Consider the following 72,089-nt stretch of genomic DNA (forward strand, 5'->3'; position numbering starts at 1 on the left):
ATCATCTTGATGTACAAAAATAACGCAACATATGACTATTGACATTAAGTTTGTGTCCCTAAATGTGAATGGTTTGAACAATGCTATTAAGAGAAGTAAGGTTATTGCAAAAATAAAAAAGGAGAAAGCACAGGCCATATTCCTCTCAGAAACATCCTGACGGTTTGCGTCACTGCCTGGTATGGCAACTGCTCGGCCTCCGACCGCAAGGCACTACTGAGGGTAGTGCGTACGGCCCAGTACATAACCGGGGCCAAGCTTCCTGCCATCAAGGACCTCTATAACAGGAGGTGTCAGAGGAAGGCCCTAAAAATTGTCAAAGACTCCAGCCATCCTAGTCATAGACTGTTCTCTCTGCTACAGCACGGCAAGCGGTACCGGAGCGCTAAATCTAGGTCCAAGAGTCTTCTAAACAGCTTCTACCTGCAAGCCATAAGACTCCTGAACATCTAATCAAATGGCTGCCCAGACTATTTGCCTTACCCCCCCATTATACGCTGCTGCTATTCTCTGCTATTATCTATGCATAATCACTTTAATAACTCTACCTACATGTACATATTACCTCAATACCGGTTCCCCCGCACATTGACTCTGTACCAGTACCCCCTGTATATAGCCCAGCTATTGTTATTTACTGCTGCTTGTTATTTTATCTCTTACTTTTTGGGGGGGTATTTTCTTAAAACTGCATTGTTGGTTAATGGCTTGTAAGTAAGCATTTCACTGTAATACCTGTTGTATTCGGCACAAGTGACAAAAAACAATTTGATTTGAGAGAGACAGAGTATCTGCCTATCTTTTGACGCACACCACCACTGACATATTGTCAGTCCCGTGCCTTTTCGTAACCAGGAATACTGTCTGTACCAGCAGTCCCAGAGCTTTGACATAGGAACCACTCGGATTGCCTGTTTCTGGAGACGGAGGATATTTCCTCCCTCAAAACGGGCACTGAGGCCTCAGGAACAGTCGACGTGATGATACGGGAGAAGCGTGGGTGACAAACAACAAATGATAGCCTGTACCCTGACGTCACTGTTCGCATGATCCAGGGTGACACTAAGCATTGCGCGCCATTGGTCGGAGCAGACAGCGAGACTCCCTGGGAGTGGGCTGGAAGAGATAGGTTCTTCTTCCATTTCAACCACTCTTGACAACCGTGTGTCTGCACATGGAGAAGGAACACTTTTCATCAAACTCACATACTGAAGACACACTTTTAACACCCGTGAGCACTGTGGAACTTGGTTGAGTGTGCTAAGGTTTGCTTAAAGACCGGTCTACTCTGGGTACACGGGTTCCGGTGATCAGTGACGTACCCTAATTGGCCATGCCACTTGGGGGTACTGTTGTCATAACAAGCTTTATCTGGTTAGGCGGTAAGATGCGTCCTGGCACACAGTGCTGGACCGCACCAATAAAAAAATAGACCCAGGGAAAAAAATGGAGTTATGGAGATTACCTTACCAACCGGTCATACGTACTAGCGCAAAGAGCATTGTAACCTAGCTGGAAATGTGACAGACAGCTCTGAAAAATGGACCCCTTCTGTTGTAACAGATAGGGGCGATTCGTAATTTAATCTAATTCCCAGGAATGAATAGCGTTGTGCTGGAGACAGACAGCTCATTTCGGGGCTCATATGAACCATGTGTGGGATAATAGCGTGGTCGTGTCCTACCCTGCTCATTCCCTCGACTCCGCTAGCAACAACTAATCACCGAAATCGCCCATGACCATGGCCGCAAGATGTTTTGGGGTGGGGATGCAGCAGAGATTTTTCTCCGCTCTGCTGACGAGTATTTGTCTCCATTAATAAAGGAGCATGCATTTTTTTTATTAGGGGGTGCTGCAGCACCCTCAGCACCCCTACTTCCTGTGGCAATGCCCATAACCTGTATCACTAGACACCTCATAGGGGACTAGTGAGCTGCAGACAGTAATCAGCAATGAATCCCAGTAATAAGACACCTATGCGGGAGGGGCGCCCCCTTGAAGACAGTGACCAAACTGGTAACTCTCACTCTGGAAGATTGATATACCCCTTGAACACGGTGGAACGTGGGGTAACAGAGGGAGCAGCATTAAACATGGACAAGCTTCCAACGTACGCTGTGCTTCCGTGAGACTGTATAGCCTGCATGAAGGGGTCTCTGGCAATGGCTGATGTAGTACCCCGTTTGCCAAATGTGGGAGCACTGCTGTTTGTCACAGTAATGTTTTTGCGGCGGGGTGTACTGGTCACTCAGACCCGTGCCAAGGACCGACGCTCCGGGGGTTACCCCAATCAAGTGCTCGGGGGGCTGCTTCTTCATTGGAGGTGCAGGCAAACGCCCTCCAACTCCATGAACTGGAAATAGGAATAGGGTTACATAACACAGAGGAAAAACTAGTAAGTATCACTCACCGGAAGTTAAGTATGCTAGCCGACATTAGCCAGGAGGCTTTTTAGCATAAGCTTGGCTAGCTAGCCTCTTTGACCACAGCATGGCCCATTTTAGAATAACCAAGTGACCTAACACTATGCATATCGAACAAGAGAGCTACCCCAGCAACTACACCGTGGGGAGGCAGGAATAGCTAGTAATAGCTAGCGCGCCTCTGCGAGTTACCCAACCTGGCTAGCATGCTATGCAGCACTCATTTAGCTAGCCCAGTTTTGAAAGTCCACGTAGGACCGGATCACCGTGCTGGGACCACCCAATCCGTCTCCGCTTCCTGCACCTCGTTTCCAGCCGAGATACCGGCATCCGGGAAAGGAAAGTCGCCATTGGTAATTCCAATCTTATGTGGCAATGCCCACACGGACTGGTTCGAGCGAGGGCCGCCTGAGCATGTTCCATGCCAAGACTACACATAGATCTGAGTATCTTTCAGAGAAATACTATAACTGCATGACTGGGGGCATGGTCTCCACCCTCTGTCGTTTTCTTAGCCATCTTACTTATTGCACCAGCAAATTGAAGAATATCTAATTGTTTGTGATTAGAAAATGTATGAGACCAAGTACAACCTTCAGTACAGAATGTCCAGGGGGTGAGCATGCTCTACCACTGTGGGACGGTTTAGTTGGTGCAATGTAAGACAGTCTCATTATCCAATTGTTTGTTGTAGTAGCGTGAATGGTTCATGTTCACACAGAGATGAAGAGAGGAATAATTTAAGGAATTAATCCGAGCCTCACGCTTATCACCTGCGGAAGGCGCAGATTTCATTGGCGCTGTCAGGCCAAACATCATAGTATGTTGTACCGAAAGTTGTACCGAAATTGACTGACTGAAAGGGAACTCTGACTCAGTAGTTATGGATATGTTGAACAGTTCTTCTCTCGACTAAAATGTGAAATGGATGTTGCTGTTGAGGGGTTATATGTTGTCATGGTCTATAGCAGTATGTTTACCTCAGGGCCCCTACAATGTCAGAACTTTCACATTGAGTATCTTATTGAAGGTGCAATCTGGGATTCGAAAAACAACAAAGCAGGCAACCCGTCCTTGTTTTGCTAAACAGCAGAGGGATGGGGCTGGACAAATGTAAGCACTCTTAATTTCAAACAGAATATTGGATAGGGCTGTGATGGTCATGACATTTTGTCAGCCGGTTATTGTCATGCAAAAGTATGCCGGTCTCACGGTAATTTACTGTTAATTAACATAAACATGTTTAGCATCTCCAGGCCTCCATGCATACAAGCTGCATACAAGCCGCTGATGCAGGTCTTTGGAACATCTACATACACAAGAAATCCATAATTTATTTTAGTCAGGTCTAAAGAAACATTATGATATGAAGAAAATGTTTTCAGAAGAACAGAATATGAGTTGGCCAATTGCAAGTTATCTGGCTATGCTCCGTGCCATCAACTGTAGGTTTGTTCATTTAGCTGATAAGATATGCTTATAAGTCCCGTGCCATTATGTTATATTATATGATTTTATAGTAAGAACAATATAATTGACCTTAGCTGACTAAAATAGGATATTTTTCCCATTCCGGAGCAAGTGCGCATATGAAGTGGCTATGTTCAGCATAAAAGTCATCATTTGAAACAGGTCTTATATGCTAGATTTAGATTTATTTGGCAACTTTAGTTGTGAATGATACAAACAGAATGTTTTAGAAATTAAAACATATAGGGGCTGCATGATGCGACTCTAGGCTGTTGATGATTTTGAGAAAGTCACAAAATATCATGTTTACACCCGCTTCCCCTCTGTCACCAGTGTATTCTTTATTACGCACACCTGCCACCATCGTTACGCGCACCTGCGCTTCATGAGACTCACCTGTACTCCATCACCTTCCTGATTACCTCCCCTATATCTGTCACTCCCTTTGGTTCTTTCCCCAGGCATTATTGTTTCTGTTCCTGTGTTTCTTGTCTGTACGCTACTTGAGTTTCTTATGTTTCATTCATTCATGTATTTATTAAATTCACTCCCTGTACTTGCATCCCGATTCTTAACATACACGTTACACAAAAAAAGCTTGCGCTCTGTTCCTAGTCTCAGGCTGCACAGCTTTCATCAAGTGATCATATTTTCACCCATCAGACTATTCTCAATTGAATCTTGTCTTTACTATGTGAAATTAGTTTTGATTTCGACTGGCTCATTATCAAATGGGCAGGAACAGTAGCAGGGGGAAAATACATGTAATCTGTATGCACTTGAATAGTGAATGGAGGCTGCCTGCTTTCCCACCGGTCCCGTTTTTTTAATGATGCCTGGTAGGCTACTTCGGTTTTATAGCGGAGCTGTGCTTAATATGAGCAGCGGCTGAGAAATAAATATAAGAACACTTATTTCACCCCACTCAACAAACACTGTTTGAGGAGCTTGCTTTCGCTGCGCGACAGCTGATGCCCTATTTCGCCCAAACTGTATGCCATGGGCTCTCCAACCCTGTTCCTGCAGCTACCCAGTGGTAAAATTGGGAAACCATGTGAAATCTGTTTGGTAACATCAATAGTAACATGTTCTCGCAATTAAACATTTAACTAAACTGTTGACAGCTACTCTGCATGCTCGAGAAAGCAATAAAGAAGGAGCGAGACGAGGAGATGAAACACATGGTTGTGAGATATTCTGTGTCGCTAAAGGTAATGTGCCACCCAATTATTATGAAAATATTAAAACAATCAAATACAAATTCACTGTAATTGTAGGCTAACTGTAAGCCTCCATGCACAACCAATGAACCAACAGCATCGCCTAGGGCTATACATTCTCTCCCAGACTCATGGATAGAAATGTGGGAGCATGAGGTAACCAGTCCATCCAGTATGCATAATAATACAGTCAACAATCAAAGGCGATTACTCAAATTTGATACATTTTGGAGTATAGGCTAGAGACCAATTATGTACCAAAGACATCTTAATTCGGTTTTGTTTTAAGTTTTTCTGCCTGTATAATATGTGGTAGGCTATGTATTGTATAAGGCACAATCATCATTTTTATATATTGTTTTTCGGGGGGTTTGGGCTCATAAGTCTATGCGTATGCAAAAGCTCTATGTGTATAGGTGTTTTGAATTAATCATCACCTTAGAAAGCTGTCCATTTCTTTGTAGAAAAATGAATCCATGATTTTGTCACTTCTAGGTTAGACTACTGCAATGCTCTCCTTTCTGGCTACCCGGATAAAGCACTAAATAAACTTAAATTGGTGCTAAACACAGCTGCTAGAAACTTGACTAGAACCCAAAAAAGTATAATTTGATCATATTACTCCAGTGCTAGCCTCTCTACACTGGCTTCCTGTTAAGGCTAGGGCTGATTTAAAGGTTTTACTGCTAACCTACAAAGCATTACATGGGCTTGCTCCTACCTATCTTTCCGATTTGGTCCTGCCATACATACGTACCTACACGTACGCTACGGACACAAGACGCAGGCCTCCTTACTGTCCCTAGAATTTCTAAGCAAACAGCTGGAGGCAGAGCTTTCTCCTATAGAGTTAAATTTTTATGGAATATTCTGCCTATCCATGTGAGAGATGCAGACACGGTCTCAACCTTTAAGTCTTTATTGAAGACTCATCTCTTCAGTAGGTCCTATGATTGAGTGTAGTCTGGCCCAGGAGTGTGAAGGTGAACGGAAAGGCACTGGAGCAACGAACTTGCTGTCTCTGCCTGTCCGGTTCCCCTCTCTCCACTGGGATTCTCTGCCTCAAACCCTATTACAGGGGCTGAGTCACTGGCTTACTGGTGCTCTTCCATGCCGTCCCTAGGAGGGGTGTGTCACTTGAGTGGGTTGAGTCACTGACATGATCTTCCTGTCCGGGTTGGCGCCCCCCCTTGGGTTCGTGTCGTGGGGGAGATCTTTGTGGGCTATACTTGGCCTTGTCTCAGGATAGTAAATTGGTGGTTGAAAATATCCCTCTAGTGGTGTGGGGGCTGTGCTTTGGCAAAGTGGGTGGGGTTATATCCTGCCTGTTTGGCCCTGTCCGGGGGTATCATCGGACGGGGCCACAGTGTCTCCCAACCCCTCCTGTCTCAGCCTCCAGTATTTATGCTGTAATAGTTTGTGTCGGGGGGGCTAGGGTCAGTCTGTTATATCTGGAGTATTTCCCCTGTCTTATCTGGTGTCCTGTGTGAATTTAAGTATGCTCTCTCTAATTCGCTCTCTCTAATTCTCTCTCTCTCTTTCTCTTTCTTTCTCTCGGAGGACCTGAGCCTTAGGACCATGCCTCAGGACTACCTGGCCTGATGACTCCTTGCTGTCCCCAGTCCACCTGGTCGTGCTGCTGCTCCAGTTTCAACTGCGGCTATGGAGGTGCACAGCAGGTGTGGTAGAGATACTCTGAATGATCGGCTATGAAAAACCAACTGACATTTACTCCTGAGGTGCTGACCTGTTGCACCCTCTACAACCACTGTGATTATTATTATCCATTATCATCTATGAACATTTGAACATCTTGGCCATGTTCTGTTATAATCTCCACCCAGCACAGCCAGAAGAGGACTGGCCACCCCTCATAGCCTGGTTCTTCCTATGTTCCGGCCTTTCTAGGGAGTTTTTCCTAGCCACCGTGCTTCTACACCTGCATTGCTTGCTGTTTGGGGTTTTAGGCTGGGTTTCTGTACAGCACTTTGTGACATCAGCTGATATAAGAAGGGCTTTATAAAATACATTTGATTGTGTTAGGCTTTGAAACAACATCCACAATGACCATGTTTTACACTCAGTTTCAACCTGGTGTTGAACTTTTGTCAAATTGATCATCATAGTGAGGTGAGTTTTAAAAGCAGGATACTGTTTTCATGATAAGTCTTTGATGTGATTGTTGATTGCATTTGCATTGGTGTCAGAGGGTGTCAGAGTTGTTAGAGGGACAATAGAGCCCCGAGTACCAGGCCATTAGGACCTGATGGTCATTAGCAAGTTGGGGTGGCAGGTAGCCTAGTGGTTAGAGCGTTGGGCCAGTTGCCAGAAAGTTGCTGGATCGAACCCCTGAGCTGACAAGGTAAAAATATGTTGATCTGCCCCTGAACAAGACTGTTCCCCAGTAGGCTGTCATTCTAAATAAGATTTTTTTCGTAACTGACTTGCCTTACTAAATAAAGGTGAAATAATAAAAATAAAAAATAAATAATAATACTACCATAGCATGTCCAGAGTGCATAAAATGAGATTACCATGACTCAAAGGTCGCGTGGAATTTTACTGTAGTCATGACTCATGACAGCTGGTGTGGTAACAGCCCTAGCTGTGGATCCCTTACAAAAAAGATTGCAGTATAACTGCAGTACACTTTTGTATAACTGAAAATACTGCATCCAAAATACCTTTTTTTACTGCAGTCATTTTGCAATGTATGCAGTTACAGTGCAGTACAACTGCAGTTCAACTACAGTACACTGCAGTTATTCTGAAATCACTGCATCCAAAATGCCACTGTCGACTGCAGTTACCGCACTTTCAAAACTGCAATCTTTTTTGTAAAGAATGCAAGGACTGACCATCCATGAGCTCAAAAGGATAGTTTTAACTATGTTTTGAAGCTATACAGTGTTTGTTTACAATCACATTGTTTACAAACAATGGTGTGCAATAAGCTCATAGTTTGGGTCTGCTGGGGCACAACAATTACACTAAGGCATAGTCATTCATTTCAAGTGTTAACTGGTGATAACAGGCACCCAACATTGGCGGTTTTTACTGCCTTGGAGCCTTCAAATAGGTAAGCAGCTGCTCTTGTTGATTGCCTGGAAACCATCCCGCCCCACTCATGTTAGAAGTTCAGAACGAGAAAGTGTAGGCTAGATACAAATAATTACCCAAATTGAATATCATTAAACAAAATAATGAGGATTAATAGAGGTGTAGATTACATCTCACATTCCAGTGTTCGAATTTGTTAACAAGGCTGCATGGGATTTCTCTTAATGCGACTCCGTGCAGCCAATGGCAATGTCTGCTTTAGGTATAATGCTGGGAGCCACTTCAATCCGATTGCCCCTTTTCGGCTATGCACCTTTTTAAAGCAATGTTCCTGCGTTCGCGGAGACCGCATTCACAGTATTTAAATGATCTTTAAATGTCAAGTGCGCTATTAAGCAGATCTAGCGTAGATCGAAATGAATCCCAGCCTAAACTCAAGTCGAGTTATATTCTTCAAGAATCAATGGCTAAAATATATAATTCATTCCAAAAATGTATGCACCAATCACAGACTGACCCTTTAATCATGGCTTGGGTCCAGCTATTTGATATGCAATAAGGACAGCATTCCAGATACCATGAGGTGTGCTATTATATATGAATTCAATATCTTTCTCTTCCGCCCCCCTGTGGATGTTTAGGGTAACTACACCTAACACGTGTTCAGCTTTGTTGGACAGTTAACAAGACAGCACCATCCACCTCAACCGCTGTAGTATGCAAGTAGTTTCCCCAGATTCATTACTTCCAGTGGTTAGCTGATTCAGAATAAAGATAGAAAAGCTATAATTCATTCATGAGGTGGATGGATCTTATGTAAACATACCTGTTCATTCCACTGGTTATTCCAGCAGGGACACGTGATATTGTCACCATCCATGCAACATTACTGTCATTCAGTTTGACAGAATGTAGTCCGTTTCTCGGTGTGTCAAACTGAGTGTCAAAGTCATGATACATATCTGACCTGGACATATTTGGATTCTCACTGACAGAATGTGTCAAAATGTGTCTCATTCTCTCACTACATTTCTTGTTTTTTCCATTTTCACAGGCTTTTATTCAACGAGTGAGGGAGCTCACCCTTAACGACAAGGGGTGAAAAGGGGCCACATAAAAAAAAATCTGAAGCCCTGCAGGGCTTTGTGATATATTTACCAGTGTGGCGCTCTGAAGAATTAAACAAATTAAGGACAAGGGACTTGTGACTTGGGGAGAAAAGGTGCCCTCCACCACGTCAACCCTACCCTGACCACCTACCACATACAAACACACTGGATCACTTCATGTAAATGTTACATTTGTTGTAATAAAATGCATTGCGCAAAACACCAGAATAATTATCACTGTGAATCATTGCAATGTTTGTTTGTTTGTCAATTAATCCTGTAAGGTATTGGTTGCCAACTGGCTATTTGACACGGAAATAGTGTTTTTTATGTTAATTAAAGTCTCAGAAATAAAGATTTACATGTATTCTTAAAGGGGTACAAACGCTTGTCACTTTAGTATGTTATATGGCCAGTATACCACGCCCAAGAGCTGTTCTCATGCATGATCTAATGCGGAGTGCCTGAATACAGCCCTTAGCCGTGGTATATTGGAAATATACCACAAACCCGAGGTGCCGTATTGCTATTACAAACTGCCTGAATATAAACAGTGTAGTTATTCCCTCCGCAAGGCAATCAAAAAAGCGAAATGCCGGTACAGGGACAAGGTGGAGACGCAACTCAACGGCTCCAACACGAGACGCTTTCAGACAAACTAAACACCTTCTTTGCCCGCTTTGAGGATAATACAGTGCCACCGTCATGGCTCGCTAACAAAGTCTGCGCCCCCCCCCTCCTCCTCAGTGGCTGACATGAGTAAAACAAACATGTTAACCCTTGCAAGGCTGCTGGCCCAGACGGCATCCCTAGCCATGTCCTCAGAGCATGCCCAGACCAGCAGGCTGGTGTGTTTATGGACATATTTAATCGCTCCCTATCCCGGTCTGTTGTCCCCAGATGCTTTAAGATGGATACCATTGTTCCTGTACCCAAGAAGGCAAAGATAACTGATCTAAATGACTACTGCCCTGTAGCACTCACTTCTGTCATCATGAAGTGCTTTGAGAGGCTAGTCAAGGATCATACCACCACCTTATCGGCCACCCTAGACCCACTTCAGTTTGCATACCACCCCAACAGGTCCACATATGACGCAATTGCCATTGCCATTGCACTGCACACTGCCCCATCCCATCTGGACAGAAGTAATACCTACAGTTGAAGTCGGAAGTTTACATACACTTAGGTTGGAGTCATTAACTCGTTTTTCAACCACTCCACAAATTTCTTATTAACAAACTATAGTTTTGGCAAGTCGGTTAGGATATCTACTTTGTGCATTTATAATTCACTATATCACAATTCCAGTGGGTCAGAAGTTTACATACACTAAGTTGACTGTGCCTTTAAACAACTTGGAAAATTCCAGAAAATTATGTCATGGCTTTAGAAGCTTCTGATAGGCTAATTGACATAATTTAAGTCAATTGGAGATATACCTGTGGATGTATTTCAAGGCCTACCTTCAAACACAGTGCCTCTTTGCTTGACATCATGGGAAAATCAAAAGAAATCAGCCAAGACCTCAGAAAAATAATTGTAGTCCTCCACAGGTCTGGTTCATCCTTGGGAGCAATTTCCAAACACCTGAAAGTACCACGTTCATCTGTCCAAACAATAGTGCAGAAGTATAAACACCATGGGACCACGCAGATGTCACACCACTCAGGAAGGAGACGCGTTGTCTCCTAGAGATGAATGTACTTTGGTGCAAAAAGTGCAAATCAATTCCAGAACAACCACAAAGGACCTTGTGAAGATGCTGGAGGAAACTGGTACAAAAAGTATCTATAGGAAAACAAGTCCTGTATTGACATAACCTGAAAGGCCGCTCAGCAAGGAAAAAGCCACTGCTCCAAAACCACCGTAAAAAAGCCAGACTAGGGTTTGCAACTGCCCAGAGAAATGTCCTCTGGTCTGATGAAATATAAATTGAACTGTTTGGCCATTATGACCATCGTTATGTTGGGAGGAAAAAGGGGGAGGCTTGCAAGCCGAAGAACTCCATCCCAACCGTGAAGCACGGGGGTGGCAGCATCATGTTGTGGGGGTGCTATGCTGCAGGAAGGACTGGTGCACTTCACAAAATAGATGGCATCATGAGGTAGGAAAATGATGTGGATATATTGAAGAAACATCTCAAGACATCAGTCAGGAAGTTAAAGCTTGGTTCAAATGGGTCTTCCAAATGGACAATGACCGCAAACATACTTCCAAATTTGTGGCAAAATGGCTTAAGGACAACATATTGGAGTGGCCATCATAAAGCCCTGACCTCATTTCTATGGAACATTTGTGGGCAGAACTGAAAAGCGTGTGCGAGCAAGGAAGCCTACAAACCTCAGTTACACCAGCTCTGTCAGGAGGAATGGGCCAGAATTCACCCAACTTATTGTGGGAAGCTTGTGGAAGGCTACCATGAATGTTTGATCCAAGATAAACAATTTAAAGGCAATGCTACCAAATACTAATTGAGTGTATGTAAACTTCTGACCCACTGGGGATGTGAGAAAAGAAATCAAATCTGAAATAAATCACTCTACTATTATTCTGACATTTCACATTCTTAAAATAAAGTGGTGATCCTAACTGACCTAAGACTGTATTTTTACTGAGTTTAAATGTATTATACTTCAACTGTATGTAATACCTACAGCTCAGCATTCAACACCATTGTACCCTCCAAGCTCATCATCAAGCTGGAGGCCCTGGGTCTCAACCCCTCCCTGTGCAACTGGGTCCTGGACTTTCTGACGTGCTCCCTCTGCTGTTTCCTGAAGTCCACGATCATCTCCTTTCTTTTGTTGACGTTGAGTGAGAGGTTATTTTCCTGACACCCCACTCCGAGTGCCCTCACCTCCTCCCTGTAGGCTGCCTTGTCATCGTTGGTAATCAAGCCTACTACTGTTGTGTCGTCTGCAAACTTAATGATTGAGTTGGAGGCATGCTTGGCCATGCAGTCATGGGTGAACAGGGAGTACAGGAGTGGGCTCAGCCCGCACCCTCGTGGGGCCACAGTGTTGAGGATCAGCGCAGTGGAGGTGATGTTTCCTACCTTCACCACCTGGGTGCGGCCCGCCAGGAAGTCCAGGATCCAGTTGCACAGGACGTGGTTCAGACCCAGGGCCTTGAGCTCTGTAATTTTGCCAAAAAGTTCCCAAATGGCCCACCCAGTAAAGGAAACACACCCTGTTTGAAATATCCTGTTTTCCTGTGGTTTTTTTTTAGGAGTTTTTCTGTAGATTTGTCAGATTTTCACTCTCAAAATCACACTTTTTTTAATAGAAAAAAATACAAAAATGTGATGTCTAAGTCCACAACAATGCTGAAACCACATCAATCTGATCGGGTGGCCCAGTCAGGGCTTGGCTTCCCTGTGTCCACCTAGGCCCATCCATGTCTACGCCCCTGATGCAAACAGCCCATGATGACAATTGCACATCACAAATAGCCTACTAACCAACACTTCGGACTGAACTTTTTCAAAAACTGGTTTGCATACCCATTGTTGCTTTAGTTAGCATTTACCAGCAGATATAAGTTGAAACATCTTTCCTACCGTACCGGCTACCGATGTCATTCTTCTGTGAGCTGTTCCATGCCAAAACCAGTTGAGAGCTGCACACTCTTGCTGCTGCTGAAACTAGGCTGTGTGAAGTGCGCATGTGAATATATTTCACGTGCTTTGCGATTGTGTAGGCTACTTTGTACATGAGTTCTCTCTTGTACTACATAATTGATAAGTTGTATACATCAGTAGGGATTAAGGTGTATTGGTAATGACCACTGAAAAAAAAGTGTGTATACGGTTTATATCTGTGTATACACTCCACTACACCACTAGTCCGTTATTGTGTGACAGGTTCGTGATTCGGAAAGGACATCAACCATAATACCAGTGCACTCATGTAGGAGAGTGCACTTCTTGTAAAACACAAAGGCCTATAGGTTCGGCACTGGGAAAACATGTCTATAATAGATGAGGCCGTTAAGATATTAATGGTTCAAGAAAGAAGTATATATTTGGCCTGGCGAAGCGGTTTTATGCGCTGACTGAATGGATTTTATAATAGTGAGTTTTCTACGCCACTGGTCTCGGGAAGAAATTATGAGTCCTCACTGTTCGAGACCGAGTCAAGACCCAGTACAAATGTATCTGACACAAGACCGAGACACTCAATATGTGTACTTCAACACTGGTCGTAAGTCTGAAGCTAGCTAGCCAGGTAGCGAGATAACCAAGTTAGCCAAGTTATCATTGACCTAACGTTAGCTAACCAGACAGTTAATTTGTTAGCTAAAGGTAGTGTCTGCTAATTCGGCAATACTAGCTAGCTACAATGTTAACGTAGATAAAAAGGGAATACAATGACTTATTTGGTTACAATGGCTGAAAGCCCTATCAAAACTAGCAAGATGTTTATCTTATGGGGGGGGGGGTGGTCATATCTTATGAAATAGTTTTCTAGCTAGCTATCAAGGTTCAAACTTTGTTGTTGCTATGCAACCTCTTGCTAGCTAGGTAGCATAACAAATTACTAGTTAGACATTTTACAACTTCAGGTGTGTTCTTAAATTCATTTCTGGAGTACCAGAGTTCGCTCGTAAATTCAGAGCATTGTCAGATTGTCCGTTTAGAAATTCAGAGCGTTTCGCTCCCGGAGCGCACACTGGACGCACAGGCCGAGGAGTAGGGTTGATTTGAGCGTTCTGACCTTACAACGGCAGTAATGCACCCAAGCTAACGTTGGCTAGCTTGCTTGCTACTTGCAGACACAAATGAGAGTGACCATTTTACTCGCCCTAGCAGAGCTGGTTAGGCAGTTTTCATGTTATCCAGAGCGATGGTGACTAACTGTGTTGCTGGCAACAATTTAATTACGCTTTTTTGCTGACGTTAATTGACACCGGCCATATTCAACTGGTGTTGAGCGCTCGTAAATACAATATTCTGCGCTCTGGTACACTGAGACGAGAGTGCTCTGAAATCGGAGTAGATAGCGAGAGCGAATTTACAAAAGCACCCGAATGTCCATTGAGAACGCACAACAACTATACCATTTAGTTCAGCTAAGAATGACGGGAATAATTAAGTCAATAAACGTGGGGTAGTTAGTTAGATAGCCTATTGTTAACATAATGGCAATGTTGATGTCTACGTAGCCAACTAACGTTAGGTATCTAGCTAACATACCGGTACATACTGCTGTAATGATATATGTGGTTCATAAGGACAGCGTAGCTAACAAATTGTCAGCCAACATAACGTGTAAGGTAAATTTGAAAAGAAATGACTTTATTACATTGCTGAACATTTTCTTAACATTTGTCCTAATTAGTTAAACCAATGAATTTGTATCTGCTATCATTGGACTTCGGCTGCATATTTTCTGCCATTTTCTAGAAATCTGTAAACGATGTGAAGCCACACCCATTTCCTGAAGAATTTCATCATGGGCCCTAAAGTACGGAAATAGTGTGTTCTGCGTGTATACTTCATATTTTGGCTAATTTAGTACAACATCCGGGAACTTTTGGCATACTAACTATATCCATACTATGACCAATAAGAAAACTATAATATTATGGTGTTTCTTTTCCGAGAAAAACGAAAAACTAAACCCTCAGAGTTTCCGTTAGGATGGAATGGAAAATATTGCGCTGTAGAACGTGATGGTCGCGAGTAGGCTACAGCATAAGAGGATTGGAGGATTCTATATTGTCTAAAGGGCATAACATTTCCACACCCTAATTGTAGTATAACCAATACTCATTTCGCCTATGGTAGGCCTACAGTGTATCTAAAAATATTATTTTCAATGACATGACTCTTCACCAATAATTACATTTAGAGGATTGGAGGATTCTAAATTAATACCTAAGGGCCATTTCCGTTAGGATCTGTGAGAATATCTGAGGGGTTTTTATATAATTCTAAATGAATTAATAATAATAATAATCGCTTTGTTTAAAAGTAATGATATTTTGGAGATTTCGTTTCCATTTAACCTAGAGTGAGAAAAAGGAAATTCTTGAACATGGGGTGAGACATTCTCAATAATGTGTAAATAAAGCCAGTTATTTAGAATTATTTATTTCTGGAGAAACCTAACTTGATTATTTAGCAGACATCACTTGTTTATATTCAGTCAACACATATATCTTAAGAATATCATGGAATATAATTAAACATTTTCGTTTCTCCATGCTTGTCTCAGAGTAGTGCGAAACAGTGCTAAAATAGTTGTAGGCTATTGCTTAAAATCCTATTGCTTCTAACTTCAATATGCTCTTTAAATAAATAAGACCTACACCACTTTTAACAGTACATTACTCAATACTAGTGAGACTCATGTCGCCTACTGTAGGCCTACAGTATATTGATAAATATGACGTGACTCTCCGCCAATAATTACATGTAGGGGATTAGAGGATTTTAAGTTAAAACCAAAAATCCACCTTATGGGTCTCCCGGTGGCGGCCAGCAGAGGTATCGTACCTGCATCTGTAGCAACGCATTTTGCACTGCGGGAGCACCCATCCACTCCGGAGCTCCCATATCCACAAAGTATCAAAATACAGAGAGGTATTGGTAAAGGTATCTTGTCCTGCTAATAGCCCATAATGTACTATTATAATACTGTACATGGTGTCCAGGTCTGGATAACCTAAAACATTACTTTATTAAAGACTATCAGAAAGAATGTTGGTACTTATTTATTTTGATCCAAAGCCATGAATGATTGAGTCACTGAGCTTTATGTAGGTGCCACTATATGACTGTGTCATCAACTTGATAATATATAACGATATTTTGGAGGTTATTTCATTTTTTTTTTAAAGAGAGCAATTGTAATCTGAAAAGGCCAAAATAATATTTGTGAAGGCCAAAACATTTATTTATGTTTTTAGAGGGAGAGTGTAACGTTCGTCTTCCTCCTTGTCTGAGGAGGAGCAAGGATCGGACCAAAGCGCAGCGTGGTTTGAATACATACTATCGTTTATTAAACGAAGACGAAAAAACACTTGAACAAACTACAAAACAATAAACGACGTGAACAGACCTGAACTTGAGAACATACAGTGGGGCAAAAAAGTATTTAGTCAACCACCAATTGTGCAAGTTCTCCCACTTTAAAAGATGAGAGAGGTCTGTAATTTTCATCATAGGTACACTTCAACTATGACAGACAAAATGAGATTTTTTCCCCCAGAAAATCACATTGTAGGATTTTTTATGAATTTATTTGCAAATTATGGTGGAAAATAAGTATTTGGTCAATAACAAAAGTTTATCTCAATACTTTGTTATATACCCTTTGTTGGCAATGACAGAGGTCAAACGTTTTCTGTAAGTCTTCACAAGGTTTTCACACACTGTTGCTGGTATTTTGGCCCATTCCTCCATGCAGATCTCCTCTAGAGCAGTGATGTTTTGGGGCTGTTGCTGGGCAACACGGACTTTAAACTCCCTCCAAAGATTTTCTATGGGGTTGAGATCTAGAGACTGGCTAGGCCACTCCAGGACCTTGAAATGCTTCTTACGAAGCCACTCCTTCGTTGCCCGGGCGGTGTGTTTGGGATCATTTTCATGCTGAAAGACCCAGCCACGTTTCATCTTCAATGCCCTTGCTGATGGAAGGAGGTTTTCACTCAAAATCTCACGATACATGGCCCCATTCATTCTTTCCTTTACACGGATCAGTCGTCCTGGTCCCTTTGCAGAAAAACAGCCCCAAAGCATGATGTTTCCACCCCCATGCTTCACAGTAGGTATGGTGTTCTTTGGATGCAACTCAGCATTCTTTGTCCTCCAAACACGACGAGTTGAGTTTTTACCAAAAAGTTCTATTTTGGTTTCATCTGACCATATGACATTCTCCCAATCTTCTTCTGGATCATCCAAATGCTCTCTAGCAAACTTCAGACGGGCCTGCTTACCTATTGCAGATTCAGTCTTCCCAGCCTGGTGCAGGTCTACAATTTTGTTTCTGGTGTCCTTTGACAGCTCTTTGGTCTTGGCCATAGTGGAGTTTGGAGTGTGACTGTTTGAGGTTGTGGACAGGTGTCTTTTATACTGATAACAAGTTCAAACAGGTGCCATTAATACAGGTAACGAGTGGAGGACAGAGGGGCCTCTTAAAGAATAAGTTACAGGTCTGTGAGAGCCAGAAATCTTGCTTGTTTGTAGGTGACCAAATACTTATTTTCCACCATAATTTGCAAATAAATTCATTAAAAATCCTACAATGTGATTTTCTGGATTTTTTTTCTCATTTTGTCTGTCATAGTTGAAGTGTACCTATGATGAAAATTACAGGCCTCTCTCATCTTTTTAAGTGGGAGAACTTGCACAATTGGTGGCTGACTAAATACTTTTTTGCCCCACTGTATAAAACATGAACGCACGAACAGGAACAAACGAACGAAACAGTACCGTGTGGCGAACAAACACAGACACAGCAACAATCACCGACAAACAAACAGTGAAAACAGCCTACCTTAATATGGTTCCCAATCAGAGACAATGACAAACACCTGCCTCTGATTGAGAACCATATTAGGCCAAACGAACAAACCTAAACATAGAAACAAACAACATAGACTGCCCACCCCAACTCACGCCCTGACCATACTAAATAAAGACAAAACAAGGGAAATAAGGTCAGGAACGTGACAGAGAGAAACGCTGGGCCAATTGTGTGCCAAAATATAGCCCTGCTAATAGCCATAATGGCGCTGTACAACGTGACTGTGTGTTTGAAAGAGTATTTTCCAGTAAGCAACAATTTGTTTACCTTCATTAGACAACTTTGTACCAATATTTCTGTAATTCAGTGTCACACCCTGACCTTAGTTCCTTTTTTATGTCTCTATTTTGGTTTGGTCAGGGCGTGAGTTGGGGTGGGCATTCTATGTTTTTGTTCTATGTTTTCTCTTTCTATGTGTTTGGCCGGGTGTGGTTCTCAATCAGAGGCAGCTGTCTATCGTTGTCTCTGATTGAGAACCATACTTAGGTAGCCTTTTCCCACCTGTGGTTTGTGGGTAGTTGTTTCCTTTTTGTGTTGTTGCACCTTTCAGGACTGTTTCGATTTTCGTTGTTTCACTTTGTTATTTTGTATTTCGTGTTCAGTTGTAATACATTAACATGGACACTTACCACGCTGCATTTTGGTCCGATCTTTCCTGTTCCTCAGATGAAGAAGATCGTTACATTCAGTGATATTTATTCCCATAGTAATTTGTTATGGATCCATAACTAAATAAACATCAGCATTTTGAAATAGTATTTTTATCATTATTTTATTAACAAAAGCATAAAGATGTTGATGAAGAAATACTGTACTGCTGTTTTGAGTTAGAAATGTAACACTTCAGAGTACTTAAGCATCGAATACATTGCAGGTAGGGGGATGTTCACACTTACAGTAGCCAGGCTATAAAGAGTATATTGTCCTGCTAATTGGGCTACAAGTGTTTGAAAACCTGTTTTCAAAATGCCACCAGCTGTCCATCACTACTGTAAATAAAAATACAGCATCTTGTTTACATTCTTTATGTCACAAATCATTTGTATCTACCTTTCCAATTACTTTTAGAGTTTGGGATAAATTTGATTAATATTATGGTGTTTCTATTTCAAAGAAAACGAAAAACCCTCCGGGTTTCCGTTAGGATGGAATGGAAAATATGGCGCTGTACAATGTGAGGGTTAGGAGTACAGTACTGGGCTATTTACTGGGCTGTTCTTGTAAATAAGAATAAATATGCCAAGTTACATAAAAGTTACACTAAGAGCATAACATTTCTACACCCTAATGTTCTAATTCCAGTCTAACCAATACCCAAACAGAGGAAATAAAAATCTCATTGATTTATCAAGACCAGTCCCCATGCTTGTCTCAGAGCAGCGCAAAACGGTGCTAAAATAGTTGTAGGCTATTGCTTCTAACTTCAATATGCTCTTTAAATAAATAAGACCTAGACCACTTTTAACAGCACATTACTCAACACTAGTGAGTCATGTCGCCTACGGTAGACCTACAGTATATCGAAAAATATGACGTGACTCTCCACCAATAATTGCATATAGTGTTGTGTCTTTACTATGGATTAAATTATATGACATGCTATTTGATCAAATCAATTCTCTGTAATTAATATTACCTGATTAAACAAATCATGTAAATGTAATTAACTAGGACATATGGGCACCACGGAATAATGTTTATAGAGCTGTTGTCTTCCGAATAAACTCTTAAAGACCTGGTAATTTTTTATATCAATAGCAGTCAATTATTAATCGTCACCTTATTCAGTCTCATCTGAACGTCGTAGAATTCTTGGTTATCTTCACGAACCCTGGCTAACAAGTTGAATCAGCAATACAACATTTGGTTTAATTATTTATTTACTAAATTCCTAAATAATCACACAGAATTACATATACACAGGATGGATCATACATTGATTACTAATTATGTCATAAAAGAAAAAGTCCCAAGTGGACGAAACCAATATGATGGCTGGTTACACAAAGAAAGGGGGTTGGGTTTGAATGAAAGCGCGGGAAGACTGATACGTTGTAGTACCGTCGTCGTGTGGTAGAACGGATACGTTGTAGTACCCTGTCTTTCTGAAGAAATTGTTTGTCCTTTCCTAGGCCACGCATGTTTACACCGGCTGCTGATAACTCAACATCTAGGAGGTATCACTTCTTTAGTGAATAAGACTTCAAAGTTCATACCAAGTTGCCATACTATAAGCTCATGCTATATTCTGGCTGGTATCGTCGGAATTCATCCTTCCAGCGTGGTGATCGTCACCTCCACGTTGAAATTCGCTCTTCTAAACGTATGGACATCAGTCCTCACGTCATCGGGAACACAATGTTAATTTCATTAGGTTGTAGTCGTTCAACCATTCGCAACCAGAGCTCACGCTGAGGTTGGCTTAGTTCTGTAGTTGATATTGACTTTCGTCAAGGGGCTTTTGTAGTGGGGGAGAGAAGGGCGTGTTTCCTAGTTCACAACCAATGCCTGTTCACTTGGGCGGGGCCACTGAGTGAGCATAGTTCACTTATGAAAACAATTCTCTCATTTCAAAGCTAAAATGACATTTAATCTTTTTACAAATAGTTTCATATTTAAATTTTTTAATTGCACAACAATTCCATGTGAATCTGATAACTAGAATGTGTAGACTTCCCAAGATACACTTTATGTCATCCTATCATCAGTAATAATGTCTCAGACAACAACTGGTCTGACGTCATATTCTTTAAGTACCAACGGATACTTTCAACTGGTTGGATTACCTAAAGATTGTTCTTTTCCCCAAACTTTTGATGTTACAATACTCTCTCTATGTTCACAAAGGGCTTTCCAAGAGTCCATTCTGTAGAGTGGAGAGAAAAAGGGGGAAAGGTATTTATGGAGGGTCATAAACCTCCCGCAACAGGGCAACATCATGACATTGGAGGATTGGAGGATATTTCTCTTATTCAGTGATATTTATTCCCATAGTAATTCGTTATGGATCCATAGCTAAATAAACATCGGCATTTTGAAAGAGTATTTTTATCATTATTTTATTAATGAAAGCATAAAGATGCCATTATTAGTTACATTGTTTAAGTTTGAACGTACAGACTGGCACTAAGAACAGAACAGCTGGAACGTTTCCCTAGTCAGAGCCATTATTAGTACAATGCCCCTTAAATAATTTGGAGATGATTTCGTTTTCGAATAACGTAAAATGAGCGAGAAAAAGGCCATTCTTGAACATGGGGTGAGACGTTGTTACTAATTTGTAAATAAAGCCAGTTTGATAATTAGAATGATTTATTTCTGTTTTTTTTATAAAGCATTACTGAAGTCGTGCACAATTATCAGTTTCTATTTAGGTTTATGTCGCCCATTCATTGTCAGCTAGAGACACAGTAGGACCCAAAAGCATAATTGGTGCTCTAACTCCCCCTTGCGCTGGTCTGGAGCAATGAAGTGCTGACTGCAGGGTACCATACTAAACCACAAATTACCTCTAAGTCCTGCGGTGTAAGCTTGCAACTTTTAAAGTAGGAACCACTGTACATACTCAATTCACATCACAGATAGCACGGTAGGTGTCACGCCCTGGCCATAGAGAGGTTTTTATTCTCTATTTTGGTTAGGCCAGGGTGTGACTAGGGTGGGCCTTCTAGTTTCTTTATTTCTATGTTGGTGTGGTTCCCAATCAGAGGCAGCTGTCTATCGTTGCCTCTGATTGGGGATCATATATAAGTTGTCCTTTTTCGTTTGGGTTTTGTGGGTAGTTGTTTTCTGTTTAGTGTCTGCACCTGACAGGACTGTTTCGGTTTTCCCTCTTTGTTATTTTGTTCGAGTCTTTTGAGTAATACATTTATCATGAACACTTACCACGCTGCGCTTTGGTCCACTCATTCCGACAAGAGCCGTTACTACCCACACAGTTAGTGTGGGTAGTATGAGTATTTGAACACAGCTCGTCTCAAAAACTCACTCAGGAAACAACCACACATGGTAAACAATTCAAGCTTCTGCAAAGGAGCTCAGAAAACCTATTTTAACAGGGACAGAATTATTAAATAATAAGACACACCTGAGTCCAGTAAAAGTCTCTAGGGTGGTCTCTGTCGGCCTCTGGTGCCAGGAAGAACCATGACAGGGAGGATGGAACCCCTCAAATTTCCTGTAGATCTTCATTAAAATCTCTCAAACCCAAATATTTCTCTGCTGCTACAACTACCACATCTATCTTCTGTGATTTTCGCTCCATCAGTGCAGTGCAGTTGATCACCATGGCTATAAATGCAACCTTACTAAAACTCATCCTCTCTGGCTTGCTCTCTTCACGCCTACTCACTGGGGGCCTCCCAGTCGACTCACTCAACCTTGAGCTATCCTTTACTTTCTTCACTGCCTCAGAATAGGACACTTTCTGCCCCACTTGAACACTGGCTACCTTAACATGTCTCTATCTCACAGGGCACATTGGATCCCCAGCTGCATTTTTATTTATTTTATTTTTTCACCTTTATTTAAACAGGTAGGCTAGTTGAGAACAAGTTCTCATTTACAACTGCGACCTGGCCAAGATAAAGCAAAGCAGTGCAACACAAACGACAACACAGAGTTACACATGGAATAAACAAACATACAGTCAATAATACAATAGAAGAAGTCTACACACAGTGTGTGCAAATGAGGTAGGATAACGGAGGTAAGGCAATAAATAGGCCATAATGGTGAAATAGTTACAATATAGCAATTACACACTGGAGTGATATATGTGCAGAAGATGAGTGTACAAGTAGAGATACTGGGGTGCAAAGGAGCAAAAATAAATACAATTGATAACAGTCTGGGGATGAGGTAGTTGAATGGGCTAATTACAGGTGGGCTATGTACAGGTATGTGCAAATTAATTACTTAAAAATCATAGAATGTGATTTTCTGGATTTTTTTAGATTGGAAAGATAGAGATAGATTCCGTCTCTCACAGTTGAAGTACCTATGATAAAAATTACAGACTTCTACATGCTTTGTAAGTAGGAAAACCTGCAAAATCAGCAGTGTATCAAATACTTGTTCTCCCCACTGTAGGTCTTGTAGCAGTTTGGGTCTAGAGTGTCTCCCCCTTTGAAGAGGGGGATGATCGTGGCAGCTTTCCAATCTATGGGAATCTCAGACGATACGAGAGGTTGAACAGGCTAGTAATAGGGGTTGCAACAATTTCAGCAGATCATTTTAGAAAGAGAGGGTCCAGATTGTCTAGCCAGGCTGATTTTTTAATCTTTATTTAACTAGGCAAGTCAGTTAAGAACAAATTCTTATTTTCAATGACAGCCTAGGAACAGTGGGTTAACTGCCTTGTTCAGGGGCAGAACGGCAGATTTGTAACTTGTCAGCTCGGGGATTTGAACTTACAACCTTTCAATTACAACACTCTAACCACTAGGCTACCCTGCCGCCCCAGATTTTGCAGCTCTTTCAGAACATCAGCTATCTGGATTTGGGTGAAGGAGAAGTGGGGGAGGTTTGGGCGAGTTGCTGTGGGGAGCGCAGGGCTGTTGACCGGGGTAGGGGTAGCCTGGTGGAAAGCATGGCCAGCCGTAGAAAAATGCTTATTGAAATTCTCAATTATTGTGGATTAATCGGTAGTGACAGTGTTTCCTAGCCTCAGTGCAGTGGGCAGCTGGGAGGAGGTGCTCTTATTCTCGATGAACTTTACAGTGTCCCAGAACTTTTTGAGTGTGTACTACAGGATGCACATTTCTGTTTGAAAAAGCTAGCCTTATGCTTTCCTAACTGCCTTTGTATATTGGTTCCTAACTTCCCTGAAAAGTTGCATATCACGGGGGCTATTCGATGCTAATGCAGAACGCCACAGGATGTTTTTGTGCTGGTCAAGGGAAGACAGATCTGGAGTGAACCAAGGGCTATATCTATTCCTGGTTCAACATTTTTTGAATGGAGCATGCTTGTTTATGATGGTGAGGAAGGCACTTTTAAAGAATAACCAGGCATCCTCTACTGCCCGGATGGAGGCCAACAACGCAAAATGGGAGGAACTCTGTGTGCGGGAGACCTTCACCTCCTACTTCCTTGAAGAGGGTGCTGTTCCCGGGCAACACCTTGTGCCATAGACTACACTATGCACAAACAAAGACTCTTTTAAGAGCCACCCACATTGCAATAAGAGTATTCTTCCATTTACTTAGCTATGTCAACTGCAGTTATTAAATTCCCAGTTTCTCTCCGTTTGAAATTCTACTCTCTGTTGAGGGCCTGTTCAGGTAAGGGTGATGCCTGCTCAAAAACAAAACAGGCTCTTTTAAGAGTCACCCATATTGAAAAAATGTAGAACAGTTAGACACCCTACAACCCAAACACTTGTGTATCAATCTGATGGATGGACTGTGTTGAGCAGTAAGCAGGCTCAGATGTATAACTGTGGCTCCTTCCATCTTCAAAGAATAGACAAAAGGACCTACCATGGAGAATAGTTTATATTCATGTTACTACGCTATATTGTTTGTCTATGCATGTTTTTCAGTAGAAAGTAATCTGCAGCCACTCAGTGTGGACACCAGGTGAGGCCACACACACACACACAGATTCCTGTTGAACACTGTCTCTTTAACTACCTAATTTTCTCAATAACAGTCTCCCTAACTCACTTCATCCCTCTCCCCCCTTCTCCCTAAATCCTCTTGGTCAGGTATTCAACTCTTACCCTACAAGGTCCAGAGCCTGCTGGTTTTCTGTTCTACCTGACAATACATCGCACCCACATGATGTCCCAGTTCTAAATCAGTCCCTGATTAGAGGGGAACAATGAAAAAACGCAGTGGAACTGGCTTCATGGTCCAGAGTTGTGTTTGAGGGCTGTAGGTTATATCAGCTGTGTCGGTGAACCCCTCCCGCTTCTGAACTGCCTGACAAATAGAGGGCACAGCATGATCAGATGTGAGAGGTCACTTGGTCGCAGGGTTGCCAGATCTAGAAAAAAATTCTAGCCCAATGACTAATCCAAACCCACCCACAAGACCTGAAAACTAGCAAAAGGAGTTGCCACATTTAGCTAAAAAATACTTTTTCCATAACGTTACCGAGCGAATTAAGAAGGAATCTCGATTTAAATTCTAACGTCCAAAGAAGCAAAATTTGTTTTTCTATCAAAATCATAATTCTTGCGAGCTAATGTGACTAGTAAAGGAATATGATTATGTCGCAAGAGAAAAGATAATTCACCCTTATTAGATGCAGGTAGCCTATAGCCCCTGATAGGCCTACATCTAATTTCAGATAGCCTACAATAGCCTTGGGCAAGATGTAAAATAAACAATTTGTCAGCTTACTTAGTTGATTTTTATTCAACATGAACAGCGAGGTGATTTTGAGGTAAAAAGTGCTTCCGTTTCCCAATTGCCTGCTGGAATAGGCTACTGTGGATAGGATCGTAATTTAAATCACTGAATCAAATATTAAAATATGGATATGAACTGAATAGGCCTATGCTTGTCAACAACAGCCAGTTTTTTTTTTTAACCAGTAACCTAGTTTGACTGACTGTTCCCTTCAGTCGAATGCATTCTAACAACAGCTGAACTGTGACCATGATCAGAATTGAGAACTTCCAATTTCATTAACTAACATGGCCATTAATAATTGCATAATAACATTAAGGCTACAAGAACAATAAACTGAAGTTGTAGGCTATTTATTAAATATGTTTGCCAGCTCCAGATAGGCTGCTACACAAGTGGAACAAATTGATTTGCAATGACTCCAGTGATATCGTGATTTCAACATATTTATTGTATAAAATGGTTGCCTACATAGGCATAGAAATGAATAGGTTGATTGATGGCCAACAGATGCAAATGTATTATTCTTCACATTTAATGTCAGTTTAATTGTGGACTTTTCCCCATAACAGAAGCATGCGAGGAAGTTGGATAACTTCCATTTTAAATTTCTACTCGCTTGATATGGTTTTCCATAAGCAAAGTGGACATTAGAATGCAGTTTAATAAACCACCTCTGAGCTATCTAATGCACTCTAGAGCGCCAGAAGTTATTTTCCTGTGCTTTGTCATCATTATCTTTTTTATGCACATCAGTTCTAATGGATGGGTTACACCAACATGGATTAACTCTTAAACTGGGTTAAATCAAAGTTTATCTATTCGTCTTGTTGCACCAATTGTTAAACCTAGTTTTAAATGAAATCCTTCCTCTAATCTAAGTTAACTTTTCTCTTTAAACCTGGATTAATTATAAATCTGTTGCTAAAAAATATATAATAATTGAATATAAACTTAGATTGGAGATTAATTATAAACTGCCATTTGAGGTGGTTTAACTGATGCAATGGCAGCATATCTCCTGTGGAGAGAACAAAACGACAGAGTTCCTCCGAGAATAATTTGAGACTAGTTGAATCCTGTTGAGTTTTATGATAACGATGAGTTTTCAAGGAGATGATGCTTCTCCAAGCACTGTAATGCAACTGGAAAGAAAGGTTGGACTAACCATTAAGCATGGGAGTGATAGGAACAAGGCTGTAACCCCACTACTGCAGCTCCTGGTGGCCCTACGGTTCTACGCAACTGGAAATTTCCAGATGGTGGAAGGGGACCTTTTTGAACTCCACAAGTCAACCATCTGCAGGATTGTAGCCAGAGTGTGTCCAGTGCTATTGCCGGTCTGAAGGAATCAGTACATACGGTTCAATCCTACAGAGGAAACAGCAGCTGGATTTTACAGGAGAGCTATATTCCCAGGTGTACTAGGGGCAATAGACTGTACACACATTCCTATTCCCAACCCTAGTGGCGAGAATGGAGAACTATTCCGTAATTGGGAAGGTTGCTGCTCAATCAACGTGCGGGCAGTCTGCGTCGACAAAGGTAAGCTCACCAACATCGTAGCTAGATGGCCAGGATCCACCCATGACACCAGAATCTTTGACAATAGTCGTTTGTGAGCAAGGGGGGCATATAAAGGCCACCTACTAGGTGACAACGGATATGCCTGTTGTGGGTACCGCTTTTAAACCCCCAGACACCTGAAGAGACACAACACAATCTCACACTCAATTTGTGCAAATATGTACTCAGAGTATTTCAGCAGATTTATTTTTTGTGTGGCTTATTAAATCGAGTGAAATAACACATTTGTGTGTGATTTAATTCGTAGGAGAAGACTATGTTTTTGTGCAACTTCATTCTTAGCAAAAAATAAATAAAATGGTGGCAAACAGAACAATCTTTTAAAACATATTAAAGCAATGCATGATGGGCAATGGTGCTCTACACTGCCTTTTTTTGTGTCTCACATTTATTTATATAAAAAAGCAAACGTGATAACCCAATATTGTTAATCAACCAGGTTGTCACCGAAATTATTTTTATATAATAGCGGCCTTACCTTGTTTTTTAAAATGTATTAATGCCAATACTGTTTTCTATGATTGTTTTCACTTATATTTTGGGATACTGGTGTACTTTTCGTGTAGGCAACAGTAGGCCTTCATAATGCATTTCATATTTCGTGTACATTACACCATTTCTTTCATAATGCATTTTATACAAGGCTATGTTGAATTTTATGAGGGTTGCCAGATTGAAGAAAAAAGACATATATTTTTTTTGTGTTATTGATGATGGAATTTGATTGGGGAATGGGGATACGTTTTCATGGTGGGAAATTATAATACACACGCACACATACACTTACACACATATACACACACACTTTGTTTGTACTCATGTTACAGCCAACTCTTCAGTTTCTTTGAATTATTTTTTATATAATACTTGTATGCAGTTGTCATGTATTGATGTTTCAATAATGATTAACATGGTTAAATAGTCGTAAATCTCGGCTTGATTTAGCTTTTGGTATATTTGCCATTTTTATACATATTCTGTATTCCACTGAAGAAAGAAATAATAAACACACGACTGTAAATAAATGGACACTACCTGTTATAAAACGGAAATTGCTCTCCGTAAATAAATGGTGAGAAATGCATAGTCTGAAGCCATTCGGCTATGGGTTTCACAGTCCTATAATAATGATACCGGTTATATCACCTTAAAAAGGGTTTATTTACAACCTATGGGATATAAAATGTTGGGAATAGTGGTATAGGAGATCCTGAAATGAATGAATTACCCTAACCCTAAGCTATGTTCAATGTCAGCAGCAATTTCCAGTGAAAAATGCTCAGTCTGAAAGCCATTCGGCTATGGGTTTCACAGCCATATAACAATGATACAAGTTATATCACCTTCAATTTTTTAAATATACAACCTATGGGGTAAAACATGTTGGGCAAGTGGTATAGGAGAGTCTGACATATAACCCCTAACTTTAGTTCAGTCTTCGCCAATGAGATCCAAGAGGGGCCTAGCTTCGTCCTTCATGAATGGGAAAGGCCTCGATTCTAGGTCGTAGAAAATCCTACATCCATCTCATTAGATCAGAAGAGGATGGATCAACAGTGACTCATGTTACTGGTTTGCAATCTACAAAAAGGATAGTTGTGTTTTGCTGCATAACACATTATTTGTCCACCCAAATGATGTGGATCATTGTCAAGTTATTAGATATATAAGCTTCAGTAACAAAATAACACGATGGTTGTAATAACACTTTAAAAACAGGTAGTTTGTAAATGTGTAGAATGTGTTTGTTTTGAGTCCACACTGGTAAGTTAACTTACAGTGGGGAGAACAAGTATTTGATACACTGCCGATTTTGGAGATTTTCCTACTTAAAAAGCATGTAGAGGTCTGTAATTTTTATCATAGGTACACTTCAACTGTGAGAGACGGAATCTAAAACAAAAATCCCGAAAATCACATTGTATGATTTTTAAGTAATTAATTAGCATTTTATTGCATGACATAAGTATTTGATACATCAGAAAAGCAGAACTTAATATTTGGTACAGAATCGTTTGTTTGCAATTACAGAGATCATACGTTTCCTGTAGTTCTTGACCAGGTTTGCACACACTGCAGCAGGGATTTTGGCCCACTCCTCCATACAGACCTTCTCCAGATCCTTCAGGTTTCGGGGCTGTCGCTGGGCAATACGGACTTTCAGCTCCCTCCAAAGATTTTCTATTGGGTTCAGGTCTGGAGACTGGCTAGGCCACTCCAGGACCTTGAGATACTTCTTACGGAGCCACTCCTTAGTTGCCCTGGCTGTGTGTTTCGGGTCGTTGTCATACTGGAAGACCCAGCCACGACCCATCATCAATGCTCTTACTGAGGGAAGGAGGTTGTTGGCTAAGATCTCGCAATACATGGCCCCATCCATCCTCCCCTCAATACGGTGCAGTCGTCCTGTCCCCTTTGCAGAAAAGCATCCCCAAAGAATGATGTTTCCACCTCCATGCTTCACGGTTGGGATGGTGTTCTTGGGGTTGTACTTATCCTTCTTCTTCCTCCAAACACGGCGAGTGGAGTTTAGACCAAAAAGATCTATTTTTGAATCATCAGACCACATGACCTTCTCCCATTCCTCCTCTGGATCATCCAGATGGTCATTGGCAAACTTCAGACGGGCCTGGACATGCGCCTGCTTGAGCAGGGGGACCTTGTGTGCGCTGCAGGATTTTAATCCATGACGGCGTAGTGTGTTACTAATGGTTTTCTTTGAGACTGTGGTCCCAGCTCTCTTCAGGTCATTGACCAGGTCCTGCCGTGTAGTTCTGGGCTGATCCCTCACCTTCCTCATGATCATTGATGCCCCACGAGGTGAGATCTTGCATGGAGCCCCAGACCGAGGGTGATTGACCATCATCTTGAACTTCTTCTATTTTCTTCTATTTTCTAATAATTGCGCCAACAGTTGTTGCCTTCTCACCAAGCTGCTTGCCTATTGTCCTGTAGCCCATCCCAGCCTTGTGCAGGTCTACAATTTTATCCCTGATGTCCTTACACAGCTCTCTGGTCTTGGCCATTGTGGAGAGGTTGGAGTCTGTTTGATTGAGTGTGTGGACAGGTGTCTTTTATACAGGTAACGAGTTCAAACAGGTGCAGTTAATACAGGTAATGAGTGGAGAACAGGAGGGCTTCTTAAAGAAAAACTAACAGGTCTGTGAGAGCCGGAATTCTTACTGGTTGGTAGGTGATCAAATACTTATGTCATGCAATAAAATGCAAATGAATTACTTAAAAATCATACAATGTGATTTTCTGGATTTTTGTTTTAGATTCCGTCTCTCACAGTTGAAGTGTACCTATGATAAAAATTACAGACCTCTACATGCTTTGTAAGTAGGAAAACCTGCAAAATCGGCAGTGTATCAAATACTTGTTCTCCCCACTGTATGTAAATTAGACAGTCACAGTGGATTTTCTTCTGAATAACTAGTCAAGGAATAGAACTTTCCATTCAGCTTCAGGCAACTTTGATGTAAGGCTTAATCACACCTGTAGTGACTACTTCTATCCGTCACGCCCATTGTTTCTTATCCATTGTTCACTAGATATATCAATGTAATTAAACCCAACACAATGTTGAAAAACAGAATGCTTCCCACAACTAGATCACATAACTAGACGTGAGCTGGACGTAACTCAGGGACTGTAACCAGGGCTCATACGTGGCAAAGTGAACTCTAATGGCCGTGGCCATGAAAGCCCAGTAGGCCTCTGGGCAGAGGCAGTAGGCCTACAATGCTGGCATATGCCTTCTTACAATAGCCTTAGTAAACTCAGCAAAAAAAGAAACGTCCTCTCACTGTCAACTACGTTTATTTTCAGCAAACTTAATATGTGTAAATATTTGTATGAACATAACAAGATTCAACAACTGAGACATAAACTGAACAAGTTCCACAGACATGTAACTAACAGAAATTGAATGTGTCCCTGAACAAAGGTGTGGTCAAATTCAAAAGTAACAGTCAGTATCTGGTGTTGCCACCAGCTGCATTAAGTACTGCACTGCATGTCCTCCTCATGGACAGCACCAGATTTGCCAGTTCTTGCTGTGAGATGTTACCCCACTCTTCCACCAAGGCACCTGCAAGTTCCCGGACATTTCTGGGGGGGGTGGGGGGGGGATTGGCCATAGCCCTCACCCTCCAATCCAACAGGTTCCAGACGTGCTCAATGGGATTGAGATCCGGGCTCTTCGCTGGCCATGGCAGAACACTGACATTCCTGTCTTGCAGGAACTCACGCACAGAACGAGCAGCTTGGCTGGTGCCATTGTCATGCTGGAGGGTCATGTCAGGATGAGCCTGCAGGAAGGGTACCACATGTTTCTTTAGACCTCTCTAAAATAAATAATGTATTTATTGTGAGGGTGTAGGCTATATTACATGGATTTAATTGACTTTTAAGAATGTAGATGTTCCAAAGGTCTGCGTCAGTAGCTTGAAGAAGCCAAGAGATGCTAAAATGCCTTATTCTAAAATGGATTAAATATTTATTTTAAATCAGCAATCTACAACACAATACCCCATAATGACAAAGCAACAGCAGGTTTTTAGACATTTTTGCAATATATATATTTTTAAAGTATTCAGATGCTTTGCTATGTGACTCGAAATTGAGCTCAGGTGCATCCTGTTCCCATTGAACATCATTGAGATGTTTCTACAAATTGATTGGAGTCCACCTGTGGCAAATTCAATTGATTTGACATGATTTGGAAAGGCACACACCTGTCTGTATAAGGTCCCACAGTTGACAGTGCATGTCAGAGCAAAAACCAAGCCATGAGGTCGAAGGAATTGTCCGTAGAACTCCGAGACATGATTGTGTCGAGGCACAGATCTGGGGAAGGGTACCAAAAAATGTCTGCAGCGTTGAAGGTCCCCAAGAACACAGTGGCCTCCAACATTCTTAAATGGAAGATGTTTGGAAACACCAAGACTCTTCCTGGAACTGAGCAATCTGGGGAGAAGGGCCTTCGTCAGGGAGATGAACCCAATGGTCACACTGACAGAGTTCCTCTGTGGAGATTGGAGAACCTTCTAGAAGGACAACCATATCTGCAGCACTCCACCAATCAGACCTTTATGGTAGTGGCCATACGGAATACACCCCTCAGTAAAAAGGCACATGACAGCCCGCTTGGAGTATGCCAAAAGGCACCTAAAGACTCTCAGACCATGAGAAACAACATTCTCTCATCTGATGAAACCAAGATTGAACTCTTTGGTCTGAATGCCAAGTGTCACATCTGGAAGAAACCTGGCACCATCCCTACGGTGAAGCATGGTGGTGGCAGCATCATGCTGTGGGGATGTTTTTCAGCGGCAGGGACTGGGAGACTAGTCAGGATCGAGGCAAAGATGTACGGAGCGATCCTTGAAGAAAACCTGCTCCAGAGCGCTCAGGACCTCAGACTGGGGTGAAGGTTCTCCTTCCAACAGGACAACGCAGGAGTGGCTTCGGGATAAGTTTCTCTGAATGTCCTTGAGTGGCACAGCCAGAGCCTGGACTTGAACATCTCTGGAGAGACCTGAAAATAGCTGTGCAGCAACGCTCCCCATCCAACCTGACAGAGCTTGAGAGGATCTGCAGAGAATGGGAGACTCCCCCAATACAGGTGTGCCAAGCTTGTAGCGACACACCCAAGGTTTTAATCGCTGCCAAAGGTGCTTCAAGAATGTACTGAGTGCTTATGTAAATGTAATATTCCAGTTTGATTTTTAATACATGTGCAAACATTTCTAAAAACCTGTTTTTGCTTTGTCATTATGGGGTGTTGTGTAGATTTATGAGGGGGGAAAAAAACATTTTAATCCATTTTAGAATAAGGTTGTAACATAACACAATGTGGATAAAGTCAAGGGGTAGGAATACTTTCTGAACGCACTGTACTGGGGGCCATACTTCATTTTGATGTTACGTATCAGAGCGGACACCTGCAACAAACAAAAAGACGCCAAATGACCGAGGCTGTACAGAGCCTTAGCATAGAACCTGTCAGGTAGCAAGTTCCTCAAGTAGAAGGCAACTGCTGCCAAATCACTGTACTAAAGACCCAGGTGAAGAAATATGACCGGTCTTCGCCGAGACATCAAAGCACTTCAAAGCCATAGAAACCTAGTTGCATGAGCTCTATGAGCTCAGTCTTGCATGAGATGATTGGACAAAGCCATTGATCACGTGACACCATTCATTCCTATATGAAGACTCAATAGAGCATTGAAGCTAAATGCAGTCGGTTAAGATGGCGTCTCATGGAGACATGCACACTTTGAGCAACTCCAGGAAATGAGGTTGCAGGCTAGCTCAGTGTTGCCCCATCTCATTGAGTAACTCAAGTTGAAGGCTGACCGGGGTACTGCAGGCTGCCATTAGCAACTCAATTATCCTTTGTGTGAGCATTTTTTGATAATCGGTTCAAGGACATACAGCTGGTGTATTTGAAGCAATTATTGGTACTATAATTGTCCAACAAAGATTTCCACTCACGATAATGGGGATCCTGTTTTCTGCTAATAATGCCCGCAGTTGGCCTTGAACTTCGGTGGCTTCAATGAGCGGGGGCAGTCATTCTCCCCTGGTATTTACGAAGGTCAACAATAACACGTTTGGAAAGTAATGTTTGTTCTGTGACTGATGATAGCCGAGTGTGGTGTAGTTGTCAAGGATGTTCACTGTCCTGTGACCTAATGTAGTTATCTGATGCAGGGAGACTAATGATAGAGGATCGTTTTATGGTGCTATTTCGGGCGAGTCTTGAAGTGCTTTCCCCTGTGAGAACCCTTCTGTCATAGACTTCGAATGAAGGACACTTGAGACAAAGCAAGGATTTCACCAACCACCACCAAAGTAAATTTCCAAACGTCAACTGTGACTTCCTTCCCCTGCAAATAAAGTTTTGTAAATTTGTTTTACCTCATTTCATACTTTGGCTTCCTATAAAAATTAAAAATAAACTAGATCTTTGAGGCACAAGTCCAGTTATATCTGTCCATGTGTATTGAATGAACACACAGCAATGCAGTATTTGAGTATTCTGTGCACTAATCATTTTGTATTTCACCACATGGTCGCCAAATATTTGTTCACCAGTTTTTTTATCATTTATCTTTCCTAAGATGTAATTCCTGACTTGTTTTATCGCTCATTCCATCTCAAGGGTAATTTCAGCACAGAATCTGATAGCACTTCCCATTTCTTATGAACACAAACCAAAGTTGCTTTCTCCCCAATGTATTTCATACATTCTCAATCCAACACTCATGCCACAAAAATGCATTTCTTTCTCAAAACAAAAAAACTAGTCCATTTCATTCCAACCGTCCCAAATCCTTCACACACACACAGAAAAAAAATGAAACTCAAAGGCTTAGTCCTAGTTGTTGAGGGACAAAAATAAAATAAGGACAAGGTCTTGGACCAATATCCATGTATAGTTTGTGTGGTACTTCTTTTTCACAGACTATGTTGGTGGTTAAAGGCAGAGGTCAAGGGGTCAGGCAGGCCAGGTCATCTGCCGACCTTGCCCAGGCGGTGGTCTGTCTTCGGGTCTGCGATTATGGCCTGGACGGCTACGATGGCCTCATTGATCCGGGTCTGCAGGTCTCGTAGCTCCTCGATGTGGAGCAGACGTAGGATCTGAGCCGCTTCGTTCAGGGTGGCGTCTGCAGAGAAAGGAGGCACACACCGTTAGAGGCCATGTTAGAGAGGAAGAGATTATGCTCAGTCGGTGATCAGCGATTGAGGCCACAGTAAAATTCATGAAGGACCACATGTATGAAGTAGGATGCATGTAATTGTGCTTTTGTTTCCCCCATGATATCTTCTACCAAAATAAGGGGGTTAATAAAGCCATATTGCATCTTTGTAGTGATCCATCAAAACACTTCCACACATCCTTCTCAAGAAGGCACAACCCCTGACATAGCCTGATATTATGTTGACATGACAGGCCACTTCAAACAAAGTGGTTCACGGGGAAATGACACACTAGTGGTTCCTCAATTAAAAGTTGAGATTATGCCGCAGGATTTAGAGGTAATTTGTGGTTTAGTACGTTACCCTGCGTCACTGCTTCCATTGCTCCAGACCACCGCAAGGGGGAGTTAGAGCACTGATTAGCTTTTGGGTCCCAAGGCCTAATGTGTCTCTACCTGACAATGAATGGGCGATTTAAACTGATAATTGTGCAAGAGTTCAAAATTGAATTTCAATTCACTGAATGAAGGTGATTGAATTTAGAACAATAGTGTAAGAATTGCTATTCCTCTGTCCTGCACACCTGAAAAAAATACACTTTTGTTTCTATTTGGTCAGAAGAAGCTGTAACTGCAATGTAGCATATTACTTACTAAAAAAAACTGTTGTTACACTAAGGTTTTCATTCAAAGAGAAACAAAAATGTTCAGTTATATTCCATGATATTCCTAAGAAATGTGTTGACTGAATATAAGCAAGTGATGTCTGCTAAATAATCAAGTTGATGGCGCAGTCATATAGCCTCGGCACCTACATAAAGCTGAGTGACTCACTCATTCATGGCTTTGGATCAAATTAAATAAGTACCAACATTCTTTCTGATAGTCTTTAATAAAGAAATGTTTTGGATATCTTGACCTGGACACTATGTATTATAGTCTCTAAAAGGAAAAATATTACCACAGTCTCTTGCGCATGTCATTTTCCAGATTTGCCCTAATGAAAAATACCCCATAGATATTAATTTAGAATCCTCCAATCCTCTAAATGTAACTATTGGCGAAGAGCCATATAGATTGCAAAATAGTTGGGAAGAGATTCGCGATGGGACATGGTTTATGAATTGACGCAACTTCCCGTGTCGCCCACACGCACATTAAACATTTGGATAATAAAGAATTTAAAGGCTGACATTGGTTGATTTGATGCATTCATTAATTAAAGTCGCTTTAGCTGACATGTTGCGGTTCATCTGATGAAGATGCACATGGGCCTATTTATATAATGAGTAAGAATTCGGAGTGCTGAAATTATTCTATATTAAAGCATTAGACCCATCACTAAAGGCATCAGTCATGCAAAAAGTTGACTTAAATCCGAACTGGTTTTGCAGGACGCAGATTCCAGATTGCCTTTGCCGATCGCTCATCAACCATCAGTGAGTCGATGGCTTGAATAGTCTCGCTGGAAATGGTAGATGCTGTGTTTTTGGTTGATTGCCAGGCGGCATTGGCAGAGAGTCAGGCGGAGAGCGACCTGTTTAAATTGTATGAGCAAAAAACATTCAATTTTATTTGGAATGGCAAGCCAGGCAAAATTAAAAGGGCCTATTGTCTCACCCCATGTTCAAGAATGGCCTTTTCTCCTTTTTTCAGATTACAACTGCTCACTTTCGGTTATTTGAAAACAATCTACAAAATATCGTTATTTTTTAAAACAAGGACTTCAAAATGAGATCGTGAACTCTGCAAACAACGTTTCCAGTCAGAATGAGAATGGTAAATGACTGTAATTAATCCATCCACCCATTATGGGACTTTAGTAGAACAATAGACTCTTGCCAAGAAGGAGGGTCGGGGGAGAATTGGATCATTACGGATTAAATATTTTCAGTTGATGCCAAACAAGTTCGATCGGGTTTAAGTCAGGATAACTACATGTATATTTTTAGATATACTGTAGGCTTACCATAGGTGGTTAGGTCTTTTATTTAACCTTTATTTTACTACATAAAGGTCTACTTACTCTTAAATGTCTTGCAATGGCCTAGTCAAAGCCCAGACCCTCAATCCAATTGAGAATCTGTCGTATGACTTAAAGATTGCTGTACACCAGCGGAAGCCATCCAACTTGAAGAAGCTGGAGCAGTTTTGCCTTGAAGAATGGGCAAAAATCCCAGTGGCTAGATGTGCCAAGCTTATAGAGACATACCCCAAGAGACTTGCAGCTGTAATTGCTGTAAAAGGTGGCTCTACAAAGTATTGACTTTGGGGGGGAGAATAGCTATGCACGCTCAAGTTAAGTTTTTTTGTCTTATTTCTTGTTTGTTTCACAATAAAAATTATTTTTGCATTTTGAAAGTGGTAGGCATGTTCTCTAAATAAAATGATACAAACCCCTCCCCCAAAAATATATTCTAATTCCAGGTTGTAAGACAACAAAATAGGTAAAATGCCAAGGGGGTGAATATTTTCGCAAGCCACTGTAAATAAAGGTTCAATAAAATAAAAAGAATTGCTTTAGCCGACATGTTGTGGTTCATCTAATGAAGGATTAACTCTATCTATAAGCTCAGGACGAGAGTAAAACATGCAATAAGATAAACTGCAAGAAAGGGAACACATATGTAACCGTAGAAAACGATTGCAGGTCGGAGGGCCATCTAACAAGTGCAAATCGGAGGGCCATCAGGCGAAACAGACCAATGAAGCACGGTTAAACAGCGGGAGTATCTATGACTGAGGACTGGGTAGGCCCTCCGCTTCTCCCTTCCCTCAGCGCAGGGTTCTGTGCCGGGAGGGTTGCTTCATCTCTCGCCCAAGTTCGGATCCCCGCATCTCATGTCGCCTGGGTTGCACCCGACCGGCTCCATCCCCCCTTTAGGCACGGCCGCATGGCGCACCCCCAATATCAAGGTGCACATGGGCCTATTTATATAATGAATATGAATCGGAGGGCAGAAATGATTGAATGTTAAAGCATTAGACCTCTCACTAAAGGCGTCATACAAAAGTTATACTTAAATCCGAACTGGTTGGAGATAGAGTACATGGCCATGAAGGCTAGATCATTTTTCAAGCTGTTCAAACATTCATAGATGACCAGCAGGGCCAAATAATATAAACAGTGCTTATAGAGGGTGCAACCGGTCAGCACCTTAGGAGTAAAATGTCAGTTGGCTTTTTATAGCCGAGCATTCAGAGGTCAAGACAGCGTGTGAATGAGTGAGAGAGAAAAAGAGGATCGAAACACTCAACTATTTCAGCACCATTTCGTGCTGCTCTGCAACAAGCTTGGTCTTGATAAATCCATTTTATTTTTTATTTTCACTGAATCTCTGTTTTGGTATTGGTTAGACTACAATGAGGGTGTGGAAATGTTAGGATTACTTTGCTCTTAGTACTGTAGCCTACTCCTGACCAATCATGTTGTACAGCGCCATATTTTCCCAACGTTGAATTTTTGGATTTTCTTGGAATAGAAACACCATAATATTAAGCACAATGTTCTTACAAAAAAAGGTTTTAAATTCTCTAGTACAGCCAATATTACAGACTGTCAAATGCTTCTCAAAGATGCCCCCTAGTGGTCAAACAATCACTAACTAGCATTAATGCAACAATGGCTGACACTTAAATAACGTGCCACAGAATTCTGCGGCAGCCCGCAAGGTGTGCTGCAACTTCTACATGAAGAACCACTGTAGTCTCCACAATGACACGTTCCATGCCTTGTTTCCTTTGTGCAGATGTGTCTCCAACTGATCTGGAACAGATCTTGACACAATGTGATGGCCATACCCACCCAAGCAATCCTACAGAGTATTACATCAACAGTACAGTCAAGATAAATGCCATGTCTATCATATCAATTGGACAGAATGTTGAGAGACAATTTAGATGATTATAATCGCCTTGGGTACAAGAAGATGGGAGAATTACGTGTTTCAAAATGTAATTTAGTCAAAGTCCATTTATGAGAAAATTAAGGATGACATGGCACATTGTTTAAAAATTAGTTTGTGTGTATTACTCACCTCCGGTATCAAAGCCGAGGATGTGCTTGTCCAAGGCCACAGGGAGACCCTTGAGACAAGGCAAAAACAGGAATAAATACTGTATGTTCGGACCGCTTAAAATACCATAGCCACATAGACGACTCCCAGACCACTGCACACAGGCCTTACCTATCATGAATAGGTATGAATCAATAGGTATGAATCAAGCATCTCAGAGTAGGAGTGCTGATCTAGGATCAGGTCCACGTTCGATCCTATTCATTGTGATTAAAAAAGCAAAACTGATCCTGAATTAGTAGTCAGATGCTTGATACATACGGGCCCTGAGCAGTAACGTGTGCTGAGAGTTCCCATGTATGATCATGTCAGATTGAAAGAATAGAAATATGCCAGACTTGGGATCAATTTACATTTGTTTTCTTTCAAATACACTCTGCGCTTAATTGAGCTTTCCCAGTGCAAAACCTGTCCATCTGGCACACCAGGCAGGCTCAATTCAACGTAAATGAAAACAAATACTGTTTGGACCCAGGTCTGAAATATTGTGGGTACTCTTTCGGATCACATTTCAAAACAACGCATTTTGATGAAGCCTAAACGTGTAGGTGGATCTCCATCAGTCAAAGACTCAATCTTCAAAAGTGAATCACCTCTTTAGACTGGCTGGCCTTGGCTATGGCTTCTGGGGTCAGCCTCTCTTGGATAAGGATCCTTATAGCCTGTTAGACAAGGGAAATGACCACACCATTGTTATCAAATCTGAAATCAGCACAGGTTCGTCATTTATAACCTGTTCATAAGAAAAGAGTAAGACCCTTTTCAAAGTAAAGTGCCGATCTGAACTGTACTGGCTCAGATATTTTGGGTGAGTAACCAGGCCCTCGCACTACAGCTAGGCTTGGCTCAGTAGTGTGAAAAGGATATTAGTACGTCTGATATGGGGCTCGGTTGCCGCTGGTTCTCACCTTCAGCATGACCAGGTAGTCGTCGTGACGCTGGATCTTCAGCAGGCTAGCCAGGCCTAAGACGCCAGCCTTAAAGTCTGGGTTGCTGCCTTGAGGAGCACACACACTTATTGTCAACACAACATGGAGGCTGTTGACGCAGTTACATTCATGAAGTCAGCTGGAGTCACAACTGTCCCCGTTGGTGCGATTCTGTGTGTGTGCGTGGTGTGTAATATATATATATAAATTACACACACATGTCAAAAGTTTGTACACACATACTCATTCAAGGGTTTTATTTATTTTAACTATTTTCTACATTGTAGACATCAAACCTTATTTCATAGTTATGTCGGGTCATTGTCCTGTTGAAAAACAAAATGATAGTCCCACTAAGTGCAAACCAGATGGGATGGCATATCGCTGCAGAATTCTGTGGTAGGTTAAGTGAGCCTTGAATTCTAAATAAATCACTGACAGTGTCACCAGCAAAACACCTATGGTTGCAAAGGGTCCGAAACTTTCCTGTAAACTTCCGAAAATTTTCCATGGGAAGTTAAGCCCGGGAATTTGGGGAATTTTGATTAAATTCATAAAAAAAAGCTTATAACAGTGAACCTTTTTTTGTGAGATACACATAATTCTAGGTCATGGCAGCATCATGTTGTGGGGGTGCTTTGCTGCAGGAGGGACTGGTGCACTTCACAAAATAGATGGCATCATTTGCAAGGAAAAATGTGTGGATATATTGAAGCAACATTTCAAGACATCAGTCAGGAAGTTGGGTCTTCCAAATGGACAATGACCCCAAGCATACTTCCAAAGTTGTGGCAAAATGGCTTAAGGACAACAAAGTCAAGGTATTGGAGTGACCATCACAAAGCCCTGACCTCAATCCTATAGAACATTTGTGGGCAGAACTGAAAAAGCGTGTGCAAGCAAGGAGGCCTACAAACTTGACTCAGTTACACCAGCTCTGTCAGGAGGAATGGGCCAGAATTCACCCAACTTATTGTGGGAAGCTTGTGGAAGGCTACCCAAAACGTTTGACCCAAGTTAAACAATTTAAAGGCAATGCTACCAAATACTAATTGAGTGTATGTAAACTTCTGACCCACTGGGAATGTGTTGAAAGAAATAAAAGCTGAAATAAATCACTCTCTACACTATTATTCTGACATTTCACATTCTTAAAATAAAGTGGTGATCCAAACTGACCTAAAACATGGAATTTTTACTAGGATTAAATGTCAGGAATTGTGAAAAACTGAGTTTAAATGTATTTGGCTAAGGTGTATGTAAATTTCTAACTCTAACTGTACATGCTTTCTGGTAAGTTTGGTTACAATGTGTGGGGTAAATGTATTTTATATGACATACATTATTTTTTGTTAACTAGTAAATAGTAGCCTTCAGCAAAGTGTGTTTAAATCAGTTCTAACTAGTTAATAATTTCTGCTAGTTAATTTTTTCTACCATGTGGGTTTTTAGCTTGCTTAAGCCTGCTAACTGAGGAGTGTTAATTCACCAGTTTCATTTTAAAACATTTATCTTACAAAGGAGTTGTTTAATCTAACTGCTTAACTATTCATCTGTACATGGACTTTCATTTGTTTCTTTCTCATTTTTCCCTAATCTTTACAGGAAAATGCCACAGGCACTATCTGTAGAAGGAAAAGCTGTGTACATTTGCAAATACTGTGTCCAAATCATCATGTGTCAAGAATGCAACAAAGATGCAGAATCATCTGGCCAAGTGCATAAAGTTCCCTCAGCGCTCACAACAAGCAACCTCTGACAAAAGTCCCTCTACTTCTATTTGAGGTGAAAATTATGAATCAGACACCTTATCGATAGCAACAGCTCATGTCCTCCTGGAATCAGAAGTTTTTTTTGACTCAATGGAGGGACGAAATCAGAGAAATGCTGATGAATGTCTTGCTCGAGCTGTGTATGCAACTGGTTCACCTCTGATGCTCACAGGCAATGTGTATTGGAAGAGATTTCTGAATGTTCTTCGCCCAGCTTACACCTCTCCTACCAGACATGCTTTATCTACTCATTTGCTGGATGCAGAGTTCAACAGAGTTCAAGTGAAGGTCAAGCAAATCATAGAGAAAGCAGACTGTATTGCAATCATCTCTGATGGGTGGTCGAATGTTCGTGGGCAAGGAATAATTAACTACATCATCTCCACCCTTCAACCAGTATTCTACAAGAGCACAGACACAAGGGACAACAGACACACCGGTCTCTACATTGCCTTCAGCTCATCTGCAGTCATCAATAACCTTGGACCACAGAAGGTATTTGCACTGGTGACCGACAATGCTGCGAACATGAAAGCTGCTTGGTCTAAAGTGGAGGAGTCCTACCCTCACATCACACCCATTGGCTGTGCTGCGCATGCATTGAATCTGCTCCTCAAGGACATCATGGCACTGAAAACAATGGATACACTCTACAAGAGAGCCAAGGAAACGGTTAGATATGTGAAGGGTCATCAAGTTATAGCAGCAATCTATTTCACCAAGCTAAGTGAGAAGAAGCTTGAAGCTGCCCAGCAACACCCGTTGGGGTGGTGTTGTCATCATGTTTGACAGTCTCCTGGAGGGGAAGGAGTCTCTCCAAGAAATGGCCATATCACAGTATGCCGATGTGGACAGCCCCATCAAGAGGATCCTCCTGGATGATGTATTTTGGGAGAGTGGTAAACAGTCTGAAACCTATAGCAGTAGCCATTGCACGGATTGAGGGAGACAATGCCATCCTGTCTGATGTTTAGACTCTGCTTGAGGATGTAAGAGAATAAATCCGTACTGCCCTGCCCACTTCACTGTTGCTCCAAGCAGAGGAAACCGCAGTTCTGAAAAGCACCAAAAAGCGTTTAGACTTCTGCCTGAAGCCCATAGACGCCGCAGCATACATGTTGGACCCCAAGTATGCTGGCAAGAGCATCCTGTCTGGTGCAGAGATCAACAAGGCCTATGGTGTTATCACTACCGTGTCTTGCCACCTTGGCCTGGATGAGGGCAAGGTTCCTGGCAGTCTGGCGAAGTACACTTCCAAGCAAGGGCTTTGAGATGGAGATGCAATATGGCAGTCATGCCAACATATCTCATCTGCCACCTGGTGGAAGAGACTTTGTGGATCTGAGGCTATTTTCCCAATTACCTCCATCATCCTCCAAATCCCACCAACATCAGCCACCTCAGAGAGCAACTGGTACTTGTTTGGGAACACCCACACCAAAGCATGCAACAGGCTGACCAATACAAGGGTTGAAAAATTGGTGGCCATCCAGGCAAATTTGAGGCTTTTTGAGCCTGACAACGCGCCATCCTCAACAAGGTTGGAAAGTGAGAGTGAAGATGAGGCCTCAGAGTATGATGTTCAGGAGGTGGACATTGAGAAGGTCCAGGGAGAAGACATGGAAGCCTGAGAGGAAAACAACAATAGCTTTAGTTTCTAGACTATCATTTTATAGATGTATGTTGAAAACGTTTTTGGGAGATGCGATGGATCATTGGGGATCATTCAATATTCCCTTTTGTTGTTCTGTGAAATCATCCCATGTGAAGTCAACTCATTTAATTAAAGTTCAATTCATAACTAAATTGTTTTTTAAAATTTATATTGGAAGGATTTAATCATTTGCAATTATGTCTACTTATTATAAGGTAAAAAAAGGTTTCTGTTTCTGTCTCCATATGATATGGTAAATATTTCCAATGCAAAAAAAATCTACATTTAAATGGGATTAATATTAATTTGCATATATTTCTGTTAATTCCCACGGAAAGTTTCCACCTCTGAATATTCCCCACACATGCGAAGATCATCCGTTCACCTACTCTACGTCTCACAAAGGCCAGATTTCCACCAGTCTAATGACCATCGCTCGTGTTTCTTGGCCCAAGCAAATCTTCTTACTATTGGTGTCCTTTAGTAGTGGTTCATTTTTTAGCAATTCGACCATGAAGGCCTGATTCACACAGTCTCCTCTGAACAGTTGATGTTGAGATGCGTCTGTTGCTTGAACTCTGAGAATAATTTATTTGGGAAGCAATCTGAAGTGCAGTTAACTCTAATTAACTTAGAGTTAACTGCACAGCAGCAGAGGTAACTCTGGGTCTTCCTTTCCTGTGGCGGTCCTCATGAGAGCCAGTTTACAAAAATTTTCAGATTGACTGACCTTCATGTCTGAAAGTAATGATGGACTGTCATTTCCATTTGCTTATTTGAGCTGTTCAAGCCATAATATGGACTTGGTATTTTACAAAATATGGCTATCTTCTGTATACCACCCCTACAACTGATTGGCTCAAACGCATTAAGGAAAGAAATTCCACAAATATACTTTTAACAAGGCACACCTGTTAATTGAAATGCATTCCAGGTGAAAACCCCATGAAGCTGGTTGAGAGAATGCCAAGAGTGTGCAAAGCTGTCATCAAGGCAAAGGGTGGCTACTTTGAACACTCAAATATAACATTTTGATTTGTGTAACACTTTTGGTTACTACATGATTCCATATGTGTTATTTCATAGTTTTGATGTCTTCACTTTTATTCTACAATGTAGAAAATATAAAAAATAAAGAAACTCTTGAACGAGTAGGTGTGTCCAAACTTTTAACTGGTACCACACACACACACACATACACACACAACTGTTCAAACGTTTGGGGTCACTTAGAAATGTCCTTGTTTCTGAAAGAAAATCACATTTTTTTGTACATTAAAATAACATAAAATGTATCAGAAACACAGTGTAGTGTAGACATTGTTAATGTTGTAAATGACTATTGTACAACATTAACAATGTAATGGAATATCTACATAGGCCCATTATCAGTAACCATCACTCCTGTGTTCCAATTTTATTTAAAACATTTTATTTTACCTTTATTTAACTAGGCAAGTCAGTTAAGAACTTATTTTCAATGACGGCCTAGGAACAGTGGGTTAACTGCCTGTTCAGGGGCAGAACGACAGATTTGTACCTTGTCAGCTCAATGGCACGTTGTTTTAGCTAATCCAAGTTTATAATTTTAAAAGGCTAATTGATCATTAGAAAACCCTTTTGCAATGTTAGCACAGTTGAAAACTGTTGTTCTGATTAAAGAAGCAATACAACTGCATTCTACAGACGAGTATCTGGAGCATCAGCATTTGTGGGTTCGATTACAGGCTCAAAATGGCCAGAAACAAGTCATTTTCTTCTGAAACTCATCAGTCTATTCTTGTTCTGAGAAACGAAGGCTATTCCATGCAAGAAATTGCCAAGAAACTGAAGATCTCGTACAACGCTGTGTACTACTGCCTTCACAGAACAGCACCAACTGGCTCTAACCAGAATAGAAAGAGGAGTGGGAGGCCCTGATGCACAACTGAGCAAGAGGACAAGTACATTAGAGTGTCTAATAAGTCTGGTGGTCTGGCCCAGACATGGTTGAGCTAACCCACTTTAGTACTACGTTGTTCACTGGTTTCTATAATCAAACGATTCTATCACAGAACATCAGGGACAGAGAAAGGAGTAAAGAGGATGAGAAAGGAGTAGAGAGGTAAGGGGAGAGAGGGGGATAGACATTTAGAGGAAGGAGTGGTTATGCTCACTGTCCAGATGGATGAGGGGATCCGAGGGTTTCTCCGCCTCTGTGGCTGTGGCTGGCGGGCAATTCTTGTACTTCTCAACTGGGGAGCCAGTAGGGCACACAACATCCAGACAGTGACCACTTAGTCCATGCCCCCCACTAACTACATACTACTATCATCAAACTGTTTTTACAACAAAGACTTGCTTTAGTAGTGTATAAGCTCATATATTTGACATTCCTGAACAATGACAATACAGTGTATGGCAAGAGAGGGTGGAACCACAACTAGATTATCCCAATTGGTAGAGCCGCCCAAGATGCCACTGTTAAGACAATGCTGCCATCTAGTGGCTAAAGGACGCATGATCACCACAACAATACTATACAGTACAGCCCTCAAACTCATACAGTACAGCCCTCAAACTCAACTCAGGACCTCGAAGCCAGTTCCACTGCTTTAAAAAAAAAAAAAAAAAAAAAAATGTTGGGACTGATTTAGACCATACACACCAGGTGGGTGCAATTAATTATCTGGTATAACAGAAAACTAGCAGGCTCTGGACCTCATTGGGTAAGAGTTGAATACCCCTGCTACACGGTATATCCAAGTAAAGGTTGGTTGAAAATGTACTGTACTGTCATCTTCAATGGACTACAATAGTTAAAGTAGTAATATGCCACAACAAGTAGCCCAAGTACAAACAATGGGCACTGAATCATATGGCAAATATTTTTTCAATAAAGCAAAAGAGAAAATACTGTACCATTGTCGCCATATTCCAATCGAACGGCTAGACCCAGCAACCAGTCCACTGACTCCTGTCTCTCTTCGACAGTGAATGGGCAATTCACATCTCGAAGATACTGCGTAGGAAACAGAGTCAGGCTCATGTTCCGTAGGGAGAAAACTCGCCCCAGTGTGCCCTCCTGAATAGGTGTACCGTGTATACGAGGTGCCTGAGATCATAGCTGTGATACACTCTTCTTCAGTGGTTCACATCCATCGGAATGTTGTTGTTACTAGCTGTCCCCTGGTAGCTCTTTCTTTCAGAGCACTTGGGGCCAGGGGTGTATTCATCAGCGCACTCCGTAGAAAAATGTTTTGCACTGGAAAAACTAAAAACAATCTCGTCCCATCCTCCCCTTGCCTCTCTCTCAAAAATGTCAGTTGGAAGCGAGGATTCGAGGGCACTTCCCGGTCAGGGAACAGGGATGGTAACTTCACAACCCCAATGGAGGTTCTTCAATGAAGAAGAGTGTATCACAGCTATGGAGACCAGTGATGAGGGTGGTAAATCAGCTTACTATGAGCATTTAAGAATTTTTAGGCCTACTGACTGATCTTGGGGCACGTTGAACAGGACACAGCATTTTGGACTGTTCAGATAGATGTAGGCTAACGTAGAACAAACATACCTCTCCAACATTTAGAACAACTAATTATGTCAGTTCTATTCATGGCATTTCGATCTGCAGCATTCGACAACTGAACTGGCTTGATTGTTTTGCTCATGATGTAAACAGTTAGGGAAGGGGTTGAGAGAACACATTGATAATTGATATGGTAATAAAGTGGGAAAAGAGCCCCACCATGGTTCAGTAAGGAGAAAATGTTATAACACATGGAGATACTACATAAACTTCTCCAATAAGGACACAGATACATTGCAAAACGTAATGCTACAGTGCAAACTACTGAACACAATCCATGTCGTGTTACTTGGATGTAATATGAACACAACACTTTTTCTGACCCAAGGGTTGATTCCAGTATAGTAACTGTAACTAGCCTTGCTGCTCACCTGCTCAAAGGACTTGTGCCATCCCGAGGTGGGGATATTCCTCAGGTTGCCCCGGTCTTCAATTTTGTAGTGTCTGATTTTCTGGTCCTCCAGCCACACAATGAAATTCCTGAACTCTGTCTCATCTGTGCAAAACAGAATATTAGTTAAGTCAGTGGCTGGATTCTAAGTCAGCTAGATTCACTCTGCAAAGCTAACTGACCTGCACAAATGTGCCAGTGGTAGTAGATTTTCCTTTAACATGAAATTATAGTTTGTATATACAACCGGCTGAAATTCACATACGACTAGTCACAATACAAAGAAACAAGGCATAGATACTGTATCAATTTCAGATGCCACCCCTAACCTAGTTACGTTCTCGGCCTCCACTGCCTGTTTGGCACTGTTAGTAAGCTCCCAAAAAGCTAGTTAATTAGCTAACGTTACCTGAGCTAATGCACAAAAGTACAAAACCTGACTACCTAACACGAATCACATGTTAATAATTTTTAATGACATAAACCCAGCCAATATAAACAAAGCCGACATACATATTACAGGCGTGGCTGTATTGAAATGTTTTAGACAGAGTAAGCGCTTGTTAGTTAAAAGGTAACATTAGATGCTAACTAACATATTTGAGCATGGCCATGGCTAGCTCTGAAAATGAACGTCATTCATTAGCAGATAGCTCGTTTATCGTGGTTTTGTAGCTACCTTTACAGTCAAACCCAGAGGGGTTATGGTAATCCAAAGCTGTCAGTTTTCTTCGAAACATGTTGACAAGTTGTTCTAGCTAGCTTTATAATTAACGTTAGAGAAACTTTTAGCCCGAAAGCGAGACACTTCTTCTACTGTGGCTTAACCTGCAGACGTCTTCTTCTGTGGGTTTTAACGGCGGTTGGCATCAAGTGTTTGTGGTGCATTACCGCCACCAACTGTACAGGGGTAAAACAATAAAGATAAGGCGGTGGGGTTGCTTAATCCACACAAACTAAAACATATTTCATACGCACACGGGCTCCCGGGAATGAGATGGTGGTACTACTTGTGCCAGTAGCTCAAGTAAATCCTTTGCCATAAAATGGAACCGCTCTGCTGCATCCTGGCCCGGGTACATGGCCCAGGTATCCTGGAAGGATATTGACCTCATTCCGTCAGTAGAGGATGCCTGGTTATTCTTTAAAAGTGCTTTCCTCACCATCTTAAATAAGCATGCCCCATTGTTAGGATTTATGTTTAAGCATAATAGCCTGTTAGCATATTGGTTGAAGAGGAATATTGTTTTGTTACACACATACACAAACTATACAGAGGGGTGTGGGTGTGTAGGTGAAAGGACTGACCAACACAGGCCATAAAAGTTGTGGACAATCTGGAGAGGGGAAGGGTACAGCTCTCTAGACCAACGAGGAGGTTAGAATACTGGACAATGCCATATTAGGAACTGTTTTAGTGTAGAATCGACAGACCCAAGACGGAGCTAATCTACCCAGCAACCAGAGGTGGACAAAGGAACGCGCCAAGGGACCAGCAAAGGGGGGGCAGAGTCTAAACCAAGCCCAGCCTCTACTGTGATAGGCTAACAGACGCGTTGAAACGACGTCATCACGGTATAAGAACAGCTGTTTACGTACTTCTTGCCAGTTCTCTGTTCATCCTGCGCGGTGAAACAGCGAACCCGTATATACGAAAATTGCATTTGCCATTCATTGTTTGCGGTAATTAAACATAATTAAAGAAAGTTAGCAGACCTTGCATTTTATTTATCCTGACACCGGATGTGTTACACGCAGCGTTCACACCATTCAAAAAAATTTAGAACCAGGAACAGATATAGCCCTTGGTTCACTCCAGACCAGACTGCCCTTGACCAGCACAAAAACATCCTGTGGCACACTGCATTGGCATTGAATAGACCCCGTGATATGCAATTTTTCAGAGAAGTTAGGAACCAATATACAAAGGCAGTTAGGAAAGCAAAGGCTAGCGTTTTCAAACAGAAATTTGCATCCTGTAGCACAAACTCCAAAAGGTTTTGGGACACTGTAAAGTCCATGGACAATAAGAGCACCTCCTCCCAGCTGCCCATTGCACTGAGGCTAGGAAACACTGCCACCACTGATAAATCCCAGATAATTGAGAATTTCAATAAACATTTTTCTACGGCTGGCCATGCTTTCCATCTGGCTACCCCTACCATAGTCAACAGCCCTGCACCCCCCACAGCAACTTGCCCAATCCTCCCTCATTTCTCCTTCACCCAAATCCAGATAGCTGATGTTCTGAAAGAGCTGCAAAATCTGGACCCCTACAAATCAGCCGGGCTAGACAATCTGGTACCTCTCTTTCTAAAATTATCCGCCGGAATTGTTGAAACCCCTATTACTAGCCTATTCAACCCCAAAGATTGGAAAGCTGCCGCAGTCTTCCCCCTCTTCAAAGGGGGAGACACTCTAGACCCAAACAGCTACAGACCTATATCTATCCTACCCTGCCTTTCTAAGGTCTTCGAAAGCCAAGTTAACAAACAGATCACCGACCATTTCGAAATCCACCGTACCTTCTCCGCTATGCAATCTGGTTTCAGAGCTGGTCATGGGTGCACCTCAGCCACGCTCAAGGTCCTAAACGATATCATAACCGCCATCGATAAGAGACAATACTGTGCAGCTGTATTCATCGACCAACTACTGGTGAACCAGGCGAGGCAGTCAAAACAACGGCGCCGCAGAAGGGGCAGACAGGGCGGTCTTCTGGTCAGGCTCCGTAGACAGGCACATCGCCCACCACTCCCGAGTATACTACTTGCCAATGTCCAGTCTCTTGAAAACAAGGTAGACAAATTCCGAGCAAGGGTTGCCTTCCAGAGAGACATCAGAGATAGCAACATTCTCTGCTTCACGGAAACATGCCTCACTCGGGATACGTCATCAGAGTCGGTACAGCCACCTGGTTTCTTCACGCATCGCGCCGACAGAAACAAACATCTCTCTGGTAAGAAGAAGGGCCTTATAATTAACGAGTCGTGGTATGATCATAACAACATACAGGAACTCAAGACCTTTTGTTCACCTGACATAGAATTCCTTACAATCAAATGCCGACCGCATTATCTACCAAGAGAATTCTCTTCGATTATAATCACAGTCGTGTATATCCCCCTCCCAAGCAGACACCTCGACGGCCCTGAAAGAACTTCATTGGACTCTATGTAAACTGGAAACAACATATCCCGAGGCTGCATTTATTGTAGCTGGGGATTTTAACAAGGCTAATCTGAAAACAAGGCTCCCTAAATTTTATCAGCATATCGAATGCTCGACCCGGGCTGGCAAAATCCTGGATCCTTGTTACTCTAACTTCCGCGACGCATACAAAGTCTCCATCGCCCTCCTTTCGGCAAATGACCGCGACTCAATTTTGTTGCTCCCAGCCTATAGACAGAAACTAAAACAGGAAACGCCCGTGCTCAGGTCTGTTCAACGCTGGTCTGACCAATCTGATTCCACGCTTCAAGATTGCTTCGATCACGTGGACTGGGATATGTTCCGGATAGCTTCGAACAACAACATTGATGTATACACTGATTCGGTGAGCGAGTTTATTAGCAAGTGCATCGGTGATGTTGTACCCATGGTGACTATTAAAACCTTCCCCAACCAGAAACCGTTGATTGATGGCAGCGATCACGCAAAACTGAAAGCGCGAAGCACTGCTTTTAATCAGGGCAAGGCGACCGGAAACATGACTGAATAAAAAACAGTGTAGCTATTCCCTCCACTAGGAAATCATGACTATCACTCCGTAGCACTCAGTTCCGTCATCATGAAGTGCTTTGTGAGACTAGTCAAGGATTATATCACCTCCACCCTACCTGACACCCTAGACCCACTCCAATTTGCTTACCTCCCCAATAGGTCCACAGATGACGCAATCGCAATCACAGTGCACACTGCCCTAACCCATCTGGACAAGAGGAATACCTATGTAAGAATGCTGTTCATCGACTACAGCTCAGCATTTAACACCATAGTACACTCCAAACTCGGCATTAAGCTGGGTCTCGACCCCGCCCCTGTGCAACTGGGTCCTGGACTCTCTGACAGGACTCCCCCAGGTGGTGACGGTAGGAAACAACATCTCCACCCCGCTATCCTCAACACTGGGTCCCCACAAGGGTGCGTTCTCAGCCCTCTCCTGTACTCCCTGTTCACCCATGACTGCGTGGCCATGCACTCCTCCAACTCAATCATCAAGTTTGCAGACGACATTACAGTGGTAGGCTTGGTTAACAACAACGACGAGAGGGCCTACAGGGAGGAGGTGAGGGCCTTCAGAGTGTCGGGTCAGGAAAATAACATCTCACTCAACGTCAACAAAACAAAGGAGATGATCGTGGACTTCAGGAAACAGCACAGGGAGCACCCCCCTATCCACTTTGACGGGACAGTAGTGGAGAAGGTGGAAAGTTTTAAGTTCCTTGGCATACACATCACGGACAAACTGAAATGGTCCACCCACACAGACAGCGTGGTGAAGACGGTGCAACAGCGCCTCTTCAACCTCAGGAGGCTGAAGAAATTTGTCTTGTCACCAAAAACACTCACAAACTTTTACAGATGCACAATCGAGAGCATCCTGTCGGGCTGTATCACCGCCTGGTACGGCAACTGCTCCGCCCACAACCGTAAGGCTCTCCAGAGGGTAGTGAGGTCTGCACAACGCGTCACCAGGGGGCAAACTACTTGCCCTCCAGGACACCTATACCACCCAATGTCACAGGAAGGCCAAAAAGATCATCAAGGACAACAACCACCCGAGCCACTGCCTGTTCACTCCGCTATCATCCAGAAGGCGAGGTCAGTACAGGTGCATTAAAGCTGGGACCGAGAGACAGAAAAACAGCTTCTATCTCAAGGCCATCCGACTGTTCAACAGTCATCACTAACATTGAGTGGCTGCTGCCAACATACTGACTCAAATCTCTAGCCACTTTATAATTAAAAATTGGATGTAATACATGTATCACTAGTCACTTTAAACAATATAACTTTATATAATGTTTAAATACCCTACATTACTCATCTCATATGTATATACTGTACTCTATACCATCTACTGCATCTTACCTATGCTGTTCGGCCATCGCTCATCCATATATTTATATGTACATATTCTATTCATTCCTTTACACTTGTGTGTATAAGGTAGTTGTTGTGAAGTTGTTAGATTACTTGTTAGATATTACTGCATGGTCGAAACTGGAAGCACAAGCATTTCGGTACACTCGCATTAACATCTGCTAACCATGTGTATGTGACTAATAAAATGTGATGTGATTTGATTTGATTTACTTTTCAGACAGAGTTCAGTGTGTCAAATCGGAGAGCCTGTTGTCCGGACCTCTGGCCGTCTCTATGGGGGTGCCACAGGGTTCAATCCTCGGGCCGACTCTTTTCTCTGTCAGAGCAGCTCACAGATCACTGCACCTTTACATAGCTCATCTGTAAATAGCCCATCCAACTACCTCATCCCCATACTGTTATTTACTTTATTTATTTTGCTCCTTTGCACCCCAGTATCACTACTTTCACACTCATCTTCTGCACATCTATCATTCCAGTGTTTAATTGCTGTATTGTAATTATTTCGCCACTATGGCCTATTTATTGCCTTACCTCCCTTATCCTACCTCATTTGCACACACTGTATACATACTTTTTCTATTGTTTTATTGACTGTATGTTTATTCCATGTGTAACTCTGTGTTGTTGTTTGTGTTGCACTGCTTTGTTTTATCTTGGCCAGGTCACAGTTGTAAATGAGAACTTGTTCTCAACTAGCCTACCTGGTTAAATAAAGGTAACATAAATAAATACAATTTAAAAAAATCCACAATATCTTCCATCCCTCCGGACCTTTTCTCCACCTTAGCCGTGCCATTGACCACCATTGCCATTTAAACCACAAAGTCCGGGGCCTCCCGAATGGCGCAGCGGTCTAAGGCACTGAACTGCAGTGCTTGAGGCGTCACTACAGACCCAGGTTCGATCACAACCAGCCGTGACCGGGAGTCCCATAGGGCACACAATCTGCCCAGCATTGTCCGGGTTAGGGGAGGGTTTGGTCGAGGGGGCTTTACTTGGCTCATCGCGCTCTAGTGACTTCTTGTGGAGGGCCGGGCTCCTGCAGGCTGACTTTGGTCGTCAGTTGGGCGGTGTTTCCTCCGACACATTGGTGCAGCTGGTTTCCAGGTGCAGCTGGCTTCCAGGTTAAACGGGTGTTAAGAAGTGTGGTTTGGCTCGTCCTGTTTTGTAGCACGCATGGCTCGACCATCACCTCTCCCGAGCCCGTTGGGGAGTTGCAGAGATGAGACAAGAGTGTAATTGGGTATCACGAAATTGGGGAGAAAAAGGGGGTAAAATACAACAACAACAAAAAAGTCCACCTTCTTCAAATGCAACATCTCCGGGTCCTGCTGATGAGAGGGCATTCCTGCAGCCTGCAGTGAAGGCCTATCCACCCCCATGGGCTCTTCAGTACCATTCACTCCCTCAACCTTCCTGACAACCGCTGCATATGACATATACTGGTTGGCCCTGAATCAGAATCTGGGTATACAGGAGACGCTAAATATGGCCATTTAACTTGCCATTCACCAGCTTTTCAAGCTTAATAATGTCAAAATAAGTTTGGGACTTCGAAAAGAATTCAGACTCCTTGACCTTCTCCACATTTTGTTTTGTTACAGCCTTATCATAAAATTGATTAAATCGTTAATGAGATTCGAAATTGAGCTCATGTGCGTCCTGTTTCCATTGATCATTCTTGAGATGTTTCTACATTGATTGGACTCCACCTGTTTTTGCTTTGTCATTATGGGGTATTGTGCGTAGATTGATCAGGGAAAAAATCGAAGTAATCCATTTTAGAATCAGGGTGTAACGTAACAAAATTTGGAAAACGTCAAGGGGTCTGAATACTTTCCGAATGCACTGCATACTGTGTATACTGAACAAAATATAAATGCAACATGTAAAGTGTTTCATCAGCTGAAATTAAAGATCCCTAAAATGTTCCATACACACAAAAAGCGTATTTCTGTAAAATTCTGTCCACAAATTTGTTTGCATCCCTGTTAGTGAGTATTTCTCCTTTGCCAAGATAATCCATCTACTTGACAGGTGTGGCATATCAAGAAGCTGATTAAACAGCATGATCATTACACAGGTGCACCTTGTGCTGGGGACAATAAAAGGCCACTAAAAATGTGCAGTTTTGCCACACAACACAATGCCACAGATGTCTCAAGTTGAGGGACCATCAATTGGCATTCTGACTACAGGAATGTCCACCAGAGCTCTTGCCAGATAATGTAATGTTAATTTCTCTACCAACGTTGTTTTAGAGAATTTGGCAGTACATCCAACCGGTCTCACAACGACAGACCACGTGTAACCACGTCAGCCCAGGACTTCCACATCCGGCTTCTTCACCTGCGGGAAGTCAGTTTCTGACAAACTGTCAGAAACCGTCTCAGGGAAGCTCATCTGCGTGCTCGTCATCCTCACCAGGTTCTTCACCTGACTGCAGTTTGACGTCATAACCGACTTCAGTGTGAAAATGCTCACCTTCGATGAACACTGGCATACTGGAGAAGTGTGCTCCTCACGGATGAACCCTGGTTTCAACTGATGGCAGACGTATGACGTCGTGTGGGCGAGCAATTTACTGATGTCAACTTTGTGAACAGACTGCCCCATGGTGGCGGTGAGGTTATGGAATGGGCAGGCATAAGCTACAGAAAACGAACACAACTGCATTTAATTGATGGCAATTTAAATGCACAGAGATACCGTGGTGAGATCATGAGGCCCATTGTCGTGCCATTCATCGGCCTCCATCACCTCATGTTTCAGCATCATAATGCAAGGCCCCTTGTAGCAAGTATCTATACACAATTCCTGGAAGCTGAAAATGTCCCAGTTCTTCCATGGCCTGCATACTCACCAGACATGTCACCCATTGAGCATGTTTGGGATGCTCTGGAAAACGTATACGACAGCGTGTTCCTGTTCCCACCAATATCCAGCAACTTCACTCAGCCAGTGAAAAGGTGTGGGACAACATTCCACAGGCCACAATCAACAGCCTTATCAACTCTATGCGAATGAGATGTGTCACACTGCATGAGGCAAAAGGTCATCACACCAGATACAGACAGGTTTTCTGATCCACACCCCTGCATTTTTTTTCTCTCACAATATACAACACACAAGGCAGGGTCACGTTACAAATACTAGCCGACATGACAACACTAACATACAATAAAACTATTTATGTACTGTAAGGAGTCAATTATTTGAGTGCACAATATGACATTTACAGAAGGGAAGTAGAGTTTACAATAAAAATATATATTTATATTAATCTCAGAAAAGAAAATGTGGCCCACCCACTCCCTTACCATGTAGGTCCATTGCTTGGTTAAGAGTTGTTGATATCTGATAGAGTTTTACATTATACATCCCATGCATCAACAGTTTTTGCCTGAGTTTTGTCAATCACTGCCACTGATCTCTCTATACGACCAATATCTTGAAAATATGATATCCAAGCACTAAGGATAACCTTTTTTGCTGCTGTTAACCCCGCATAAATGACGATTTTCTGAACCAGTCACAATACAAATGAAGAGTCATCATTCAACAAAATCAAATGTGTATCTTTGTTCACAGGGATACCCATCAAGGAAATTTGAAACGTGACCAGAACTGACAGGACATTCCCAAAACATGTGCATTAGTGTTCCAACAGCATTCATATGGCATCTATCACATATTGAAGTAGGAATCAGCTTCATCTCAAAATATCTAAATGGGGTTGCTGGGTTTTTAGAGGTAACAAATACATTTCCCCAACTGGTATCCCAGTTCAGGTTATGCCCCAATGCCTGCATTTTGCGGTTCCGTTCTAGAGTGACACCCAATGTGGAGCAATCAACAGACAGCAAGCAATCATAAGTGGCAGAGACCATTTTAGAAGTTAATGAAGGGTCTATCCATGTAAGCATTATGTGGGATGTTAACCGGTCATCCCATGGTACAGCATACGTTTTTAACGAAGATCTTAACTGTAGGTATATTTATTTATTTAAATGTTTTTATTTAACCTTTATTTAACTAGGCAAGTCAGTTAAGAAAAATTTCTTATTTAAAATGACGGCCTACCAAAAGGCAAAAGGCCTCCTGCGGCGATGGGGCTGGGATTAAATCTAAAAATGTATTAAATAAAAATATAGGACAAAACACACATCACGACAAGAGACAACACAACACAACATTACATAAAGAAAGACCTAAGACGACAACATAGCAAGGCAGCAACACAATATGACAACGACATGGTAGCAACATAACATGGCAGCAGCACAACATGGTAGCACCACAAAACAGGGTACAAACATTGTTGGGCACAGACAACAGCACAAAGGGCAAGAAGGTAGAGACAACAATACATCACGGAAAGCAGCCACAACTGTCAGTAAGAGTGTCCATGATTGAGTCTTTTATTGAAAAAAATGGAGATAAAACTGTCCAATTTGAGTGTTTGCTGCAGCTCGTTCCAGTCGCTAGCTGCAGCGAACTGAAAAGACGAGTGACCCAGGGATGTGTGTGCTTTGGGGACCTTTAATAGAATGTGACTGGCAGAACTGGTGTTGTATGTGGAGGATGAGGGCTGCAGTAAATATCTCAGATGGGGAGAGTGAGGCCTATAAGAGGGTTTTATAAATATGCAACAACCAGTGGGTCTTGCGACGGGTATACAGATTAGACCAGTTCACAGAAGAGTACAGAGTACAGTGATGTGTCCTATAAGGAGCATTGGTGGCAAATCTGATGGCCGAATGGTAAAGAATATCTAGCCGCTCGAGAGCACGCTTACCCTGCCGATCTATAAATTACGTCTCCATAATCTAGCATGGGTAGGATGGTCATCTGAATCAGGGTTAGTTTGGCAGCGTGGGTGAAAGAGGAGCGATTACAATAGAGGAAACCGAGTCTAGATTTATCTTTAGCCTGCAGCTTTGATATGTGCTGAGAGAAGGACAGTGTACCGTCCAGCCATACTCCCAAGTACTTGTATGAGGTGACTACCTAAGACAGGGAATTTTTACTAGGATTAAATGTCAGGAAAATGTGAAAAACTGAGTTTAAATGTATTTGGCTAAGGTGCATGTAAACTTCCGACTACAACTGTAGATGTTAATGCAGTCCTGAGTTATTCAAGAGTAAGTGGTGAGTCTAGGAATCTAGATTGCTCTTAGCAGAGTTTGGGAAGATCCAATGATGATAAGAAGTGTGTCCTCTAACTATGATCAGGGTCTGCCTCTGACATATATACAGTACCAGTCAAACGTTTTGACACACCTACTCACTCAAGTTCTTTTTTTAAATGTTTACAATTTTCTACATTGCAGAATAATAGTGAAGACATCAAAACTATGAAATTGTCACACCCTGATCTGTTTCACCTGTCTTTGTGCTTGTCTCCACCCCCCTCCAGGTGTTGCCCATCTTCCCCATTATACCCAGTGTATTTATAACTGTGTTCTCTGTTTTGTTTGTCAAGCCTACCAGCGGTTTTCCCCTTGCTCCTGTCTTTTTCTAGTTTTCCCAGTTTTGAACATTCTGTCTGCCCTGACGCTGAGCCTGCCTGCCGTTTTGAACCATTGTCACACCACCCTGGATTATTGACCTCTGCCTGCCCTGACCCCGAGACTTCCTGCCGTTCTGTACCTTATGGACTCTGATCTGGATTACTGACCTCTGCCTGCCCTTTTGTTTTGCTTGCCCCCTGTTCTAGTAATAAACTTGTTACTTCGACACTGTCTGCATCTGGGTCTTATCCTGAAACATGAAAGAAATAACACATATGGAATCATGTAGTAACCAAAAAAGTGTTAAATAAATCAAAATATAGTTTATATTTTAGATTCATCAAAGTAGCCACCCTTTGGCTTGATGACAGCTTTACACACTCTTGGCATTCTCTCAACCAGCTTCATGAGGAATGCTTTTCCAACAGTCTTGAAGGAGTTCCCACTTATGCTGAGCATTTGTTGGCTGCTTTTCCTTCACCCTGCGGTCCATCTCATCCCAAACCATCTCAATTGGGTTTAAGTCGGGTGATTGTGGAGGCCAGGTCATCTGACGAGGCACTCCATCACTCTCCATGGTCAAATAGCCCTTACACAGCCTGGAGGTGTATTTTGGGTCATTGTCCTGTTGAAAAACAAATGATAGTCCCACTAAATGCAAACCAGATGGGATGGCGTACCGCTGCAGAATGCTGTGGTAGCGATGTTGCTTAAGTGTACCTTGAATTCTAAATAAATCACAGACAGTGTCCCCAGCAAAGCATCCCCACACCATCACACCTCTTCCTCCATGCTTCAAGGTGGGAACCACACATGGGGAGATCATCCGCTCACCTGCTCTGCATCTCACAAAGACACATCGGTTGGAACCAAAAATCTTAAATTTGGACTCATCAGACCAGCGACAGATTTCCACTGGTCTAATGTCCATTGCTCATGTTTCTTGGCCCAAGCAAGACTCTTCTTCTTATTGGTGTCTTTTAGTAGTGGTTTCTTTGCAGCAATTCGACCATGAAGGCCTGATTCACACAGTCTCCTCTGAGCAGTTGATGTTGAGATATGTCTGTTACTTGAACTCTGTGAAGTATTTATTTGTGCTGCAAATTCTGGGGCTGGTAACTAATGAATTTATCCTCAGCAGCATAGGTAACTCTGGGTATTCCATTCCTGTGGCGGTCCTCATGAGAGCCAGTTTCATCATAGCGCTTGATAGCACTATCGCACTTCTGACCATAGTTCTTTTGTATTTTCTTTGTTTTAGTATGGTCAGGGCGTGAGTTGGGGTGGGCAGTCTATGTGTGTTTTTCTATGTTGGGGTTTTGTGTTCGGCCTGGTATGATTCTCAATCAGAGGCAGCTGTCTATCGTTGTCCCTGATTGAGAATCATACTTAGGTAGCCTGGGTTTCACTTTTGGTTTGTGGGTGTTTGTTTCCTTGTCAGTGTTTGTCGCCACACGGTACTGTTTCGTTCGTTCACTTCGTTTGTTGTTTTGTTCCAGTGTTCTGTTTTGTTTATTAAAAAGACATGAACATTTACCACGCTGCGCTTTGGTCCGATCCTTTTTCCACCACAGACGATCGTTACAGTTCTTGAAATGTTCCGTATGGATTGACCTTCATGTCTTAAAGTAATAATGGACTGTTGTTTTTCTTTGCTTATTTGAGCTGTTCTTGCCATAATATGGACTTGGTATTTTACCAAATAGGGCTATCTTCTGTATACCCCCCCTACAACTGAGGGGGGGGGGGGGGGGGGGGGGTCTTGGGATCCTACCCCTGATTCTTTTGGGGCATCTAAAGCTAATTTCTTGCATTTTTACATAATCCAATATGTTGTCTCCATTTAGAACAAAAAGTAAACAAAAATGCCCAGTCATCAAGCTAGGTAAGAGATCATTATTAAATATGTTTAAGTGATTAATAAGACTGAACTAGATAATTCAATAAAAGGTCATTCAATAATAAATATTGTGTTGCACCTTTAACCAATAGCGTAACAAATGAACAACTCTTGAAAAAAATGTAAAAACTTTTGATTGTCTTTATTAAGACATCCTCTATGTCAAATTTCAGTCAGACCGACCAACCAGCCCGAGCCGCCTGCACGCCTGACCCTTACCAGTCTATAACTCTCCCAACACAATTTCCTTCCCAGTTCACACCTTACATTTTTTTTTATTCCCATGGGAAAGGTTTGGGAAAAATAAAAGAAACAAAAAAAAATCCCCACACACATCAAATAAATAATTTTTTTATTTTATTTTATCGTTATTTTACCAGGTAAGTTGACTGAGAACACGTTCTCATTTGCAGCAACGACCTGGGGAATAGTTACAGGGGAGAGGAGGGGGATGAATGAGCCAATTGTAAACTGGGGATTATTAGGTGACCGTGATGGTTGAGGGCCAGATTGGGAATTTAGCCAGGACACCGGGGTTAACACCCCTACTCTTACGATAAGTGCCATGGGATCTTTAATGACCTCAGAGAGTCAGGACACCCGTTTAACGTCCCATCCGAAAGACGGCACCCTACACAGAGCAGTGTCCCCAATCACTGCCCTGGGGCATTGGGATCTTTGTTTAGACCAGAGGAAAGAGTGCCTCCTACTGGCCCTCCAACACCACTTCCAGCAGCACCTGGTCTCCCATCCAGGGACTGACCAGGACCAACCCTGCTTAGCTTCAGAAGCAAGCCAGCAGTGGTATGCAGGGTGGTATGCTGCTGTAATAACACCTCCAGCAGAGGAATAACATTACTGAGTGCATGTAATTCAGTTTCACTGGCATATACTACATTCGCTGGATGGCCTTAAACTGCAGTAAATAATGTCTGAGATGATATGAACATGACTGGGCTGCATCAGGCTGCTGATTATCCCGCACACCTGTCACCATCGTCTCTTGCACCAGCGCCTCATGACACTCACCTGGACTCCATCACCTCAGCCGGCTCGTCGGGCTATCATGCCTCCGCCGGATTGCCAGGCTCCCCTGCTTCCACCGGCTCGTCAGGTTCTCATGCCTCAGCTGGCTCGCCAGGCTCCCCTGCCTCAACCAATCTGTCAGGTTCCCCCACCCCAGCTGACTCAACAGGTTACCGTGCCTCAGCTGGCATGACAGGTTCTCGCACATCAGCAGGGGTGACAGGTTCTCGCGCATCAGCAGGGGTAACCGGTCCGCTCCTGATCCCCGGGTTCGTCCCCTTTGATGGCGTCCTGCGGCTGGAGCCGCGCGTCGGGAAGGGGGTACTGTCACGTATACTCCCTCTCCGGCCTCTAGGTCATCAGGCTGCTGATTATCCCGCACACCTGTCACCATCGTCTAATGACACTCACCTGGACTCCATCACCTCCTTGATTATCTTCCCTATTTCTGTCAATCCCCTTGGTTCTTTCCTCAGGTGTTATTGACTCTGTTTCATGTCAGTGCGTTGTTTTGTGTTTTGTGTTTATTTATTAAAACACTCACTCCCTGTACTTGCTTCCCGACTCTCAGCGCACTTGTTACACCTCACCTCCATCACAGACTGGTCTTCTCTGGCTGCCTGACCCTGTTGAGACCACTGTCACCATCTGATCCTCCAATAATGAGGCATGACAAATAATGACCTTGGTGTAGCTTTAAACTTAAGCTGCTGTCCTGTTCAAAATGGAACTTGGTGTCATTCACTGATATCGTTAGTAAAAAATTCACCTGAGCTCCGTAGACTGGTCTTCCCTGGCTTTCTGACACTGCTGGGAAACCTGTCACCATTTGATCTTGCATGATGAGCATAAGGTTGTGTACTGACTGCACTAGAAGGCTGCATTCTTGCGGGATCATTGCTGCGTGGTCAGATTTTTTTATGCTGTGGCTGGGAGTGGGCGGTCAGACAGGCGACTTTGGGAGGACATTTTTTGGGGGGTTCGACAGATTATTTGGAAACGGTCCTCTTTCCGCTTTGTGTGCGTCAGTCAACCTATTGTATTAAAAGCACATTTTTTGCATCATTCACAGAGTCACTTCACTGCTTCTACTTCAGTAGCCTACCTCTCCTAGTTGGGCGTGAGAGTTCAAGCGTGACTAGTATGTGTGGTCTCATTGAAATAGAGTTGAAAGAAACAACGCTGGAGTAGAGAAGCAGGTACAGAGAGTGAACATTTAAAATTGCACAGACAAGGAACAGGTCAGGAACAGCGTCAAAACACAGGTGATTGAGTCCAGGTGAGTCCAATGAATCGCTGATGCACGTGATGAGGTGTGCATAATGATGGTGACAGGAGTATGTAGTGCAGGGCAGCCTGGCTCCCTCGAGCGCCCAGGAGGGAGAGCGGGATCAGACGTGACAGTACCCCCCTGTAGGGGCGCCACTCGGCTACCCACCTGGGTGAGCCTGACGGGCCGGCCGAGGCACGGGCTCTGGACAAGCCGGCTGGGCGTAACATGCTGATGAACCGGCAGAGGCGTGGGAGCCTGGCGATCCGGCGGAGGCGTGAAAGCCTGTCGGTCCCGCTGAGGCGTGGGAGCCTGATGAGCCGGCTGAGGTGTAAAAACCTGACGATCCGGCTGAGGCCTGACGTGGGATGGGCGCCTGCCGAGCCAACTGGGGCAAAGAAACCTCTCGAGCCAGCTAGGGCGTGGAAGCCCGACGAGACAGCTGAGGCACCCCCGGTTCAATCGGCGGCGGCCCCCGGACCCGGCGTCACCACCAACCGAAAGGCCAGCACTCCCCGATGCTTCATTTGGTGGCTTTGCATTCTGTAAGAACTGACGCTGGAGTAGAGAAGCAGGTACAGAGAGTGAACATTTAATATAGCACAGACATGGAACAGGAACTGGGTAACAGAACCGGGTAACAAAACAACAAACAACAATTAATGCTGAAGCTGGGAACAGAGCTGGGGAACAGACAGATATAGGGGAGGTAATAGCACAGGTCATTGAGTCCAGGTGAGTCCAATGAATTGCTGATGCGCGTGACGAGTGAAGCAGGTGTGCGTAATGATGGTGGCAGGAGTGCTTAGGGCAGGGCAGCCTGGCACCCTCGAGCGCCGGGGAGGGAGAGCGGGAGCAGGCATGACAAGAGTAGGAAGCCTACATTGGCGGAGAATCAAGTGGCAGTTAACTTGAAAATGAAATTAACTTAAATATGATTACACTGTTGTTTACTATAGTGTCTGTAAATACATATTTATAATGGAAAGAAGTGGAGTGCGCTCAACCAATGTGAGTCGAAGTGCAATCAACACATGTAATCATTAAAAGAAAAAGGCACGACGCGCACATAGGTTTGGCTACTATGGTGAGAGAGCCTTTTAATTTTCAATAAATATTGATTACCCATTTATTTGTCTCTGCTTGCAAATCCTCCTCCTAAAAGGTAGGCTATAGCCTATAGGCCTATGCAAAACTTAGCAAGTGTTGCTGTCTTCATTCTTGCTGCTTCCAGTTCAGTAGCCATGCCCGTGAGATCAGGTGCGAGTGTGGTGTCAATTAAATAGAGTAGGCTATAGCCTAGGCATGGGCGGAGAAGCCCGGAGCAGTTATCGATCCAAGGAAATGTATTTCCTAAATAGGCCTATGATTAGGCTATAGTTTACAACATGACAAATAAGCTTAAATATTGATCACCCATATTTCTCAGTCTGAAAACCTTCCCACTCCTAAAAGGTAGGCTATAAAAATAGCTCAAGGGAAAGTGCAAGTCTCTCCAACTCTGCTCTCTTCAAACTATATCTAGCATATTGGCAGATATAGCCCAGTAATACAATACAAGGGCCAATCTCTGGTAATTTAACCCATATTTTTTGTTATTTGTGCGAGTTTGATATTGCCTGTAGGGTGCAAAATTGCTGGAACCATGGCTGGCAAGTGAGCTGGGTCACATACACCTAAAATAACATTGCGTGACCAGTTCATGCGCTAGCGGGTGGGAGTCGAACAGAGAGCTAGCTGGTGCAGGCGGCAGCAGGAAGAAGAAACCGGCCTGTGCAGAACTCAGTCTGTGCACCATGATAGTGACGCCGGTAACGTTCGAGCTGTTTATTACTGTGTCAGTGTGAAAAGTAGGGAACTAGCTAGGGAAACTGACAGATCAATAACGTTACATTGCCATACAGATGAATAAAACTCACATTGCAGTGAAAACATATCAGAATATCAATTTTCAATTGTTTGGCCGATGTTTTAGCCAAGTTAATTTACTTCTGAAACGGGACAAAACAAAGGCTTCAAAACATTGGCAAGTGCTGACCTGGCTGTGTTAGCTACTCGCTAGCGTAGCACTGCAAATAAACACTTTTTTTTCTGTTAAGTTAAACAGCAGGTACCTCAGTCAACTAAAGAGTAGCCGGTTTCTGCTCTGCTTGCTTTTACAACTTAGTGAAAAAGTGCAACACACACACACTGAACTATGCTCAACTCTCCTGTGCTGGTCCAGCCAGCCTTCCAGAAGCTTTGCCTTCACACAGCCTGTTGCCCGCTCCTAAATCCAGCAGGCTGAACACTCCAAACAGCCTACCCCAACACTAGGAGGCATCCGGATGGTCGTAAAGCACATTGTTGTTGCTTTTTGTATCACATTACAATGATAAGACTGGGGGGGACAAAAATGCCATTTCAGAATGTGGGCGGGACATGACCTCCACCACAATATCTACATACACTATTGCTGTAATGAACACGAGGGGAGACAGAGAGCTGGTTTCAAGCGCAGGAAGCAGTAGGTGTTAATTGCAAAGGACCACAGGAGGCAGGTAGCTGGGTCCAAGGGCAGGCACAAGGTCATACACAGGGCAACAGTACAGGCTGGGAAAAGGCTAGTAACGTAGTCCGGGAGATCAGGCAATAGGTAAATAACAGGAAATCCGATAGGCTAAAGTACAGGCAGGGAATAGGCAAAAGGCATCATTAGTGAAGCAGGCAAAAACTATCATACATGGGAGGAGTAAATCACAGGGGAAAACCAGCACTCTGAAAGACATGTGTCAAGCAAACAATACCTCACAGTGATGGGGTGCAAAGAACTGAACTAAATAGTGTGTTATAATGACATACAGGTATGTGAACAGGTGATTAGAATTTTGGGATCTGGAAAGTGAGCTGCGTTCAGGGGATCTACGTGTTTGAGGGTGTGAGTTGGAAGCAAACGTTACAATTGCCTGGCCAGTTAATATCACCACACTCTGTAATAAGCTCCACTAGAGAGCGACAGACTACTCTTCCCTGGCCAAAAATACAAATATATAGTGACAAGTTTAAGGTCTGTTCTTTACACACAATAAAGCTTTAAAACAATTAATCCCCAAATATCATGTAATAGTTCAGCATTGTTCTGAGAAGACATTGACATGCACACAAGTTCAACACGCTGTATAGTTTTGTGAACCCATCCTCTTAGGGAAGAACAGTAAATTAGATATCCAAAATAGTTAGTAAGGATACCTGGGGCCCTATAAGTTGGATAGCAAGTAACATGAATGCATAGGCTACTACTACTACTAGGCAGATCAATGCATGTGCTGCAGGCTAACCCCGTGGTCTAGCTTAACATGTAAATGAAACACAAATAGATAGATGTCCGTTTTGATTGAGAGCCCGATCTGACCAAGAAGGAATAAAACAATAAAATAAAAATGGCCCTTCTCACCACACTGACGGAGCACAGAGTTAGCAGTTATGGACGGACAGTTCCTAACTGCCCCGGGTCATACCTGTCCCCTTAGTGGTTCCTGTGGTCGGAGAGTTTTGGCAACTGATGTTGACATCAGCTGTAGGTCTCAGTGGAAACCGTGAATTCAGTAGATTGACAGCAGCTCTGTTCCTGCAGGGCAACAGGAGGGACACACAGACAGAGGGGGGGCTGAATCCCAAATCACTCCCTTCCCCTTTGCCTCTCTATTTGCGTGTCTTCGCCATATGCACAAGTGTCCCAAAGCTGAGGGAGTGAAAATGATCATGTCACGATCGTGTGGAGGAGAGACGGACCAAGGCGCAGCGGGATATGAATACATCTTCTTTTATTAGAACGACGAAGATGAACACGAAACGAAACACTTATACAAACTATACAAAACAACAAACGACCGTGAAGCTACAAACGAAAGTGCACACACAAGCTACTTACGTTCAACATAGACAATTACCCACAAACACCTAAAGCCTATGGCTACCTTAAATATGGCTCCCAATCAGAGACAACAATAACCAGCTGTCTCTGATTGAGAACCAAATCAGGCAACCATAGACTTTCCTAAACACCTACACTCAACCATAGACATACCTAGACACATACACTCAACACAAACCCATACACTACAACCAACACCCCCTATACCATAGGTGTCAAACTCATTCCACGGGGGGCCGAGTGTCTGCGGGTTTTCGCTCCTCCCTTGTACTTGATTGATGAATTAACATCACTAATTAGTTAGGAACTCCGCACACCTGGTTGTCTAGGGCTTTATTGAAAGGAAAAACCAAAAACCTGCAGACACTAGGCCCTCCGTGGAATGAGTTTGACACCCCTGCCCTATACCATATAATCACCCAAAACACACACATACCCCATGTCACACCCTGACCTAACTAAAATAATAAAGAAAACAAATAATACTAAGGCCAGGGCGTGACAGATCAAGGGTGTAGGGGCTAGTTAGACCCTCCAATAGCCACTTTGGCCAAGGCTGCAGGCTTCAGAGAGAAGTGCTATCCCGACACGCACCGCGATATGTTTGCAGTTTGTGCAATTTGATACAAAAGAATTGAGAGGCATGCCTAATTATATTACACATGCATTTGTTTATGTCTAATTTTCGAGACGTGACACATGTAACAGAGGAATCATTCAAGTCATGAGTGTGTTCTGAAGTTGATGGGTTTATTGATCCCCTCGTCACTCTTTGGAAGTGACTGAGTTTCGTCACTAAAACATGACAACAGAGGGCCCTCTGAGAGAGTTGGTAGAGGCGAGGTGGTGGTTTGGGATTCATCAGAGGAATCAGTGACATGCCTGCTTTTACATAAGAGACTCATGCAGAAGCTTGTAGGAGTATGGTACGGCACAGGGGCGCAACTTTCACTGGGAAAGAGGGGTCATGTCCCCCCCACATTCTGAAATTGCGTTTTTGCCCCCCCCCCCACACACAGTTTTATCATTGCATTGTGATACATAAAAAGCAACATCGGTGTGCGTTAGGACCATGCGGACGCCACAGAGCAGTCGGGTAGGCTGTTTGGCGGTGTCAGCCAGATAGATTTAGGGCCACGTGGACACCACCACAGAGTGTTCGGACAAGCTGTGGAAAGGTAATGCTTCTGAAAGGCTGGCTTAAAACTGGCAAGGGAGAGTTGAACAGAGGCAGCAGCTGACAGTGTGTATATGTTGAGCATCATTCAGTGTGTATGTGTTGCGCTCTTTCTCTGAGTTGTAAAAGCAAGCAGAGCAGAAACAGGCTACTCTTTATGTTTCATCTCCTCTCAACTGAGGTAAATTAATATAGCCAGTTCAGCTCTAGCCTCTAGCTATCTGTCAGATAATAGCCACCTCATTTCGCTATCTAACAGCTCTTGTGTGTATGGAAATGTTGTTTTGTAACCTTTGTTTTGTCCCGCTGCAACAGAAGTAAATTCATTTCGCTAGTTTTCGCCAGTTGATGTACCACCAAATGTACTAGCCAAAATTATTATTATTGCCTCAATTACACTAGACCTGAATCTAACCAGCCAAACGATTGAAGACCGATATTCTGACGTTTTTTTCCAGCACAATGTGAGTTTTTATTAGTCAGAATAGCAATGTAACGTTATTGATCTGTCAGTTTCCCTAGCTAATTCCCTACTTTTCACACAGAAACAGTAATAAACAGCTCTACAGACTTTACTGTCATGGTGCACATTCAGTTCACAACACTATCCTTATCATGTCGTAGCAGAATCAGATGGTGACAGGTGTCCCAGCAGGGTCAGACAGCCAGGGAAGACCAGTCTACGTAGCTCAGGTGAATTTTGCAGTATATTATAACAATATCAGTGAATGGATAAAAGGTTCCATCTTGAGTTGATGGGTAGGTCTACAGTGTCTACATGACAGCAGCTTAAGTTTAAAGCTACAGTCTGGGATCTGGGAATTATGGTCATTTCAATGATTGAACCATTGATTCTATTATTGGATAATATAATGTATTCATGTATACACCAAGGTAATTCTTTGTCATGCCTGCCTCACCTTAGCAGGATCAGATGGTAAAAGGGGTCTGTACATATGTGCCAATGAGAGAGGGTGCGTTAGATATGTTGGTCCTCAATGGATAGTGGTAAAATACAGAAAATGTACAATTATGGAAAAGGCAGGGCAAGCATTTTACAACTGCAGAAGATGATATTCTACAGTTGTATGCTTGCCCTGCCTTTTCCGTGTAGCTACCCTACCAATTCACGACGTAGTGGAAAGTGAATAGTGACCCACCCATTATATTTTTTTAGATGTATCATCAAAGTTACAGGTTATTAGAAAGGTTTGAAACATCACAGCACAGTTAAAAATATATCTGTCGGATGGAAATCATAAGAGGGCGGTACACAGAGATAGTTGGGATGGACTGAGAGTTGCTGAGGGGTGGGTTTAAAAGCTAATGTTACATAATATAAAAAAAATATATGTAATGTATACCGTATGTGTCACGTTCTGACCATAGTTCTTGTGTGTTTTGCTTGTTTTAGTGTTGGTCAGGACGTGAGCTGGGTGGGCATTCTATGTTGTGTGTCTAGTTTGTCTGTTTCTATGTTTGGCCTAATATGGTTCTCAATCAGAGGCAGGTGTTTTGTGTTGTCTCTGATTGGGAATCATATATAGGTGGCTTGTTTTGTGTTGGGGTTTGTGGGTGGTTGTTTCCTGTCTTTGTGTTTTCTCTGCACCAGATAGGGCTGTATCGGTTTGCCACATTTGTTATTTTGTATCGTGTTTATTGTGTTATTAAACATGTTGAGCACTGGCTACGCTGCGTGTTGGTCCGATCCCTGTTACACCCTCTCTTCTCGTGAAGAGAGGGAAGGCTGCCGTTACAGTATGTGTTTAAGTAATATCTTTTCAGATGTAATTCATATAAAATAACTATATTCTTGCTACGTAACTACTGTACATGCCATGTACAGTGCCTTCAGAAAGTATTCAATTGTATTCCACATTTTGTTGTGTTACATTCTGAATTCTAAATGGATTTAAAAAAAAAACATTTCTCACCCATCTACACACAATACCGCATAATGACAAAGTGAAAACATGTTTTTAGAAATGTTAGCAAATTTATTGGTAATTAAATACAAAAATATCTAATTTACATAAGTATTCACACCCCTGAGTCAATAGATGTTAGCGTCACCTCTGGCAGTGATTACAGCTACAGCTGTATGAGTCTTTCTGGTTAAATCTCTAAGAGCTTTGCACATCTGGTTGTACAATATTTGCACATTATTATTCAAAAAATATTCAAGCTCTAAAAGTTACAGCTTAATATGCTTGTGTTCATTCTAAGGAAGCCAGCAGCAGGCAGTAGTCAGTGCCAGGGATACCCCTAGACCCAATAAAATCAGGGAGGAAACGGATGCACAATGTAGACAATTAATCCGACACAGCAACAAGAGCAAGGGGGTTGCTGGATATGTTTGAGAAGGGGATCACAGTCCTATGGCTCCTTGCAGCCTTTGAGGTAACGGAAGAGTTGGAGTGCCTCAATCGCACCTTACAAAAACAAACAGGAAAGTTGCTGGGAGGCTTGCTCTTCAGACGAAGAGGAGGAGTAGGGATTGGACCAAAGTGCAGCGTGATATTTGGACATAATGAAGTTTAGTAAAGTACTGACGAAAACCGAAAACACTTCAACAAACTACAAAATAAGAAAACGACGTAGACAGACCTGAACATGGAACTTACATAAATGCACGAAGAACTCACGAACAGGAACGGACTACATCAAACGAACAAACAAACCGAAACAGTCCCGTGTGGTGCAACATACACAGACACAGAAGACAATCACCCACAAACAAACAGTGTGAACAGCCAACCTATATATGGTTCTCAATCAGAGGAAACGTCAAACACCTGTCCCTGATTGAGAACCATATAAGGCTAATTACAAGTGACCTAAACATAGAAACACAAAACATAGAATGCCCACCCCAACTCACGCCCTGACCAACTAAACACATACAAAAATAACATAAAACAGGTCAGGAACGTGACATGTGTTAAGACTACACTGAAGGCAACGAGATCAGAGGTCCAATTTCAACAGATCTACAGCAGAGTGACAGAGTTGATTGCCAAGATCAAAATCCAGTTTATTCAGCTGCCCCACATCTGTAATCCACCAAAGATCTTCACTGGCAATGCTGCTTCATACTCACCCACATCCCCAGAGGATTTTTACAGGGCTAAGTTATTCAATGTGCTCGACATAGTTGATGTGCAACAATCGGAGAGGTTCAAACAGGGTGGCCTGGAAACTCTGGCTAAGCTGGAGGAAGTTCTTCTCTCTGGGGAGATGGATGCTGCAGTGGTGGACCAGTATCCAGAGTTGAACAGGAGATCACTTGAGGTGCAGCTGGCCATGGTTCAAGATGCAATACCAGTACAAAACAAGTACAGAAGCTGCATCTGTTCTCAGGAATCAGCTGCGGTCTATTTGACCAGGCAGAAGCCCTCCTACTAATGGTTGACCCTGCATCCTCTGCTGAAGCCAAGAGGAGTTTCAGTAGTCTAAGGCTGATGAACTGGCTCAGAAGTGCATTGGTGTAAAGCAGCTTGAACCATGTGGCAGCCTGTCACATTCATTGGGACAGTCTGGATGAACTAGACATGGAAAAAGTCTGCCAGCTGTTTGTCTTTGCAAATGACCACTGGAAACATGTGTTTGGAGCTTTTGATTAGATTGAAAAGATAGAAGTAAGAACAGACAGGGTGAATACCTAACCCTGGGATAGTTTTACTTTTCAGTGGGACAATACACATATTTCAATGCCAAAGACACCAGAATGGCTTTCCAAGAGATGCTGAGTGTTCCTAAGGGGTCCAGTCCTAAAACAAGGGTTGAATAATCCTGCCAAGTAATGGTTCCCAACCAAATTTACTGAGCTTGAGCAATTCTGACAAAAACGAAATATGTTTCCCTAAGAGTTGCACAGAATGATTTACAGCTATAATTACAGCCAAAGGTTCTGCCAACACTTTTTTATTTATTTTTATTTAACCAGGTAAGTCAGTGGCCTACACTGGCCATCATTGTAAATTATCAGGAAACACCTGATGGGGGTGGAGACAAGCACAAAGACAGGTGAAACAGATCAGGGTGTGACAAGGGAGTCATCCGTTGATGATTGTCTGACACTATATGCACAAACGGTCCGTCTTTTGACGGACAAACCCATCTGAGAGTAGTTGACTTGAGTTGTGCTTTTGAAGGAACAAAAACAGACAATGACGTATGTGTTCATGTGTCTGAATGTGGCCATAGCCTAGGGATATTTTCTTCTTCGTTATCACTGGTATTACACTTATATTATCTGTGTATAGTCCGGCTATTTGATTAAGGGAATGTTTGGAATGAATTTAAGCCCAAATATCTGACTTGATTACATGATTATATCTTGAAAATATAGTATGACTTATTGAGACGAATGCTGCCTCTTAGTCCACACATTCTCCTTCATATAGTATCTATTGACTGTGTATTGGATATAGATAACATGTCCTGAGAAAATGACCCAGTATGCTATGGAAATATACCATGGGAGTCATAGCCTTATCTCAAGCATGTACAGTATATTTGACTGACTGTTGTGTGTATATGATTTCCTTGAGCTGCTGTACACCCTCTCTTCCCCTCGTTTACTGATGTGCTTCCCTGACTTCAACAGATGTGCTGATGATACACCCAGTAACATTGTTAAATAAGTGTGCGTGTGTGTAAAGATTAAAGATAAACAGGATATCTGTCAGCATCCCACCCATCCTGTCCCAGCCACACACAGATTCCATCCCCCCCCCTTTCCCCCCCTGCAAAACAGGGTCACACAACCTTTGCCCTGTGCCCCTTAAAATGTCCTTTTGGAACCTACAGTATGAGTAAAGGTGATCCGTGACGAAAATAATTGCTTTCGGATCTTGTGTAGCTTTCAGGCCTTTATGTTCACTTTGCCTTACTACTGAGCTAGTAGGAAATTAACTATGTGAAAAAGGTGTTCTTTGATGTCCCTCTGGCAGCCAGTCAGTCAGTATCCCTTACGGATAAAGCTTGCTAGGAGAACTAAAGGGATTAATCCCAAAGGGCATCACTTACAAGAGTATCACACTGCCGTCTGCCACCAGATCCTGTGTTTTCATGAACTATCTCACTTGTCAAATAGAAAAACCACTCAGGTCTTTTCCAGACTGTCACGCCCTGATCTGTTTCATCTGTCCTTGTGCTTGTCTCCAGGAGTCGCCCTCCAGGTGTCGCCCGTCTTCCCAATTTTTCCCCTGTGTATTTACACCTGTGTTCTCTGTCTGTTTGTTGCCAGTTCGTCTTGTTCGTTCAAGCTTACCAGCGTTTTCCCTATCAGCTCATATCGTTTCCCAGCCTCTCTT

At 42.6% G+C, this 72,089-nt stretch overlaps 1 protein-coding gene across 2 annotated transcripts; it reads right to left on the reverse strand.

Moving 5' to 3' along the window:
- Positions 1–33,749: 33,749 nt before the first annotated feature.
- LOC139553148 (RNA transcription, translation and transport factor protein-like) lies at positions 33,750–48,006 on the reverse strand. 2 transcript variants are annotated; one of them, XM_071365117.1, is made up of 8 exons: positions 47,540–48,006; positions 46,841–46,965; positions 45,803–45,902; positions 45,058–45,135; positions 39,455–39,543; positions 39,140–39,208; positions 38,508–38,556; positions 33,750–34,437 (listed from the first exon to the last, which is right to left on the reverse strand). In XM_071365117.1, the coding sequence occupies exons 1-8, from the start codon at positions 47,598–47,600 to the stop codon at positions 34,283–34,285; spliced, it is 726 nt and encodes a 241-aa protein (XP_071221218.1). In that variant the 5' UTR covers positions 47,601–48,006; the 3' UTR covers positions 33,750–34,282. The 2 variants fall into 2 exon arrangements, with proteins under 2 accessions (XP_071221218.1, XP_071221217.1); XM_071365116.1 differs by having other exon boundaries at positions 33,852–34,437; positions 45,058–45,143; positions 45,802–45,902; positions 47,540–47,721.
- Between the last annotated feature and the right edge of the window lie 24,083 nt (positions 48,007–72,089).

This window comes from Salvelinus alpinus, chromosome 25 (genome assembly GCF_045679555.1).
Source record: "Salvelinus alpinus chromosome 25, SLU_Salpinus.1, whole genome shotgun sequence".
NCBI lineage: Eukaryota > Metazoa > Chordata > Actinopteri > Salmoniformes > Salmonidae > Salvelinus > Salvelinus alpinus.

What these genes read in the sequence shown, in the direction of transcription:
- LOC139553148 (XM_071365116.1), bottom strand. Translation starts at nt 47,600, where the DNA reads ATGTTTCGAAGAAAACTGACAGCTTTGGATTACCATAACCCCTCTGGG. An exon ending in CTCTGGGTTTGACTGTAAAG is followed by an intron (nt 46,966 to 47,539) that starts GTAGCTACAAAA and finishes TGTTTTGCACAG; the next exon opens with ATGAGACAGAGTTCAGGAAT. An exon ending in TCCCCTCATCCATCTGGACA is followed by an intron (nt 39,544 to 45,057) that starts GTGAGCATAACC and finishes GTGCTCCTCAAG; the next exon opens with GCAGCAACCCAGACTTTAAG.